Source organism: Aphis gossypii, chromosome 1, assembly GCF_020184175.1.
Source record: "Aphis gossypii isolate Hap1 chromosome 1, ASM2018417v2, whole genome shotgun sequence".
Taxonomy (NCBI): domain Eukaryota; kingdom Metazoa; phylum Arthropoda; class Insecta; order Hemiptera; family Aphididae; genus Aphis; species Aphis gossypii.
In genome coordinates, this window is record NC_065530.1 from 9,263,212 (window position 1) to 9,316,802 (window position 53,591).

Below are 53,591 nucleotides of genomic sequence, written 5' to 3' on the forward strand. Positions count from 1 at the left end.
TAGTGTATTAGCTATATGCTTTAATATATATATATATATTATATGCCTTTTTGTGTTTTTATTCTCGGGATAACCTCAGGTGCATGATGTATGTACAATGTACATACATACTATAATAAGAAGGTATTCAAGTATTTTGTGCACCGTGAGTTTAAATAATTTATAGCAGTTTTTAAAAGATAATTTATAATTTTTATGAATAATTAAACAATTATCATATATTCATATATTATTGGTATATTTATACAGAGACACACAAATATTTAATTCAAGTATTAGATACTAAATTAAGCAAATTATAAAAATATACAAAAAAATTATAAAATTAAATTAAGACTCATAAAATTGTTTACAATCACAAAAATACTGTTTTAAAGTGTGTGAAAATAAAGTCAGCAAGATGAATCAGTTGAAAATACTACTAAATAGTAATATTTATAAAATATACAGGTATAGTTATAACGGTATTTTTGTTACAACATTTATTACAAAATTAATTTGTTAAGTTTTATTGTACACTCATATTTGAATAGCCAAAAATAGTAAAAAATATTCTGCACCAAAATCCTTAGAAAAAAAAAAAATCATCTTTTATTTAAGATGAAATTATTTGATATTGGTAGCAATTGCGTCGTCCGTGGCGTTTGCGGTATCCACGGCGTTTGCGGCATCCGCGGTGTTAGTGGCATCCGCGGCGTTAGTGGCATCCTTAGATAATACACACTGGATAGAGTTATGATTTATAATCTTGAAGCAGAACAGTTCGGCCCTGATATTACCACTGCTCATGCGCTAAACTGTGATATAACGGATGCCACTAACGCCACGGATGCCACTAATGCCGCGGATGCCACTAACGCCACGGATACCGCGAACGCCGCGGATGCCACCTTAGCTGATAATACACACTATCTGTATCACACTATGTGTATTATCTAAGGTGGCATCCGCGTCATTCGCGGTATCCGTGGCGTTAGTGGCATCCGCGGCATTAGTGGCATCCGTGGCGTTTGCGGTATCCCCGGCGTTTACGGCATCCGCGGTGTTAGTGGCATCCGTGGCATTAGTGACGTTAGTGGCTTTCGCGTCGTTCACGGTATCCGCGGTGTTAGTGGCAACCGTGGCGTTAGTGGCATCCGCGGCGTTAGTGGCATCCGCGGTGTTTGCAGTATCCCCGGCGTTTTCGGCGTCCGTGGCGTTTGTTGCTCGATGGCTGCGTCGTACACCGACGGCTGGTCGTCCACGTGCACCGGTGGCGGTGAAGGCGACTGCGGTTTTTTCAATGTCTGCAGCTCCTGCCAGGCATCCACGGCGTTTGTGGCATCCGCGACTTCTCTGCCGTCTCGGTGGCACTTCTTTGCCCACCAGAACCCGCGAAACACAGTCTGCCTTACTATACTATTTCCCATCTTTTTGTTGACTTTGTATATGAGATTCGAGTAGACGGAGATGATATCTGTACCACACGAAACAATAAACAAAGCAGTCAACCGTTGTTATTATTGAAACTATGGTAATATAATTATTAGAAAATAATATTATACTAGCCAGCAGCGATCTCTCACGAATCAACATTCAGGGCGTTAGTATATCACATATTATTATTATATTGACATTTTAACTGTTCGCGAGCTTTTTGACCTGATTCGCGGCAGTTATACGCGTTTCCGTTGGACAGATGAAAATAATTACTTTTTATTAGTGATACTTCATAATAATATTATACGAGTCAAAATTTTAATTATAAAAACGAAAATTGCTCATTGATTAATCAGCATCATGGTTTTGCTTAATAGTTCGTATTTTTTTTTCTTTTTGTGTTTGTGAACAGCTCATTTAACTGGTCGAAATAATGCTAAAGCTAGTCAAGAGCTGCAAAATTCAGCACCAAACTTTCTAGATCGTTAATATTAATGACCAACCTCAGACTTGAGAGCTCGTATTTTACAAAGTACGAGGAGTCACTTTCATTGTTATGGTGACGTTCTAAACAAAATGATTTTACTTCAAATATCTGTAGTCTGTAGATATCAGTGGCAACCATTTTTGATCCATGACCCCCCAAAATTATTTATTTTAATAATGACACCATTCCCCAACAAAATTATGTAAGAGTATCTTAATGTATACAATATACAAACATTTTATTCATATAAATCAAATCGTTTATTTTAGACAACTTTAATATTTCTTTAATAGATGTTTAATTCATTTAAAACATAAAAAAATACAAAATTAGTTTTATAAAATCTAAAATCAAAAAATTTATTGAAATTATTACAATAATAAAATTATAAACTTTTCATTTAGTGTAAAATTATTGACGACCTCCAGGTTGCACACCAGTGATGTAGACTATCCTAAAAAACTAAAAATAACAAGTTAACATAAATGTTTTCTTAACCCCAAACTATACTTTTAACTTCTTGTACTTTGTTTAATTGGTCAACGAAGTGCACGGGTTCAGCTAGTAATATAGTTAATAATAATATAATTATATAATAGTTTGTATAGATACATTGAAAATTGCTTGTCAGTTACTTAAAAGTCATGTTTTTTGTATGTACAGAATTAAAATATTATTCCGTTATCTCGTGATGACTTTTTAGCTTTATCTTCGGCGTACAGTCATATGAATACGAACGTTAAACCCTGGATATGTATTTTTATCATAGAAAAGCTTTGAGATCTTTACTTAGAAAATGCCACTTCATGGTTAAATAAACGGGAATTTTATATATTAAAATATTTTTATTGATGTCAAATTAACCCTAGTTGTGTTGGATACATTTTTCAAGTATATTAATTCATAATAGTAATTCATCCTTTACCATAGTGTTGATATAGTTAAAAAAAAAAATGCTATTAGCATGAAGGTTAATGACGTTTAAAATATTGAGAGAAAGTTTAAGCAACAATTATGAAGTATATATTTTAGATTTAGCATGTTTGTCACCTAATAATTATTTTAACATACACGGCATTTAGTATATTATGTAATATTGATACATACGATCAATCGATTGGTTACGAATTTATGATAATAATAATATTAAAATAATAGTTTTTTTTCTTTTTTGCTGAATGTTGATAAACAATATTTATGGGGATTAACATTTATGAAAACTTAACTTTATTCTACATTAACTGTTCTTATATCTGTATAAAAATATTAAATTATGCAACCTATTTTTTAGTTAGAATATCATGAAAAATTGTATTTTTATATGTAAGTTTTGAAAAGTTTTTTGTTAGGTAATGTTAGAAATCATAATCATTATTCATAGGTAGGTACTTAAAACTTTTAAATGTATTATATTATTATGAATTTCAAATTTTCACTATACGCAATGACATTTTTGATTATATAATTGATATTATCTACTTCTATCCTATTTGTATTGTTTTATGGTACCTATTTAAAGAATGATGTTATTAAATGTTGAGTTATATTAGATGATATAATAATATTGGATTAATACTTTATATAATAAGAATAAAATATTAATGATATAATAAATGTGGAAAAATTTATATTAACCTACCGCAATATTAAAAGTAAAATAAAATAAAATACTTTAATTTATTATATTATAATTTTGTAGTTTTAGAGTTAAATTTATTCTCAGCCATTATTAGCTATCGTTAGTACTTGAAATATTGTATATTTAATTGTTAATCAATGTTTATAATATAATATCTACTCTTTTATGTATTTAAGATCACGAAAACAGAAAAAAAAAATTTTAAAAATACAAATTTATTTAATGAATGTCCTATATTAATATGAAATTTTGAGTTATTACTATTATTAAAACAACATGGTTGAACAAAATAATTTAAAATATTATTTCCAATTCCACAATAATAAAAAAATTATAAGTTTTATAATAATATGAAAATAACACGATCGATAATACATTTTATAAAGGAATGGAAAATGCTCTAATATAATAGCATAAAAAACACGTTATACTATGCATAAAAAAAAATTGAGCGTTGAATAAATTATTATAAAATTGGAATGTCCTATATAAATATAAAAAAAAAAAACAAAATTGAATTTAAATATTAAATTTTTTTCTGTAGGTTACTGGCGATTTTGCTATCAAGACTCGGTAAATAGTATAATATACTGTATAAACCGATGATATTGTCATTTTTTAAACGTACAGTAATTAACATAATATAAATAATAAATAATAATAATAAATACTACTAACTAATACATATAATAAATAATCGTTTCACGACAACGTGATGTGCACACGGTGTCGAATAACGTGACAATTTTAATATTTGTAATTATATCTTTAATATGGCTTGTTATACGATCTGTAAGCCAAAATGTGACTTGCAGCAGCAGCAGCCTCCGACGACGACGATCTCTTGTCCCAGCCTCCGCCACCCGAACTTCCGCCCGATGGCCATCCGGAACCCGACGACGAGTGACTCTCATGAACCATGTGCTCGCTGCCACCAGACTTCGATAAAAGTTTCTTTAGCGTAATGATCAATGACAGAATCAGTGCTATTTTGCTGATGATCAATGCCTTTCCGGCCATCAGAAACAGTAGTCCAAGCGCCAGCGGTATGATCATCATTGCCTTCATGCCAGCCATCGTCATCATCATTCCCATGGTTTTCTTCATTTTTCCACGACCTTTATAAAAATTTACCCAGAAATATTAACACAGACAATTATTATTGTGTTATATATTTTTTTGAACATGAAAAAAAAAAACTGACTAAAAATTCCTAAAAAAGTATCCTGTTAATATTATATGTTTGTTTCGTCTGCATACGAAGACAGCTAAAATATTTCAAAACAATTAATATACGACAATTCGTACGTAGAGCCTCAGACCATGTTTTTAACGCTGTTCGGGAATCGAATGAGCGACACAAACTACGGCGGTGACAGATGTGACAAATGTTAAATAGAATAAAATATAAATATGGAAAAATAAAAGTACAAACCGATTTACAAGGACGAGTCGTTTTTGTGCCCCGATATCAGAGTACAAAGAAAACGAAAAACACATATTATTGTTGCGAAGAACGATTCGTAGCCCTAGATTTGTCGTTATTGTTGTCATCGTCGCCATTGTGTTGCTTATATCGTGTGTAATTAGCGCCCGGCGAAAGGAATTATTACAAGCAAGTAACGCGTACACACACACACACACACACACATAATTACATATTTATATTATTGTAAAATTGTATGTAGGTGCAATACGCGCGGTATGTTTGTCCGAATGGAGTACGATCTCGTATTAGTGACGGACTGACACACACACTCTCGAACGCGTGCGATATTATTGTTATACTATTCTGATATTGATATTATATTTAAGAACGTAATGTATAATATACAACATATATATGTGTACAATATTTAATATATATATATATAATATGTATACGGTATACTAATTCCGTTTCGGTTTTGGTTTGTATGGATTTTTTTTTTTTTGCATTTGAATTTGAATAAAATCGCTACGAGTCAATATTGTGTTGTATACGACTGTCGGAATGAAAAAACGCGAGCCACCCGTTTGTGAAAATATATTATGTAGCCCAGGCATGCGACTTACTCCACTCAGTTTTTAGACTCTCGCCCGATCGGCATAATAGCGATATCATTGCACGTGTTACGCCGTCTGTCTATCCGATAAAGCAACTGCAGCACTATAATAATATGTCTATTATATTTAACCTCTTAATCTTAAGTATATATATATATCGATTAAACCAACTCAATGTCAACACGTCCACTTTAAATTCTCCCCATGATATTATACAAACTGCGGTTCAACATTTATTAATTTTAATGATATAATACAACTATGAAATCATAATATGGAGCAGATGAAAAATGAAGTGACGAAGAAAAAGTTTTCCATTAACAAAGAATTACACAATATATTTATTTATATCATGATTATGTTCGATACTATTGGTGAAATCTATATTCAAACAAAATGAAAATGTGTATAGATATATTGTTTTAAAATCTCTACAGTTTTAGATACTTATCATATGTATGGTGGTCTTTTGTGGTTTTTATTTAATGTGTAATTTTTAGAAAACTATTAAAATATTATGTTTATTTATTTTTATGATGAATTCTACCTATTTTATTTTTAAACGCTGCTATAGAATATATTTTTTATAACCCGTGTAAAATCAATTATTATTCAAACATTATATTTTATTAAAAATAATGTACCTATATTACAAGTAAAGAGATTTAAGTTTTAATTTCGAACAAAAGTATAAGTTCTAAGACTCTAGTAAATAAATTATGGATTAATGTAATTCATATTTCTTTTTTTTTTGTCTAAATATTTAAGAAAAATAATTATGAATAATTTGAAAAAATTAAAGTATAGCAATAATAACTATATTGCATTGATTGGATATTTTTTAGTCACTAAATTCGATAACAATGTATTTGATTATTACATCTATAGTTGTTATCAACTGACTATTATAAATTTAAAATCTAGGCAAATTTCTCTGAAAATTGAAACAAATTAGTTTTTATTTAATATATTTTTTAAGGTTTTGACTTTTCACTTAAGCTTAATCTTGAGTAAGATATAAAGAAATAGACATATCTAAATGTATACTATTTATTATGTCTATGGGTTTGCATACGTATTTTATTTCAAATCATTTTTACCTTCTTCTAAGGCTGTCCTCAAATCATCTGTCGTGACTTCGGGTAAGCCAACTTTGACAACTCGACCACTGAGAAGTCCTACAGCCTTTTCGTAAAGCATATGGTTAAGTGTTTCGTCTGGTTTTGACTGAAGATCACGTTCGTTAACTACTGGACCTGGATCCGACCGTTGCCGACGGTGAGATAAGTCTCCGTGGACTAGTGTCACTGATCCTGTTAAGGGTAACGAATCATCCCGTGACATGCGGTCCATTGTCGCGATCGCCTTGGCCTTAAGACATGTGATGAAATTGTCTACACCACCTCCGTCATCGCCGTCACCAGATCGTAATCCACAGTAAGCTTCGGAACGGCCTCCCAAAGCTAAAATCACCACTACGCACATCAACACCATTGGTAACCGACTCATTATGGTATCAGTAATTTTTTTCCGCACTAACTGTCACTGAACTCGGTATCAAGTTATGTTTTAAAATAATTACCGTACGCCGTGTACAATAATGTTTTATTATGCTAAACGCGCAAAGATATCGATTTTGACTGTTAAAGATTTGTGCAAATGCCTTGGCACAGTAGCTGTAGATTCTTCGACGCCAGAACGTGCACTGTTTGCTGGGTTTCCCGGTCGTTCAGTATATATACCACCGCTGTAGCGCGGGGAGCGGAAAACGCGCACGAGTCACAACGGCTAGGACCGCTCTTAGCCGGCGCCCCTCCGAACGCGCACTTGACCTCTAACATCGTGCTTTCTTCTTATTCTCTCACGATCGTTGTTCGTGGAGTAGTCGACGACGTCGAACGATGATTATAATATTGTTTTAGCAGGGTCACCGTGGTAAGGGGGTGAGTGCGGGGTAATAGTCTCCGGAGTAGAGTGTAATATATTATTATTTCACCTCGGGCACGTCCATAATATAGAATCTTACTTGGCCGTTTTCGCGAAATAAATGTTCATTTAATTTTAGGCTACCTAAGCGTGTAGTATATTATATTAATTGTTTTTTGTGATAATGCGTTTTCATTACGTCGTGTTGTCTGGAAGACTTTCACGCGTTGTGAGTTGATCATACGGATTTTGCAAAAAATCGAAAATCGCAGTAAAGTAATGTAAAAGAGTTCGCAAATCGACTAGACTTGGATTTTTTTTTAATACGATTTCTCCCACCCATTTACTCATATTTATTTTACTATTTTTTTGTTGTTGTTTGTTATGAAGAAATGTACGTGTATTATGAATAATGTGTTGTATTTAAAAATAATGACAGTATTCCAATGATTTAATATGTTATATTTTCTACGTACATTAAAACACTTAAAACTATATAATCATGTTTTTATTCAATTCAATGGTGATGTATAATATATTTTAAATAAACTTCATTAAACACATATAGTATTGTTTATTGTTTTATAATTCAGTTTAATAAATTCTTTGTAATTTATTTGAATTCGTTCAAGATAACATAAAGCAATAAAAATAAAAATAAATAAAAAATCATTTAAATACCATAAAAAAATATTGATCGAAACCCTGATATCATATAGGATTTTTTTTTATCATTATCAATGTAGACACAATACAACCTAGTCAAAAAACATTATCTTGTGGATGACATATTATTATTATTATAATCCTAGGCTGTATGTCGTTGTCTTTGTACTGTCTAATACACAGTAAGTTTTACACGATTCAAGAAATCTGCCACGTAAATCTCTCTTTTGTGTACCTATTTCAGATTCCTACAAGATAATCATATTTTGAATTAACATACACTAACATCCACACGATCACGGGATTCTTGTCTCGTTATATTATTTTTTTCACAACCTCTAACACGATGTTAGAATGCGTGTAGTTTTCCTAAACCTAATATATTTGTCGTCAGCTGAAATTATTAACACTATTTATTTTATTCTGCTAATTGAGTTTCGTTTTCCTTTATCGACCACCAACTACTAGTTTTTTTCCGTAAATTGAAATAATTGTTCAGTTGATATGACAATACATTGTAACATCATATTAAATGTTTTGTTAATTTAATCTTATTAGTAATAATTATTATTTAGCATTTCTAAATATTTTACTACCGAAATATGTAGTATTACCAAATAACCTAAAACAAAAATTTGATATATTTTACTTTTTCTTTTTGTAAATTCAATCAAAGTTGTAATTATAAAATGAAAAATAGGATTAAAAATCTTTTAAACATTTCGCTTGAGAATATAACTAATAATATCAAAATATAATACAATAATATAATAGTTATGACCTAAAATAATATTATTTAGTTTGTAGGTACGTATTATTAAACTGTAATTATACTTCTTAGATTTGAACACAATATATTATAACTTATATGCGTATTAATGCGCGAAAGCATTTAAACGTCGCATGTAGATGCAAAAGGATGTTATACACTTTCCATCTTACACGATAATACGTTTTTTTCCTAATATGTGGTTAGGCATATTCGTATAAGTACTTAACACAATATTATATTGTATTATATTTAATTGTGTTTTTTCTTGGGAACATCTACTAGAACAAAAGAGTATCCAGCGTACATGTCTCCGACAAAGACAAACAATAAAATATATACCTAACTCCTATGTATAATACGAAGCGAGAAATTTATTCACACGTATGCACCGGATAAAATTACTATCAAATATAGGTGTACGAATAAAATATTATTATAATCGCACGTGATTTCTCTGTAGGCGTACAATATAATATTATTATAATATGTATTATACATTAGGTGTTGCTTATGTTTGTTGTTTGCAGACGACAAAACCGCGAGGTTAGTATACGATATTATAATTCAAAAAATAATATTATGATATCGCATAGTTGCATTATTATATTATCATATCGAAATATCAAAACGATTTTGCACAATGACATCAGAATAAAGAGATGCAAATACCTGTGTACCTATATGCAATCTCGATAATATTTGTATATCAAAGAAATTTCTTCCGGTGAGAATATTCACGAATAATACGATTAGACAAAAAAAAAAAAATAAAAAACACGCGCACAAACCGAAAGTCTGAACACATTATAATATTATAGCGCCGATCCGCCATACATGTATATTATACGGAGCATAAACGGTGTACCAACGGGATTAGGTATATCTTGGAGTTGATTAGAAATACTTTCTATGGGTACATAATAACATTATTATCGTTATATGAACATTATTACCGATCGATAATAAACGGCCATCGTTGTATTATAATATGCAAACAATATGTAACGCCACAGTCGAGGCATGCAAATCGAACCACGTTATTTGTTGAATTCAATATTTTATATAAACGTCGGGTACATATCACAATAATATAACGCGAAATCCGTTTGATCTGAAACGGACAATCGGAATAATTTTCTGAACGCCAGTATGACTACACTCGTTGTTTAGAAATTTGATTGGGAATTGCAATAAACCGTTAACGCTTTACTACCACGTGCCGTAAACACATCGTTGTAATAATATGAATATTATATTATTATACTTTCCATGGTTTCGGGATGTTCCTTGCAATGAAATTTAGAGTAAATCGACCAAAACTGATTTGCACAATACAAATATTCGAATCAAATAAAATGTTATTTTCGAAAATGTATTATTGATTTACATAAGATAAAAAAAGTTCAAAAATATACCGTGATGAACGTACTTTAATTTATAAAAACAATAAAAACAAAATACAACAAAACCTCAATAATTTTCGATAACTTGAAAGAATTTCTTGGCTCCTGCATTTCAATATTATGATATATGGGATCAATTTTTTCGATAATTCGAATTTTTCAATGAATCGAAATAATTTGAGTTGAATTTTGGCTCATAACTCAAATTCTTCAACACACATTACCGAAAATTACTGAAATATAATATAATACATAATAATTACGTACCTAGTATAATACGTGTGCGTATAATCAGTGTATAATAATATATAACGATAATATTGTAATTTAAACCCGTTTAATGCACGGTTATAGATGGAATAAATAAAATTATAAAATAAAGTCTTTGTGTTGTATAAAAAATATTTTCGATAACTTGAATTTTTTTTTGGCCCAGACTGATTCGAGTTATCTAGGTTTCACTTTAAATTTTTAAAAATTTTACATATAGAGGGATTAAACGTGTTATACATAATATACTTCTGTCGGTCGGTGGTAAGTTATCTTAAATAAAACTAAATTATTGTATATTTGTATATGAATTTAAAATTATTATGTCATTTTTTCTATCCATTTGCTATAATATAATAAAAAATTTTCAAGTTATGAATAAATTTTACAGATTTTTTAATACTCTAAACCAAAATGAATCAGAATAAAAACTTCTAAATCCATGTACGTAATATCATTAATTTTTATTTAATAGTATTAAATATTATAATTTATTTATAACAAAATTAAAATCGTGGTTGGCTTATATAATTTTAAGACACATTATAAAACAATATTATAATAAGATTTAATATAATTATTGAGTTGTATACTGTATAGTATCTATATAATATGTATAATGTATATTGTATATTATTGTGTATCAATTATTATATGAGCACAATAATTTATTTATAACAATAACTATTCATATATTCCGTATCATTTGAAGATTTTGTTTATATATTTAGTATTTACAGTTCAAATTAATTTAATTGAAACTTAAAATGGATTAATTACGGTTATTTAAAAGTTCTGAAAACAATTGCTTTGCCGTCAAATAGGAACGATAAGAGAGTTTTGAAAGACGGTTTTTGTTTGATAATCTACAATGAAAAAAATATCATATACGCCACAGTACACCCATCATTATTTTTTAGTAAACCCATCAAGCTCTATAGTGATATTTTCAAAAATATACTATAGCGGATATTGATAGGATAATATAATCTACTAACCTGGAGCTGTTTTAAGAAGACTAATCTACTACAAGTAATTTTTAATGGTAACCTATTAGACCACTGAAAGTAGGTACATCAATTTTTGTAAAAGAAAAAAGTAGCGTTATGAATATGGTGGTAACCTATAGTAGAACACCAAATTATTTTATTTATTTTTTTTTTTAATTGTATATACGCGCATTCGAAGTTTAGGGGGGTACTCGTACTATATACTTAGCATGTGATAGACCGGCAAATGAATAGTTTTATAACGTTACGGGCACAATTTATTTTCGATATTCGAAAAGAGTACCTAAGTATAAGACCTATAGTTTAAAAATATCGTCTTAAATTGCATATTTTGTACATCGCGACGTCGATATAATAATACTTAACCTACAATTACATTTAATGATATTAATCGAAACCGTTTTTAACGTTGTATTAATGTTTTACTATGGTTAATTATCGTACACCTCTGAATATTAGATATTTTAATAGCAGTATATCTGCGTTCTCACGTATATTCTAATTAACTGGCTAATAATAATTGCGAATAATAAAATATTTTCAGCCCAACTGGGTTCCAAAATACCGGCGAAATTCGCTGACCATAATATATCGTTTAAGCTGCTCTCTCTATATATGCATCGTGAATAAAAAAAGAATACAAAATGAAACAAAACGTAGTAACTCGTCACATTAAACGACGATAAAAAATAATAATAATAATGATAGGCTGGAGAAAGCCAGCTGCTGATGATGCGTATGCCTGGACACATCTGGGCAGATCCGTATACTTTGTGTGTATAATATTATTATACATTTGTAGATTATTATGTGGGTAATATAAAAAACATAATAGTTGGCTTTTAGTGCAACGACAGCAGTTGGTAATAATATTAGCGTACGGTTATGATTTATTGTTTAATAAACACGTCGCCGACGACAACGTTTAATTTATTAGTGCACGACGGGAACTTTATTGTATTAAAATGCCATAATACTAAGATACTCATTACTCATATTTAGATTAGATAATTTATAAAATATTTGGAACTAATGGTTTAAATATTTACGAAGAATAGTAAAATAATATTCATAATATCGCACTGCAAGGATTCCGAATATTTTAAAAATGTATTTTTTTTAATTAGTACTTTGGGAATTTTAATATACTCGACTTAATTGAACACGTTGATACTAATCGAATACAAAATCGTGAACGATGATATAAAATATAAATACACGAAAAATTAATAACGATCGTACCACACCGGTTAGACCAATAAAAAATTGCTATACTATTTTAAGCATTATATTGTACCTACCACGAATCTACTGTATTTGTTTATGTCAAGTTGTCTAAGCAGACGTGTACTATGAAACGAATGAACGATCGTCGTTATTTCTTTTTCGCACATAATTATTTATTATTTATAGGTATATATTATAAATGTGTGTGTGTGTGTGTGTGTGTTATTCTCTACCGAAATAGATGGCTCTATTTTATACATACACACAATGAAAATGTTATATACGTTCAACTATATGTATATTATATATATATCAGATATCTATGTACCATAATATATATCAGTACAATTGTATGTACAGTGAAAATAGTTATAAATGTATAGATATACCTTCCTATTATATGTATACAAATAATATGCACAGGCTCTGCATTTCTGTGGCATTGTCATGATATTTATATTCGTCCACGATGGCATTCGTGTTTGACTCTCTCGCGGAATCCGACCGTTCCGGTACATCGGTTCGTACGCATACGTTTCATTACGTTTGTGCTTGTGCGTCATATTATATTACATTATATACGTATAATAATATAAATGATAAAAAATATTATATTATTCTACTAGACCAATAATTTGAAGATTTTTTTCTAGACCTTTTAAAACAGATTTTATTTTAATTTTTCCCTTTGTTTTAACTTTTAAGTCAGTACCTATTCATGTATGATTTAATGTGTCTTGTGATGTGTCCAACGATGAAATAATTTCAAGTTTCCAATAAACGTTTCAGTGTCACATATAATATTGAATAATGAAAATATGAATAGTCTGTTTCATTTTAATCGAGCTCTTCTCAAACTACTAACATTATGTTTCAATTTTAACTGGTTTAGACAAATTACTAACTGCTATGATGACTGAAAAGTATTTTAAAATGCTTAAACATTTTAATTATTCCTATAATCCTATATTAATGTACTTTTGGTTTTAGATCCGCTTAGTTATTATTCACTAAATTATTTTATTTCAGGATTTGTGAACTTGATATTTATACCTCCAAAGAATTTTAAATCAAATAATTTTTATATGTTTGTTAAATTTACAAATGTATTGTTAATATTATGTTTGAAATCATTATTATATAAATTCTGATTTTAAATTTATATATTAGATTTATTAACTGTCCAGTTAACTACATCCAATATTTAAAATATATTTTTAATAGAATATCAAAAGTAAAATGTTAAAATCAACGCGCATTATAACATCAGCGTCTCACTTACCTACTTTTATTTGATTAAATCGTTAAAAATACATTCAATTTAATTACTTTTTCTATCATGCAGGAGATGTATAAAATGATCTAGATAGGTAGCTATCTTCCCTGGCTTATACACACGACAGTATTGTCTGGCTTACACCAATAAAAATAAATTATAATGTATGAGTGTGCTGTGTACCCTATATATTTATTAAAAGAAAAAAAGAAAATTGAAAATACTCATATCTATTCCGACAATACATTCATACGTGCATAAAAAGAACACATGTATGTCAATGTATATTGTACTTATTAGTTTTATAATATGTTCATATGGACAATTCTTTTAACAGTAGTAAAAATAATTATATATATATATATATATATATACATACAAAGTACACGCACCTACTGTTATTTAAGTTATTTATTATACTTAATATAATAACTGTTTTTGTTTTTCATATCATACACTTTTCTTTTTCATATCATTGAATAGTTAAAATTTCTCGCGCTTTATAAATATTGAATTTAAACAAGAGCAATGTAATATTGTTATACTCATATGAAATTCAAAATTGTTTTCTAAATTAATAATAAAGCTATTAAGTGTTTAGTAATTTTTCTAACTTCTATATACGAGTATAACTTATACTTTTATATTTGTATCTATATAAGTAATGTAGTTCCTGAAGTTCCACATTGGTTTTCTCCTTCACACAATCCTATTGCCTTAATATTGTTATAGATAAATACATTTATACATATAAGTACTGTTAAAAAAATATCTTCATTATAACTTATATACTTTTTGGAAAGTAATATAAAATACATTTTGAAAATTAAAATAAAACAATTATAATAGATTTAAAAATAAATAAATACTTACGTAGGTCATAAATTGTTTTTACAAATCAATTAAACTAATGATTAATATAATATAATCATAACGTTTATTTATTATACTTATATTGTAAATATGTACTCGTATAATACGTAAAAAAAAAAAACAAACATTATCTAATATAATTTAAATAATTTAATTTTTAATTAGATAAAAACAGGAAAACTAGTCCATCATTAATCAGCCATATTGGTACATTATGCGAGAAGTTATTATTACTAATAATAATATATGAATATTTGATAGAAAATAAAGATATACAAAAAGTTGAGATCAACTAAGTAGAAAACAATGTAAGTTAATACTCTCCAACAGGATAAGAAAATTAATAACTGAAACAAAACATAATTGTATAAGAGCTGTAATAAAAACGAAAATCTGTAAAATTAAATAAATTGATTTTGCATGACACATTAGTGTATATTGATTGCTAGCTATTTTATAGTTTAGAGACTTTAACGATGGTATACGTTAAAAACAAGTATGTATTATAATTTTAATAAAACTTGATTTTTGGTTTTTTTTTTTTTGTATTACTATTCAATAAATGAGTAGAACAATATATTTATATAATTTAATTATAAAATGAATTATAGCGGTATTATTTGAAAAAATAAATCCATCACGGAAGTCATATTAATTATATGCTTTATATCGTAGTTTTTGAGTGTACGTTATCATAGAGTAGTCCATTATTGTGTTAAAATTAAATCAGTGATTATCGATAAATCACATCATAAAAAATCAATTCTAAAATAAACAAAATGTCAGCTTCTATTTCTTAGGATATTTTGTGATTTATTTATTTTACTCTAAGTAATTTATTTTTTTTTAGGACATTATATACCTACGGTATGTTAATGTAACATTTTCTAATAATATCAAATTTATTCTATTTAAAAAAAAAAAAAAATCAGTTATATAAAAAAAAAAAAACTAAAGTACCTATTCAAAAGTCTTACACTTATACAACATAGCACATTTTCGTTCAGCGCAATAAATTGTATATACTGTTAACTTTAAAAAGGTTAATAAAGGTAGGTTAAGTCAATTTACATAATATCAAATTTAGAGGTAATAATATTATCATACATTTAAAAGTTTTAATATTTTATTAAAATAAACATAACTCACTTAAAAATAAAAATATCAATAAAAGCCTATGAAATGTCCTGGATAGATAATATTTGACTCGAATGTAAAGCTAACATCATAAAATTAATTCTACTGAACGAAAATTGTCCATGTTGTATGCATGTGAGATGGAGACTACACATGTGGGTGTAGTGTCCTCTTAAATTTAGTTTAAATATTTTCAAATTTCCATTATATACAGAAAATTATAATTTTATTGATAGTTAGGTATATTATGTTTCAAGTTTCTACAGTTATCATTTATGTATTTTCAAAAAATATTTATGGAAAAATTATTTTATTACGTTTGAATATTTAATTTTGTTGACATCTTAACTTTTTGTATTCGTGAACAATGAAAGGGGTTTTAGTCGGACGGTGGTAAACTCTCTCGATTTTAAAAAATAGTAAACTCTCCCGATGTTAAACTTTCCCGGGTCAACATTATGGGTCAAAATTGTTAAAAATTCAAAGTTGCAATAAACTAAAAAAAAACAAGTAAAAAAGTCATACAAATTATAAAGAAAAAACTATTACTTAAAAAATATTAGATTATAAAGACAAAAAAATAGATATCATAAATTTTTAAAACCTACTTTATATATTAGATTTATTTTATAAATTTTTATTTTTTATGATTTTATTTATTTTGACTATAATATTATAGCTCATAGCAGCTAAAGGCACACATTTATATTATTATTATATGACTGACTATTTTTAAATAAAACTTAAATGTATATTAGATTAATTATTTTATGATTTTAATTAAATTAAATTAGCAGTACTGGAGACCCAGGAGAGTTTACATGTTTCCGAGAGCGAATGTAAGTTCCTACACGAGATCTAGCAGGTAAACAAAATTCCTATGTTAGTTCCTACACAGTAAAAAGCAGGTAAATGTGTAAGTTCCTACATGGTAAAAACTGGTACATAATGTAAGTTCCTACACTACTTATATTATAAGTTAACAATCTAATATCAGTTATATCATATTATATAATACTGTCATACATTTTAAACCTTTATTGTATATAGTTGCATGTATATGATAATAAATCGTACTGTCAGATTCTACGGTTGTTTTACTGTTATTTAGTTGATATATATTTCATTTTTTGTAAATGAGTATTGACGATTCATTATTTTTTTTCGATTGCATTTTTATGTTTGATTTTTTTAACTTAAACGTTTGAAACTTGAAAGCACATTTGCTGTGAAACATTCATTAGGTATATTATATATAATATAACAAAAAAAAAATAAAAATAAACATAATGCATTCCATATAATATATAATTTATAAGCTATATATCTAATTTATTTTAATAATTATAATATAATAATAATTCATAATTGTAAAAAAAAATATTTGTACTGTTTTCTATGTACATTATTTCATAACTTACTCCACACTATTATGTTTTTCTAAATAATATTATTTTCATATCATCAGTTTGATAACTTATAATATTATATAAAATATATCATATGCTTTTTACATACATACATGTCTTCTGCCATGAAAGAACTTACAAAGGTATATTTTTTTTTTTTGTGTAGGAACTTACACATCACATACATAGGAATTAACGTATGTAATTGTCTACCTGTTACTCTAGTGTAGGAACTTTCTATTCCCCGTTTTCGCCTGGTAATATTGGAGTAGACCCAGGAGAGTTTATCATAGGGAGAGTTTAAAATCGCCTATTTAGTCTTAACTTTTTTTTTTAATTCTAGAAAGATGCATTTTTGAGATTTATTGTATCAAACTTTCAAACCTTGAATATAAATATTAATAATTGTATGCAATTTTAAATATAAATTAATTTTCTCATTTTTAGAATTATGGATGAATTTTATGAAAATATAAACTCCAAACACTTGTTGTATATTAAAATTTTGCTCTATTAAATTAGAACAAAAAGAAAATAACTAGGAATTTTTTTTACATTTCTTTGACCAGTGAGGAAGAAATTATTACATTTCATTTTCAAAAACGTTTTCAATGTCAAAGATTGAAAAAATTACATTTTTCTACTAATCTAATAATAGAAGACAGATAAAATAATAATATATTTATTATCAATAAAATATTATATTAATCGCTTAGCTCAGAATCTACATTTTAACGGCGTATCGCTAGACCACAAATATTTACGAATGTTAAATGTAAAGTGAAGGTAAATATGCAACAGGAAAAATATAAATTTTTAGTCACCTTTTATTAATTATTTATCATATTTCTTAATTTCTTATTATTTATGAATATGAAATCATTATCTTACATTAATTGATAATAATAATAATCTTAATTTCATTGATAATGTTTAAAATTATATTGATTGTATTTATATTTTGAATTTTAAAAAAATAAGTACATTCTGCATCTTAGTCATTAGTTTATTTCATGACGAAATCCAAACAAATTACTATGATAAATCAAATATTATGTTGATTTTATTTCTTAGTTATTACAATATAATAAAAGTCATACAAATTTATATTTCTATAAAAATAAATACGCGTCAAAGATAAATATATATATACGAGTATATATATCATATGTTTTGTTGATATTCAAAATGAGGGGAGGAAATCCAAAACTTACTTTTATCAAAATTGACATACCTATTCAAATTAAACCTCGCTTCTTATTAAAAAAAAATGTTGATAAATCGATTGGTGTCGTCAGAATAGACCAAAATGTACTATGTTCTAGTCAAATCCTCTGTTCAAAATAAACTTTTTTCATATAATAAAATTATATATTTAGATGATTAAAACTTATTTTCCAGTTTATGCAAAAACGTACTATTATCCATGTTAAAAGAATATGCACAAAACATAAATTATACCTAAAATTGAAATATATAAACGTTTATATTTTGAAAAACAAAGTATTGAAAAACGGTTTTATTGGCAGAACAATACATTTATAACCGATAATTTATATTACCATGTAAACTTATAGGTTATCTTCCAAACAATTAAAAATTAAAATCAACTACATTCATAATAATTTATAATTATTGAAATTAACACATTTTAGACTTTTAGAACTCGATTATTATTCATATTTGAAATTTTTTTTCACACGTTATGAACGAGTACCTACACTAATAATAACTATTATATATTATGAAGAATATATTATATCATACGGTAAATCAACAGTTATAAATGTCATTGAAAAATTAAGGTTTAGAGAGTTAAAATAATTGCAATGACTCATCAGTGAATGTCGGCATAAGAACTCCTAATAAATAATAATTATAATAGTACACTTTTCCGTTTGAAAAATTAAAAAAATTGATAACGGTCTCAAGTTATTTTCGGTAATTGAAGTCTAAGTAAAAATAATGTGTAGATAATTTAATATATTATTATTAGTGAAATGTATAAGTACATTTTGTTATATGATGCTATACGTCATGTCTTATGATAGTTTTCTATATTAATTTTAACTAACTAACCCTGCAAACCATTTCACCATATATTTCTAGTGAATTTTAGAATAAAAAATAACTAACTTATTGCATGTATGTGAATATCACGTGTTCTTCAGCTGATGTCTTGTCAGAATTGATGACAATTGCATGATTGTTGGTTCGTAATGTGTGCAAGTGTGCTTTGAAGAATCTCAATAATACATTGTTCTCATTTAATAATTTGTTCAACTCGCCGATGATGCACCTGGAACTATGTTTATTGAGATTATACTCAATTACAGAAACCGCAACGTGCATCTACGCGATTTGTGAATGCACTTTCTGTGTCCTCTCCGCCCATGAAATAAATTTGTAAAAATGTATGTAGTTCATCTGGTATTGACAGTATTGAGCTCACTTCGTGATACACTTTGCTTTTGATTTTAAATGTTGACCATTTGGCGCATTAATGTTGACAATTTGTGTTGTTCCGAACGATGTCATTTTAAAGCATGAATTAAATGTGCGAATGGGCTTCAGGAACAGGATTGAATCTGGATCCGTATCTATAAGTAAGCCTTTCGACGGTCCAAATACTAGTAGTTGTACTTTTCCTGACACACAATACATCCCGGCTGGCTCATTTTTGAATTTAAACGAATGACAATGGGGACATTTCTTAACGTCACCAACGATCGTCACCAATCTTCACTTTCGAAAGAGCATAATAATCAATATCTGGCTCATATTTGAATGAAAGACGAAGGAACGAATCAGATGTAAATGCTCGATGCACTTGTTGGCGTCGTTAGACATCTGCTCTGAGTGTTCATTACGAACCGGCGTGTTTGTCTTTGCTCCAATCGTCGTTGTTTATTGCGTTTAACTCGTAACTCTTGTGATTAAGATGCACAGTAATTGTACACACACTCACATTCTTAATATTGGATTGAATTAATTCATCTGTTCTTTCTGCTCATCGATTTCTCATGTTTATAGCTTCGTTTGTTTGACGGCTCAAAATATCCCTTTTTCGTCTTACTGGCATTGTTCACTATTTATTACACACAAAAATAAAATAAATGTAAGTTCCTACTTACTGGTAAAAACGGTATTCCAATAATGTATTTGTTTTTTTTTAATATTTTACCAAGCCTTCACACATGTGAAGTTCACAGTCATAAAACACATACCTATATCAATGATTTATGGTTAAATTATTTTGATGTTTATATTATTTTTTTTATTTTTTTTTGAGACTGATCATACGCCCCTATCCGAGTTACCACTTTTATCACTTTATTATTATAACTAATTATTATTATTATTAAAAACCAATTATAAACAAAAATGATGATCATAAATCTCAAAATATTTATTTTAGCACCTGCCGGACCTTTCCTTTTTGAAAATATTTAACAATCAATTTTCAGACCTACCAAATTTACACAAAAAGTTTCACGAAAACCCGGACAGAGAATATTGTATATAATTAAATATAAGGTAATTAGTCATCTTTCAATTTAAAAAAAAAATAATTTCATGTGATATAAATAAGCTATACATAGTTATTATTGTGGTGAAATAGTGAATATGCATAGACGCTATTGTTAGTAATTGGGTCCCCTGGTTAATTGTTGAGATTGGAAGAGAAATCTTGTGACAAATTTCAGATTCAATTCTATATTTGTAATCAATTAATTTTCAATTTCAGTGAGGTCAACATCGTGTGACAAAATTTGTACTCACTATAAACAAGAGCTAAGTGTTTCGATGGCGAAATGTCATTGTTGAGTCTTCTACTGAAAATAACTTCATGATTGTATTACTACTATTTTATAGTTAAGTGTGAATTCTATAAATAATTGTCTTTGTTATCCTTTAGTTATTTAATTAAGTATTGGTATAATACCTCTAAAATTATTAAAATATAAGATATTGGCCAATGCATGTATTAAAAATCTGATCATTATAAATAATTATTATCATTCAATTACTAGATAGAAGAAAATATATATTTTTAAACGAATACGTACTTTTTGGTAGTTTTGTTTTAAATATCACTTCTTCAGAAAAATAAAAAATAAAATATCTAACTATTAAAATAATTTTTAGAGAAGTACTTGCGTTTATTCATTCGAAACCTTGCAGTTTAAGTATCGTTATACATCATGTCAATTATTTTCTGAACATCACATTTTTTTATTATTATAATTAATGTATTCATTAGTAATTTTTATTTTATTATGAAATATAAAGAAAAATATCAAATTAATTATACACATTTATTATTTATGTAATCGCTGTACATAAATAATATGTTAACATTTAAAATCTTGGGATTTTAAGAAAATTTAGAAAAAAATTTAAATATTACCGTATATAATGTAGAAATAATTAGTTAGATGTAACTATTTAGAAGAGGCGTTGAATCACAAACATTTAAAATTAGAAAAAAAAGTTTATCATATTGGTATTTCAGAAATATATTTATTTTTATTTTTATTTTTGAAATCAAACGATCCATGAAATATTTTTCAATCTAGATCAATGGATATTATAATAGTTAGTCTAGTAGTTTGCTTTATTAGTAATGTGATTAAAATAATAAACTATTGACGATCATAAACCATGTATGATTGTATTATGTATTTGCATATTATAAAAAAAAATAAAATATGAGTTTTTAATCAATAGTTTGATTAGAAAGATGTAAGTATTAGTTTTTTGATAATTTATACATAAATATGTAACTGAACTAACTTTAGCTTACATTCAATTTACTTGATAATATTTTCATGACATCCGAGACATTTATTAGTGGATATTTTCCCTAAAATATGTTTATAAAAAGGTTAGAATTCTAGTTCTTTAATTCATTAAAACATTGCTATTTACATAAATAATGCAAAGAAAAATATTTCTAAATAAATTTAAAACAAAAACTTACATTTGTTTTTAAATTAACAAATTAAAGTATATTATATACTTAATTTTCGCTTTACAGATATTATAGATTATTATAAGAAATTCAGTATTACAACCAATTATTATTATAATTATTACACATTTATAAAATACAATCATAATTATAGTATATTTTAATATTAATTCAACATAAAATATAAACATATTACTTTTTTTTATAAATAACAGATGTATATTACGGAGACAAAATTGTAATTATTTTTATAGTTCTATTATAAAATATATTTTTATTATGCTGTAAAGATAGTAAACATAATATGACTAATTTTTTAAATGTCTTAGTTAAAAATTAAAATTCTTTTGTATTGGCCGTGATTTTTTAAAACACCCATAGGTACATACATAAACTTTGTATTTTTTGAGTTCTTTAGTTAATCAAATATTTAAGATTTCAACAGACTCCCTTCAGATTAAAATATTTTCAGTAAGATTATTATATTCAATTAATACACTGTAGGTTTAACGATCGTTAGTCTAAACTGGCACTCGGGAAATTATAAGAAATTAAATTCTATTTATCGTTTGACAGATATACTCATATTGTTTATTACAACAAATTGTTTAACGCTGTATTGTTATTTATGATTTTGACGAGAGCCGTTGGCGAAGAATGAGTAACGAAAACAATACTATACAGATAGTATATCACTCTGTCAAGTAATTTGTCAAGTCATGGGATATTTGCTGTCCGTCAAAATAAACTTTGAAAAAAAAAAAAGAAAAAACTCTAATTAAATTATTTTTGTGCTATTATTTGGTGATATATATTATTTTCTTTCTATTCGCTCTACTTTCATAACAGATATACATAAATACCTACAACTGTTGAAATGTGATACGTAGGCTGTTTATACACTGAATATAATAATATGATATATATATTTTAAATATATACACATACTAGCTTTTATAATATTAAATTATAATCGTTACTTGCATAAATCGCATTTATTTTTCCATAGACAAAATATATATTATAAATGGATTAACGACGTGTACGAAAAGCACCGTGAAAGTAGTATACCTGCGCACACAAACGGATCATGTATGTTCATACATATTATGCGAAAATATGTCACTAAACAATATATTGTTCAATATCGCACAAAAACAAAACTAACATATTGTAGGTAATTGTTTGTACTTACATATCATATAATATTATGTTCATAATAATATATGTATGGTTCCATATTTTCCTTGGGTTGGTTTCAGACCACGCCTGGATGGGATAGAAAGTGTAATCCACATTTAACCGCAATGGCGTTGATAATAGCAATAAAGATTCGAATAAACTGTTATTATAAAATATCAGTAGCTGATGTGATAATGAATGAAGTTTCATAAAATAATAATATCTTGGCTGACCACTTTATTACAATAAGTCCATACCACGTGTGGAATATATTCGCCGCAAAATTTGCACTATTCGTTTTAAATAAAACAAATCACCATAGATGTATAGCCATATAGTTGATAGGTTATAACTAAAAAAAATTATGGAGTAAACGGAAAAAAAATAGTTTTTGTATAAAATTTTTGACGATTTATGAATCGTTATAGACCAAAAATTATCTAAAAAATTAAACATAATAATATTAATCAATAAGTACATCCATTTACACGTAAACAAGTAAAGAAGGTACATAAAGATGGGTTTTTCAATATTCACGTTTACGTTTTTAAAATATTTTCAGTTTATTAAAAATGATATTATAAGCCATTGCGACAATAATAATAATAATAATAATAATACAAGTCCTAAACCTATATAAATATTATTTTCCATACAAACTTTTATGTATAATACTATAATATACAATAAAAAAAACGTTACGGTTTCTGGTTTTCTTCAGAATAATATTATTATATTTGGGTTAGATAAATTGCATTAACCGTTAACGTATAATATATTATTGTATTATAATATGTCATCAGTATTCGCATAGGTGACATACACACAGGACACAGTTTCCATCAATAAATAATGATATAACGCATAAATAACAAGATTTTTGCTTGGTACAAACCAGGCTAGGCCATTATATTATTTATATTATTATCAGCATCTTTTATTTTCTGCTTGTCAAATGCATACCAAAATAATGTGTCCGTTCTCGCATTTCGATCAGATCAGAGATTCTTAAATATTTTCTTTCCAAACGTTTTGTTTGGGCGTTATTTCATTGTACCTATAGAATGTTAATATATAATAATATTATATATATATATATACATGTTAAAATCTTAATTTATTATACATAATACATTTATATTTAATCCGATCAATTTTCAAATTTTGTAAACGATTTTTTATTGAATATATTTTTAAATTAAAATTGTTGTCAAAATACATTACTGTACATTCGATACCTATAGAATTCATACTAAATTTTAGTATAGGTGTGTATATTAAAATTCTTGTAGATCAATTTAAGTGATTTTATTTTCACCCTCTCCTTGCTAATATTATACTATTATAGGTTTCGTATTAATTTTTATATAGGAAGACTTTCATGCATTTACATTGTTATCTTAATAATCAGTTGGTAGATAAGATATGTACTGAATATATTATTAATTGTTCATGTATGTTTGTTTGGGCAATTGTAAACTCCGCCAGTTTCGAAATTCGAAATCAAAAAAAAAAAAAAAAATGACAGTGTTACAGAATACTATAAATAGGTACACCAACAGAGTAATACAAAACTTAAAATATTTACAAATTATATCACATAATTTTAGTTTATATATATGACATACCTAACTATATATTTTTGGATTTTTTAGTATAACGATTATTTATATTTATTATGATTTTTTTACTATAATTTAAATATTTAATGTGGAGGATTATAAAATTATTATTATGAATTTATGAAACATATGATTTCATATTATTAGGTAAAACGATTATTTAGGGATTATGATTTTTTTACTATGATTTAAGTATTTAATGTGAACGATATTATATTGTAAAATATATCATATTAATTTTATACTACTACTTGATTTTCTTTACTGGTGGAGTTTAAATGAATTGAATTTTACCTGATTTTTTTCAGTGGTGGAGTTTACATGAGCCTAAATGCCTAATTTTACCTATTTTTTTTTTCTGGCAGAGTTTACAGTAAAAAAGGTACTTGTGGCGGAGTTAATATACGCCCATTTGTTTGTATATAATATATTAAATAAATCAAAATAATAATAACGAATTTAAATTTAAAAAAAAATAACATTCATAGAAAAAAATCGCACATTTTTTTAGGGTATTTTTAATTTAAGTGCACAAATTTGATGAATTTTTAATGTATACAAGTTCTTACTCTATTCATAGTAAGTTATTATGAATATATTTTTGGCTTATGTAAATAATTATATTTACAAATTTAAAATAAAACCTAAACAAGATTAATTAACTAAAAATCAAATAAACTATAAAGTTTTTAATTTTTAATATCTTTTTACCGGGTATGTACTTGCAGTCTAACTGTTATATTTTCTGTGTTATTAAAGTAATTGTAATTGCTTTTCTTTAATTTATTTTTGTGCCTAGTTTGTTTAGTTTATAAAATATCGAAAATTATATACTCAAAGTAAGTTAAAAATTATAATATTTTTTTTTAAGTTAATATGAATAAGTAACATATACGTAATTACTTCTCCAAAACATTAAATAATATTTCATATTTTTTTATCAAAATATTAATTAAAATCTGTTTAAATATGTCGTTTCATCATCTAAACATAAAATAATAGTAGATGTTAACGAAGATAATTTTAAAGAAGTATTTAGTAATAAGTAAAATTTGCTTAAAAAATTAATTTTCTTTAAAACTAAAAAAAAAAAAAAATCTGTTGATAAATTTATAATTATTTTTGTCTTTATTTAAAACTCTATAGAGTATAAACTAAATGTTTTAAATATCTATAATATTATACAATATATACATGTACGATATATACGATACGTAAATGACGCACAATCTAAGTTCAATAACATAATATAAATATTTATATTGTTATTGTTTGAAAACTAAAATCATATTAGTTTTATTATTATAGCAATAAAGCATAAGACAATTCTCAAATTTATTGTATCTCATTGAATGCAATTTTTCATCCATATACATAGATACTATGTATGGTTTCCTTGTCACCTAATTATATACATTTTACTACAGTATAATATAATACTATATAGTATAATCTTAAACTCTTAAATACAGTAATAAACATTCTGCATTGTAATGTAAGTACTTATGATCATTATGACGTTCATTTATTAAAACGCCTTTGTTATAAAAACAACAAATATGATATAAAAATATTGTTTACATCAACAAACTCCAGAAGTATGGCAATTCAGTTTGTTTTTTTTTACTTTCGTGTGACTAAAATGTTTTATTTGAACTGTTAAAATATTTACTTTTATTTTTAAATCGTTTAAGTGAAAAATGTTAACGATCCATAGAAAATAACTCGTGAAAAATAACTCTTACATTGAAATTTAATTGTATGTTATATTATATTATATTAATTTTGGAAAATCTTTGGAAGAACTAAAAGCAACCTCTTTTCATTTATACTCGTATCTTATGGTTATTAAAATATATTACTTAAAACTGTAATTTGTAACTACTAAGTAGTCGTGACAAAAACTGGCCAATAATATAAAATAAGATGTGACTCTGTCTCTTGATCAAAATCATAGAGACAGAGAGGTTGTTCAAAATAAAACAGATTCAAACATTCGATTTGTCCTGTCGTTGATCACATGTTCATCACTCGCGGAGTGTAGGCGGTTCTATAATAGATATTATATTATTGTTATTAAAGATATCGAGACCATCGAGACGGACAGTTCTAATACAGGTACTTGCGATGTGCGCATCTTCACAATACGATGACGACACGGCACCTGAACAATTAAAATTCTCATAAGACAGCCGTCGGCGTTATACTGTAAATAGATCGTCGGACGAGAACAATATGAAAATTGTAACGATCGAATCGACCTAAATAAAAATATTAGAAAAAAAAATTGAACCTACAACTATAATAGTACCAATATTGTATTCGTGTGGTAATAATAATTATTTTCGGTTTTACATTCGTTTGGACGTATTTTTTATTTTATTTTTTTAATTGGATCGGTCCGCTATATTATCCATAGCGTGGAACTGTCGTCGTTAATGATGGCGATGATGATGATGATGATTGTGACGTTAGTAATAATAAACGTGTTGCGTGAGTGCGAGTGTGGAGCACACCGTGAAAATAGCTATTAACACCGATCGGTCGGTTTCGTGCATCAAACAATAATGTGTGTGTGTGTGTGTGTGTATAATATTACGCATATTTCCATCGCAGGTACGACACGGGTAAAACACGGTCATACACTATTACTATGGTCGTCAAAGAAGAGTTAGATGTGTTATTATTATTATTATTGTAGTTTATCATTATAGCGACGGTAGCTGTGGTAGTGACGGCGGCAGCGGAGGCGAAGGTGGTGCGTAGACCGTGTGGTGTTTGTCTTCTAGCCGCGGCGCTAACAATCGAGGCACAGTAAACCGTTGGACCGGCAAAACGACGACGGCGGCGGCGGCGACGACGATCTTCGGGTTTGTGGGGAGGGACACCGTTTGGCGGGTACGAGTGGGGGGAGGAGAACGATTTTCCGACTTCGGCGGGCCGCGCCGAAGACATCGGCCAGTCCGGTGTCGGAACGCTCTTGTCGCGCATCACAAACCTAACCGAAAGATTGTCGTTCGTTTTCCGCGCACAAATTCGTCGCCACTAACGTTTGCCATGCCGTCTGAAACGCTTCGTCGACACCAACGGCCGTGACCGACAAGTGCTCGCCACAATGACCGCCGCCGCCGTCGCGATGCCACCGCTCGCGCTGGTACTGGCGCTGCTGCTGACCGTCGCCGACCGGGTTCGACCCTCGCTCGACGGCGGGTCCGCGGCTGTCCAGCCCGAAGCGGCCGCCACGGCCACAGGCGTCTGGTCCAAGTTCGGGCTGGTCGTCCAGAAGCACGCGGCCGGCCAGTCGACGCCGCACACCACCGAGACGTCGGGCATAATCATGAGGGCTCCCGACCCACCGGTCCCCGGAGTCGGCCCACCGCTGGCTTCACCGCCGACCGTCGTCCCTACAGCCCTGGGCAAGTCTTGGACGCAGATATCCGTCACGCACCCGCCGCCGCGGTACCCGCAACAACATTCGCCGGTGAAGTCCGCTACCACGACGACGACTACTGCCAAGTCTGCGGTGGCCACCAGCACGCACGAAGCCCGCCGGGACATACCGTATAGGTATCAGCCGCTGATGAGCACCACCAAACCGATTATCACCATCACGTTTCCACCGCCCCGCTTGTCCACCGCCCGGCCGACCGTCGGCACGGAGGAGGTGACTTCCAAGCGGGTCAGACAGTACGAGGACGACGACGACGATGATGACGACGACGACGACGACGATGAAGACGAGTACGACGTGGATGACGATGAAGATCACGAGGATAAAGGCGAGGAAGAGGAGATCGAAGAGATCGTCGAGGTCCAACACATCGATTCGTCCGACGGTGAGTATAAAACACGTGTGATGGGTTTGTTTTTTTTTTTCTTGGACTAGATAGGCCACAACACGAAACTATCTCCCAAAAAGTCTTTAAATGAAACTGCTGGACCCACGTACGTCTTACATTATACAATGGATTCATTATCAAATAATATATGCATTATATAGTTATTATATATTTTTATGTATGCAAATACGATTCAAAGTCAATGACGTTATGGATGACTTCATTTAGTCATTCATCTGACAAATTGCATCTGATGCGAAAAAACGTTCGACGGTATTTACTTTCAATAGTCTGGCTATGAAATCTATATAATCGTCATTATAGCTCTAGTCGCTAAAAGAAAACAATATTATTATACCCATTAAATGTCTTCGTTGTTCGTTAACTGCACGATATCGAGTTGTGGTTTCGACCTTGGACACGGTACTGATTCGATAAACCCTAATATTAAGTACTATACTATGGTTCATTTGGTGATGGTTTATTATTTGCTTAATGTATGTAGGCAGAACACATATCGATGCAAGTGTTTTTTCTAAAATACGTATTACCCATGGTTGATTGCCTTGTCCGGTCTAAAAATCGGTAAACGTTGACCACTATAGAACGTAATCAAGTGTTGGTGCAGTATTAATAACCGAGGGTGCTTCATCCCTCAAGAATAAATGATCAGTAAATGAAAAATGTATGACCAATTATGACATATTGTATCCAAGAAATTTTTTTATAATAATAATTTAAAACAATTATATGAGTCACTTCAGATGATACTATTTGCATATGCATTTTCATTTGGCAAGCGCCGACACATTACCCGTAAATTAGATTGTGTTTGCAACAGAAAACCTAAATATAAGGCTATAGACATCATTCAATTGTATAGCCACGCCATGAAAATGTTATTGGGATAGGTATTTTAAACACAGTAAATTGTGCTTCTGCAGTATAGTCGAATAAACGAATGATAAATAGACTCGTAAGTCGACAATGATTCGACTCACGCGCAAGTTAACGATAATTCTACTTTCTAAAATCATCTTCCATAATGTACGATGCAAAGCGAATTTGAATGTTTTTATTTAGAGTAGGTATACCCATATATATATATGATAAATAATATTAAATACTATTTACTAGATTTCTGAAAAACGTTGCTGCAATGACGTAGCATGTTGGAGGCTGATGAATATTATAAAAATAAAATGCAATCGTAAGCGACGAATAATTACGACCGTCTTTCATGCAGCAGGTGGTAGAATAATACTTGGGTATAAAACTCACGTAGAACAACACGTTTATACGACTTTGTGCACTTAATAAATAAATTTATATATATATACATATAATATAATATGTGTATAATTTAGGACATGTGTTTTTTTTTTGATTCATTTATAAATCAAAATGAGAATAGTGATCGCGTCGGACGACGGTTTTATAAATACATGTACTTATGTAAATCGGAGGACATAGGTATTATTCTTGTCAGTCATAAACATGGGTATTTTCATATTAAAGTTTAACATTTAGCAGTGTTCTCTTTCTGTAGTCATCTTACAGTTCATTAGGATATTATTATGATTATTATTAGTATTTCATGATCTCTCTTAGGAAAGGTATACTTATTATTTTTGTGGTTTTATGCAGGTTATGGAGAAGAAAAGCCAGCGATCGTCAAAAAGAAACGCAGGCGAAAAAAGAAAGGCAAAAAGCACAAGCCGTTCAAGGTTAAGGATTTCAAGAAACTGAAAAAGTTTATGTTGCCACTATTGTTGGCGTATAAGCTCAAATTTTTCACACTTGTGCCACTGATGTTGGGTGGATTGGTGCTGATCGTAGCAACCACTGGTTTTGCTGGATTTTTTTTCGCGCTGTTCGCAGTTGGACTGGGTCTCAAGGGACACCATTAGTGGTTCTTCGAAAAAATGGTATTTATTATTTTAAGAATTACACACAATTCAAGCTTTTACAACTATATTCTTCAACAACTTGTATTTAAATTTACCATGTTGGGGTACTAACACATTTAAACAAATTGTAATGTATTATAAATTAAAATCTTTATATATATAGATTATACATAATGTATTAGTAGTACATTAACGATTCAGTAAGTTATATACCTAACAAGTCATGTTATAGTATGTTTAGAAATTAAAAAAAAATAGGTGTTTTAATTAACTTTATATCTTATCATACTAGGATATCATTATTTGCTTTAGATGTTTCTTTATACAATAATGACTAACGATGAACATTAATATTTAGAAAACTAAATACAGATATAAAAATGAAGTATTATACAATTTTAAAAAAAAAAAGTATAATATTTCACAGGAAAAATGTTATATGTATAATCAGTGATGATATAAATGTTATTATATTTTAATTTATTCATACTAAAAAATAAATCTCTAAATAAGTTTAAATTTCTAAATTTGTTCAGCTATCGTATACGTAAAAATTTAAAATGCAAATGAAAATTAATGGATTAATCATTTTATAAATATCTTATTAGTATTATATTAGTTTTTAAACATTTTCACGAAATAATATTTAAATATATAGGTACTAATATCAACAGTAGAAAATACTTTCTGAAATTTGTTTTTATATCGATAGGTTAATATGATAGATCATTCAATGATTGTGTATTAATAATACTTGAATTAATATTTATTGAAATTCACAAATAAATTATAGGTCAAATTAGAAAAAATGTATGATACTTCAATACTTTCTGTGCACAAAAGATATAATACTTAAATTATAATTTAATATTATTATTATAATATTTGATCAAATTCACATCTCACTTGATATTAGTTGGTTCCTAATGGTTAGTTTTTTAGAATTTAGGTCTGAATAATTTAATTTGAAAGGATAATTGCATGTGTATACTCAAATACGTGCTGTAAAACAGAAAATTAAACACCAAATTGATCACATTAGGGCCTCACAAAACACATTATATTTTTGTATGTATTTAATTCTTATCATGAGTTTTCTTTTTACAGCACATTATCTAATTTTATAAAAAAAAACTGATTCTTTCATTACATTAAATTTGCATATTTATTCAAGTATTTCTTAATCACTGATATATAAAATATGTATAGTCAATATAATTAATTATTTATTAGATAGGTTTATTATAGAATCTACTTTTAAATAATTTTTTGAGACAAATATATTGAATACAAATGTTAAGTTTATGAAAAAAAATAATTTTAAGTCATATTAAAAAACCAACAAATGTTTTAAAGTACTTACTTATGTTTTTCTATCACCAATTATTCACATTTATAGAGTAATCTTGTACAGGGATAATTTTATATAAAAATATGATGTCTCACAGAAAAAAAATGTTCTTTATAGTTTTTTATTAGAATATTTAATGTTTTAGTTTTTCTCTTTTTAAATTTTAATAAAAAAATAAAGAGGAATCATAACAGTAAATACAGAAATAAGAACTTTTTTCATTTGACGAAAAGTGGTGATTTTGGCTTATCCTTTTTTTACTCACTCATCTTGGTATAGTAGGTAATTTATATAAAAAAAAAATGAAATTTAATGAACTCATCATTTAATTGTATATTTAGATATTAAGTGTTTCCGACTGATACCTACTACAAACATACTAGTTTTATCACAATACACATGTATGATGTATTACGAGCATTTATACAATAACTAATAAACTAATCAAATCTTTACTGAATAAAGATTATGGATTATTATCGTATGGGTGCTGGACATTTTATTTTATTTATATTTTTATGTTTTTGTGATCATAATATATATTTGTACTTGTAAATTTTTTCTCTAATCATCTAATAGATCTTTTGAATATTGAAAAACGACAGTAAAAAAATTATTATCATAGAATCATTTCAGCATATAAATATTTGATTCCCCTGGTTTAGTTCTGGTCTATTTAACACTTCATCGGTTGTATTTACACGACCTGGATTTACACTATATTTTGTATGCCATTCATAATCCAACACTATTATTTTGCAAAACCTTATAATATATAATATTAGCATGATAAATATACACATTTCATTGTACTCGCATATATTATGAGCATTATAATATAATAATATTTATAATACATCACTATACTAACAAAACTATTAACGTTAATATATTATAAGGTTTTCTCTTTGATGAAAAAGCACGTCATGTGCTCACGTTTTTTACATATGTAAAGTAGGTATGTGTATACAAATCAAAACTCTGATTAACGGAATTAAATATGTGTGCACGCAAACATTTTTAGAACATTAAAAAAAAACTATCAATCAAATTTAAAAATACGTTCAAAATCACTTTATTTAAATTGTATCTATTATACCTTATGTTAACAATTATTCTATAAGTCTAAATTTTGTATGGTAGTCAATTTATTTTATTGATATTAAAACGAATTTTTAAATAAAAGATCATTTAAAACGGTAATAATATTTTTTTTTTTTTAGTAAATTCAATCTAAAAAAAAAGTTGTTTTTACAGTAAATGTTATTAAATATAATTTAGTACACTAAGTAATAATCAATTAAATGTATAAATAAAATATCATTTATTTTGTTTTTAATTAGAGTAACACTATTAGAGGAAATAGAGTTAAAGTTGATATAGAGCAGAGATCTCCAAACTACGGCCCTCGAACAAATTTTAACTGCCCCGCGGCCCTCATAGGAAAATAAATATACAAGATGATATATCTAACATTTAAAAATTAAAAATTGTATGTTTTAATGTGTTATAATGTATGTGTATAAACTTTTGGCCCGCTAAGAGATGATGATATTTTTTGTGGCCCTTGAATAAAAAAGTTTGGAGACCCCTGATATAGAGTATTTAAATAAATAGTTAAATCAGATAGTAATATTTTTTTGTTATAAATTACAATACTATAAATTAAAATCATACAAATATAATAAATTAAAATAAAATGAATATGAATGTTTTACTGTAGCGAATAAATAACTCACAATTACCCAGAAATTTAAATAATAATGATGAATTGGTGAGCCTATTGAGTACCTACCTAACGATTTGGATATTTAAACTCGAGCTCCTTCGAAGTATATGTCCAATTCCAATCATGATGTTATTTATATTTCTAAATCATCTTGAAATTTGAATTAATTGCAAATTGGTTGTTATAGTTCCAAAAATTCCATTTCTTTCATGGCTTAGCGCCTAGTTATCGATTAATTATAAAACATAATGCAAAAACGTATTCTAATTAAAATTAGTATATCTCAGTTAACTATGCTATTACTGCCTCAATAATTCTCACCGCAATAACATTTATTTAGTGAACATACTAATGGACTTTGATTAATATTCCAAATACGATTGTTATATAGATATGTACAGTAATGTTTTATATTTTAATCGTTACGAAAATAAAAGTACTTTATGCCAAAAAATTAGTTCCAAATAATATATGGTTAATTATACTCACCTATTTAGTTATAATTGTATTTTCTCAGAAACTCGTCAATATATTGTTTGTTTGATATTTATATTTATATTGTTATCGATAACTATGTATTTAAATGTGAATATTATTATACTAGCGTGAAAACGCCGATGTGCTATTTACAAATTACAATCGTGCTAAAAACGATTTCACTAATATTGCCGTGCTTAATTTGGTCTTTACAAAATATTAAACTGAATAATAATAATATAGTAATTATTAAAAAATACACAGAAATTATTATCATTAAAATACTGTCCACCGTGTGGACACAATATGGGTTGTGGACGATATGGTATCATCGTTTATAAAAGTAGATATGATTTTTAACTGTATCATATTATTTCTCTTTGAAATGTAAGTTATTTTTATAATAGTTTAAAATTAAACATTTTAAAGAACGTTAATTACTTGTGATATGTCTCGATGCGATACACAATATATATATATATATGCTATATTATTTATTATTTTTATTATTATAGTGTTCGATATAAATGTATAGTATTATTTAGTATGTGTTATAATACGTTTATTTATATATAAAACATTAGATCAAACGTAAGCAATTGTAAATGTAACTGAAATTTCTCTGGTTCAAAGTTGTAATTTTCATAATATCATTATCAACTTAATAGATATCGGAATATTTAACTAGGGTGTTGATGAAAAAAGTTAATCAAAATATGATCATCTTGAGTCAACCAAGACTTTCATTCGTCTTTCTTTAATTTTTTATTTAGAAAACGAAAACAAATTTATTTGATAAGTTTCTCCATTATATGTTTGTTTGTTTTTTAAATTTTTTTTGTTTATCCAATGAGAATATTAAAAATCATTGCAATTACAAGATTTAACCCATTTCATCATACAGTGTTAAACCAATGTGCACGAGTAAAGACATAAAAAAAGGGGTGACTAAGGGATTAGAGGTAATAAGTCAATTGTGACGATCATTTTAAATCCCGGAGCCAATTAAAATCGTCCGCAATACGCATTTTTTTACGTCTTTGCAATTTAGTACGGATGGCATTATGGCAAACAAAAATCTGATTAGAAGTAAAAGTCTTTTTTTATAATTTGTTACTTTTAATTGACTTATTTAATGAATAAACATATTGATTCAATAATTTAAATTATTAATTGTATAATAGAGACAATAATAATAATAATAATAATAATACATTATCTAAACACGATGATAAATAACAATCTTAATTGATTGAAATAATACTTAGGTATCTATAATTCCTTAAAAACTTACAACACATTTTTTATTTTATATTAAATCTCCTTAAAGTAAATCATGGGGTCATACTTTTTTTTTTTATTTTAAATTTTTCGTCAGTCATAAATATTTAATATTTTTATTTTATGTCTACTTTATCAACTTTTTTTTTTTTATGACACTTTTCATACTGATGTCCAGCTCTTTTATAACTTTCCGAGTAGTTGTAATAATATAATCCTGCCAGAAATTGTATAATACATAATTATATTCAATTCTTGTGGACGTGAAGAAAAGTGGAAGTTGGTTATGGGAAGAAAATAAAAATCAGGCCGCCGCCGATAATATTATTCATAGCCGATGTAGGTTACGCACTGCGAATATTATTTGTCACGGAATAAATTAATTAGCCCGAATACCTTCCCGCTCAATCTATCATATCAGAGCATCGACGTTATTCTTCCGACGTGATTCGATTCGGACATCGTGTGATAACTACTCGGCAATATGGGGATGGAAGGGGCCCAATATGAAGAATATTATGCGTATCATAGTATAGGCCGCGTGCGTCGTTAATCAATTATAATAATATATGTACCTTCAAACCGGCCTGTTAAGAAATTATACACACAGACATACTTACAATAGCCACTGTAATAGATACTGGCCGTAATATGATTTCATATTATGTAGTGTAATGCGAGTTAATTATCTCACATTGTTGTTATTATTTATATTTGGTTACTGATTATTTATACACAGGTACAATGTGCACGTTTACACACCGTTATGTATTTCATTGCACCAGTTTATAATATGTTTTATTACTATGCTCAATCTTAATATATGAATAGGTAATAATATAAGTGTAGGCACCTATATTATTATGTTATACTTTATACCGTCTACACGTAAGACATCTTCGTATCTTATTCATATTCATATTCATATTATATACTTATACCGAATCGGGTTGATGGGACGGACGTGTGGTGTGGGTTCCCATGTCCGCGAAAATTCCGACGATTCAGTTACTTACCATACGATTGCGGCCGAGTTAATGACAGTCGTGTTGGTTGTTGTCGTCGTGCTAAAAAAGTGTGACGCAGAAACATGTAAGGACGTTTTATGGAAAACGACGAACAAATACACTTAACGCATATATGCAACTCGTATTGTCTCGTAATTGTTATGCTATATTCCTTATAAAAATAACGATTGTTAATATTTATGGCATTATGATATTATTATTGTTATGTACATGCTATGGTGATTGACGAACGAATTCATTTTTAGGTTTGCGGAATACGCGACGTCTGTATAATATACAACTATGTGTCGCATTGATGATGTGCAGGAGGAAGCAGGATGATGACATTGGCTCGTCAGTGGACACACAAAATACAAAAAGAAAAGAAACACAAACACAAATATACAAAAAATGACAAGAAACAAGTTTTGAGACGCGACAAAATATATAATTATATATTATTATATGTATAGAAAATATCATATTATTATTATTATTATTATTGTTAATAAACCGTTGACATACTATATATAATATCCATATATTGCTCAAATCCAATTGTACAATCTGCCTGTATCAAAGATGTATTCACCTTGCAAGATACGGTTTTAATTTCTTTTTTTCTCCCCTTTTGTTCTTTTTGTGTTTTGTATTTTAAACATAATTCATATTTTACATGCAACGACATGTCAATTAACGTGCATAGTTTTAACGTATTAGTTTTGTTATAATTATTTATTTTATTATCTATTTATTATTATCATTAATGTGTAAATATAGGTTTAATATTATTATACAAAATATTAAATTTTGTAAGGACGCATTGTACAAACGATAAAATATTATTATCAGGACATATTTATTATTGATGTTATCAAGCTAATATTTTTATTTATTAATATTGTCGAAAGTTATTTATCTATTATTTTTATAAGAATTGGGTGTTACGAAAAAATTATGACACATTTCGAATTAACTCGTCGTCGCGTCTTCGCGGTTCGACACACGACAAGTCGCGGACTGAATACCATTGCCATGATATCGTAATTTATTATTATATTATTATACAATCATCTGATATTTTTGTCCGTTGCGTTATTTGACGTGAATCAATACGAACATTGTCATAATTTTATCGATCATAATGTTATTTTATAATAAATATTATAATATGTCAATATATATATATATTTTTTTTTACGTTTAATGAAATATATATAACGTATACTAATGAATAATTATGTATAATTGTATAAATACTACATCTGTGTAACGAAATTATTTTTTAAAGCTATAACTAAAATATTTTTTTATTGCAAAAATAAAATTCTAGAAATCTAAGCATGGTTATACTTATAATCATATAATAATATATATGATTATATTACACTTCTTTAAGTACTTATTATAAATAATAAGTAACGTATTAAGCAAAATATTAAATTATTAAATATAATACCTAGTAAAATTATTGTGCTTAAGCACTTTTAAAACTATATAAATTTAAAATAACATATACGTTTCTCAATATTAATACAACTTAATTTCTATTAATTCATTAAATTACCTATCTCTTTTTGTAAAATATAGTAAATCTTTGTTATTATAACATTTAATAGGGGTGATCATATTGAATCACCCCTTCATATTGAACGTGTCCAGAGCGACATGGACAATTATACAAAGAACCAAAATATAATTTGATAATTTTTTATAAATGTTCACCAAAAAAATTTAAATTAAGAACAATTATAAGTAAATTTTGATTTTATAAACAAAAAGCGAGCTATATTTGAATATGACAAAAGCCACCCCCGATACATAACACAAAATAATAGATATCAAAGATATCTTTCATAAATTCTCAATAGGTAAACATTATTTAAATAATCAATAATAATCACTATGAATTCATTCATATAAATAAAACAACAACATTTTTGCTCTAACTGTTATATTATATTTTTAAATATTTTTATAGGTATAATAATATAAAAAAAAAAGTGTGTTGACTTATTATTTAATAAATTAACTTCTTTTTTGTATAGTGTATACATAACTAAATCTCATCACATTAAAATACATAAAGTAGTTATAAATTATAAAATAATATATTATTTGGCTATAATAAACTTAATTAATACCAATATATAAAATAACTTAATATAAATTATAGACTATATACGTAGTTCCACTTGATTTAAATTATTGTACAATTGTATTTGCATTCTTTGAAGCTCACAGTTATTAAAAAGAACAATTATCACGATAATATAATTTTAAATCCGTTATTAAATTTATAAATTATTATTTTTAGTAATAGCCAATAGGATTAATTCTTGTTATGTAAGTAGATAAATTTAATAATAATTTTATACTATACACATGAGTATATACTTTATAAATGATTGGTATAAAAAAATACAATTACTAGATTAAACATATACTTGAGATACATTAAATTAAATTATTATATTAATAAGGTATATTATAGTCTAGAGTATACAACAATAATAATAATAATAATTTTATGTGGTATAGCTATGTAAGCTATTAATAACACACTATCATAAAAACAAAAATTATACATAAAATTTTTTTTATTTTTGTATATATATGCCTTTTATTTAAAGCATTATATATTTAACTTAATGAATACTCAATTTTGAATTTTATCAATATAATATTTTATTTTTATTAATATTTAATGAGGTTTCAAAAGAAATTATTATATAGCAAATATTTTTTAAAGTGAAATGAAATAAAATTAAATGAAAAACTTTTTAATTTTTAAACTTTAACAGCTTTTAAACAAATAAATTTAAAAAAATATAATAATATTAACAATAATAATAATAGAAACGAAAAATCAAAATATTTAAAGATCATACAGTTAAATGTTTAAATCAATATGAAAGATAACACCAAAAATACTTTTTACTATGATTATACTATTGATGGAAAAAGCATAATGCAGAAATATTTGAGATTAAAATAGTACAAAAATAATTTACACGTATTTTTATTATTCAATACAAAGAAACAATAAGTGAGTAGACATTTAAAATCATATTATGTGGCTACTGGATCCACTTATGCTAATATTGACCGCTTCAGATCCATAAGATAGATACATATTGCCAGTAAATAATCTGAAGTATTTTACTATGTATATCATAATTTTATTTTATGTAATAATACGAATTACCAAATGAAGAGTATTATTTTAATAATTTTAATTTCAAATATTTTAAAATTATTTGGGTCTATAAATCTAAAATAATCACCTATTATTTATAAAATAAAAATTTTACAAAGTTATAAAATATGTGTTAGTTATATAAGATTCTATTATATAAAATATAAGTCTTTACAATCTTTTGAACTCTAATAATGACCCTTTAGTGAATTTGTATTCTATGATTCTCTCCAAAAAAAATGTACACACTATAATATGCCTTGTAAAAATATGCCTAATTAATTGTAATACATATTATATAGATTTAGACAATTAAAGTAAACTACGTTAAAATATTAATATATACAAAATATTTTAAGCTTTCTATAATATTATCATGATATCATTTCATTTCATTTTATATGCATTTTAAAATACTGATTAACTGTTACATTTATTCTTCATTTTTCGACTTCACAAATTATTCTTTTTCAATCAAAATAAATGTACCTATATCATTACATACTGTTTCGGTAACTTTATATTATTATACCCTGGGTATAATCTGTATATGTATGTATAAGTACCTATAACAGTATAACACATTTAAGGATTTTAAGACTTAACTTTTATTCTGTGTTGGCATCTCGTGTATAACATTTATTTTTAAAGAATACGATAAATAATCTTATTCATCTCATAACTTAAAATATACAGGAACATAGTATACAAATATCTGCTCTACTGAAGACTTTCCACCAAAAATGTATTTAATGAAGATATTTTATAAAATTAATTAGACTAAGAGTTACATGGTTAATTCTAAGTTAAGATATATAGGTAATTTAATTATTTTTGTTCATTTAAATTTTAAATTATTAAATACACCCCGTAATGTATACATTTTTTTAATTAACGCAGAAATAATGAGGAAATTTACCCCAAACAGAATTATTAGTTATTCACTTTCCAATGGATTTGTATCTCATAGCCATAGTAATATTATTATACATATGTAGAAACTAAGTACTTATATTATTCTTATAATAGTAAAAATGATCTAAGTAGCTTTGTTTTATATGCTTTTAATTAATATTTAAAATGTAACTAGACAGATATTGTGTGCATTTTATGCATATTGATAAGCATAGTTTACTAAGCATTTATACGGGAATAAATCGGAGATTTTTTTTCAGTTTTTTAGATGATAAACCTCTTATAATATCTATAGACTATAGTAGTTTCAATATATATTAAGTATTATTTATTATATAGTTGTTTATATAACTGCTACAGCTATAATATGTGTAACGGAAACCATTAAATAAATATTGTTTTTTGCAATGGTCATATTAAATATGTATCTGTGATTCGTTTATAATGCCGATAACATTATACTTCAAAAAAAAAAAAAAAAAAAAGAAATAAAAGAAATAAAATACGTTAACGAAAACACAAAACTTTATGTAGCTTAAAAAGTAATAAAAACAAGATATTTTACCAATTATGGCTATAATTTCAAAATAAAATTGATTTTAACCACTGTTATAACAACTGTTATCAGCTAACTGTAATTAATCGAATAAATCATATATACGGGTGTCATACTTATACCAATAATCTAGTGTGAAAATCAACGAGCCTGAACCAATTCCAATAATAGTTCTTTTATTTATAAACAATAAAAAATGTCTTAATAATTTAATATCATTAATTATGAATACTATTATTTCTATCATTTTAATCCAGTTGTATTTCCAGTTCAATTCAATTTTAAATAATCTATGATTAATTATTTGTTTATTATGATTATTAAGTTGATTATTAGGAATTTTAAGTAAAATACTGTTAATTACCATTAGTGTGAGAAAAAACGCTAACACAACTCAGCTTTATTTTCCACTAAAAAAATTTAGTGTTTTTTTACATTTGTATAATTTTGTATAATTTTGTAAACAATTAATATCACACAGATACTTGAAAACATTTAACCAAACAATTGTTCGATCATATAGTTAGGCTTATTACAAATATATACAATTATAAATAAAGGATCATTAAAGAAATATCCAAAAGAATCATTTAGTAAAACATTTAAGCGTGGTTTAGTGGTACGTTTAAAAATCATTTAATAATAATAAAGTCCATATTATTTTTTATAATTTAAATCATAAACTCTAATAACTAAAAAAAAAAAAAAAAAAAAAATCGAAAAAATAATAAATAATATATGTATTTTATCATAAAAAAAAAAAACGTTCGTTGCTCTTTGAACCGTGTTTTCGACTATCCATCAATCAAGGCTCTGGTCGGGAGACTGACGATTAATCGATTTGTATGTGTTGTGCGTAAACCGTCTACGCACACTCTTGGGCTAAACTCAAAAACGACATAAGAACCGTAAACAACAATAAAAATGACAATATTTTAAGCTCTCGTATTCGAAATGGAAAATCGAAGGAGAAAATGCCAGAAAAGCGTTAACTTTGGCCTAAATAGCACTGGCCGTCGCGCGTGAAACCATATTTCTATTCGCAGTACCTGCACGATAACTACACTTATAACGCACGGAACCGCGAACCCGATGACCGCCGCCAGCAGTTGTATAGCCGTTCCGAATCACCACGCGCATCACAATATATTCGCAATCGGAACTATGACAGAACTGACCACGAGGTCCATTGTCTCGATCTCTTCAAACGTATCGATTGTCCGAGACGTCTGCCGGAAACCACCCTCACACGTGACGATATCGTCTTAAACGAGGAGCATAAATACTCGCGCGTAATCATTTAATTGCCCATTCGTCTTAAATCGTTTTAATCGTTGTCGTCGTCGTCGTCGTCATCGTTCACATTTACTCGCATCCACGATGTCGCCTCGTCTCTCCATCGACAGATCTCTGGTCGCGTTCGGTTCTTCGTCGTCATCGTTATTGTTGTTGTTGCTCCATCTACAGCTTCTTTCTGCCACGGTGGGGACACGCTACGACGTCGGTGGGCTAGCGGCCTCGCTGCACGACGAGGGTGAGAAGTGTGCTCAGTCCACCGAACTGTGGCCGTGCCTGACCAGGACCGGTGCGAAAATCGTAGCCGCGGTGGCCACGTATCCGGGAGAGATACCGCTGATGGGCCAGTACTTGGCCGTGGTGCCGGACGACCGGGCGCGAACAGCCGGCGAAGGACGAATGGCAATGTACAAAAACGGCTCTTCGTCGACGTGGCCGCCGTCCACGTCGGTGTACTCTAAAATCGCGGAATTCGCATCGAAAAGATCGCTGAGGGTGTCTGTGCCCATGGACGCGGTCGCGTGGCTGATCGGAGTTACGACATCCACGCCCGTTACCGGTGTCGAAGGCCGGGGCAAGAAGGACAAGGGCGCCGGAGTGCTGATGCTCGGAGGAATGATGATGATGACCACGCTCATGTCCACCGCGTTCGGGGCGCTGGCGCTGATGGCTGCCAAGGGACTGTTGACCAGTATACTCGCTCTGATGCTTTCGGCGATGGCGGTATCGAAAAAGTCGGGCGGCCACGGCCACGCCAGGACTACGTACGAAGTCATCAACAACCCGGGACCTCACCAAGCGTACCAACAGGCAACCGATTACAAGTTGGAAACCGGTGGGGCTATCATATCAGACGTGAGTATCCCTAAAAATATTGCCGTTCATAATATCCAATTCAATAGTAGTAGTGGTGCGAGATAAGTAATAATAAAAAAAATATATAGCAGTGGCTAGACAGTGTGAATATTATTATCTAGAAGCAAGAGTTGTCCATTTACACACTGTAAATAATAAATATAGGTGTTTTTTCTTTTTAACCTAACCTAACTAACAGGCACGTATACAAGGGAGTTTTGGGGGTTCAACCCCCCCTAAAACTAATAGTTGTGTAGTTATTCATCGATGAATATTTATTATTGTTAATTTTTTTATGAACCGTCCCCTCCCCGAATTTCCTTTTTGTGTACGTACTCGCTAACTAATTATCTAAATAAATAACAACATGGAAAAAATCAAAAAAATTTTAAAAAATTTAATAAACTTTTTACTGTATTTAAGGTTTTAATGTATATATAAGTGTAGTATATAAATTATTTTGGTAAGAATAACGTGGTTAAATTCTCATTTGATGGAAACGGTTATTAGTGGAAAAAGAAAAGGTCCACTGTATGTGGAAGTATATTACGTCCACTCAATTGTGTGAACATAGTACATGCCTCGGTGGTCTAGGTGGGAGAAAATTACGATGCGTTTCCAATAAAACCCCAAATTATACATAACCTCTTGCAGTTATTGACACTAAAACGATTTTAAACTCATTATTTAATGAATTTAGCAACTTAATTCAATAATCGAAATTAATTGTAATAAATATAAGACAAAAAGAAATTTAACAATAATGTACTTATCTATTAATAGTAAATATTTTTATTTACGAGTAAAATTACAATTGTGGAAGAATCATATGGAAAAATACATAACGTATCATAAATATCTCTGCAAAGCAACAACCTTAAAAAATTGTGCAAAAACGTATACCTAATTGATGTTCTGCTATGTGTTACCACGGGAAACGATTAGTAATTATGTAATGATTCATTACATAAATACAGTAAAAAAAATTAAATTTTTGGTTTAGATTTAATGACTTTACTTAGAATAAAAAGAAATTACGTTATTCCTCGTTATTATAATTCTCGAGAGATAAATCTAATAAAAGTTGGTAAAAAATTGGTAATATTAAAAAAAAAAATAAAATACTACACTTAAAATAATAATAGTAAACTTATTTTATTTCAATAATTTATTTACTTGATGAGAGATTATAACGAAATTATATAATATAAAATAACGTGAATTTAATAAATAAAAGATATTAGAACTGCATTATAATATTATAATTAACATTTCTACTCTTGTCAAAATAATTTCTCATCAAGTAAATAAATTATTTAAATAAAATGAGTGTACTTTAATTAAGTGTACTCGGTGTCTTAATGTTGATTTATGATATTACATCTTTATAGTGCTTAAAAATCTGGATTTTTTTACCTGGCCATTTTTTTATACAGAGTTTGACATATTTTGTATATTGTGATTATAATATACTATACCAAATATAATACTTACATACGCACAAGTAATATTTAATATAAATAAATAATATAACAGCGATACATTGGAATATACCAATCTAGAAATATCTGTAATTCTTACTTATAATTTAATTACTTATATTCGTAATAGTACCTACAAATATTATTACTTAATCGCATATGGTATTTTATTTAAATATTACTCACCAGTACACTAAATACTAAAACTATGGATTAATCATGTATGTGTTTACCAAAATTATTATATACCTATAAGATAATATCAATAACAAAATATTAACACATAACAAATATAAAAAATAAATAAATTATAAATAGGAAGATTAAAACTGTTCTTCATATTCATAATCATCTATAGTAATTAATAAAAAAATAATGATTAGAAGTGTGATTCCTTAATAATTGATTAAATTATATTTTAAATTTAAATACAACTTTATAAATTTATTTATAATTTTAGATCAATGCAGCTCAATACAATGCGGCTCAAACCGAACCTATTCAATATGGTAACCAGCAATATGATTAAAATTGAAAATAAATGAATTGTTCTTAGTTTCTAGTACTATAATGTTAATCGATGAGTTAAAAACAAAACTCATTATGCATTTAAAATGTTTTAATATTAATTTATTTTCGTGTATTCAATACATATATTTGTTTTAAATTATTCACTATAACTAAATTAATTTATAATAAATAATTTTAAAATGCAATAATATTAATTTATTGTATAAATATTTTTGGTTATGTAATAATTAAAAATAAAAATATTTTGGTTGTAAACGTATTTCACGTCATTAAGACTGTTATGTCATTATGAGAAGGTTTTTTCTTTGACGATTCCGACGATTTCCAATTTACAGATACCAAAAACTTGGCAATGAACGTGAAAAGTAGTGCTTTTCCGAGTGTCGCGGTTATCATATTCAAAAACATAAATATTACGACGAAAGCTGCCATTATGCTTCCACCGACCATTATGTTCATCGAACTGTTTTTGATTTTTTTCTTCTTCTTCTTCTTTCCCCGCCCTTAAAGTGAAATAAAATTAAAATAGCAGTCGAAAACTCAATTGAATCCGAAAAAAGTGACTGCGTACCTTCTGATAGATCTGCTTTTGACTCTCGTAACGAATCTAGACTTCCAACAGCGATCTCTCGTGTTCCCAGTTGGCTCTGATAAGTATCATTACCGAAAAAGTAACTGACATTATCGACAGTATTGGTGATGTTGATTTTGGTTTTATTAATGGTATTTGTAGCATTTGGGCAAGTCAAACAGGGTAGACCTTGCACGTTACCACGGGTAGTCTGTAACGATAGAGCCACGAAAATAGCAAAAAACAACTTCCATAACTTCATGACGGTTATCCCGTCGACTATCGCGACGGAAATTGTACTGTGATATAGAAAAACATAGGTTCAATATCGTCGGCCGCCGAGTAAGTATAACAAACACAGGCGGGTGCTGCGGCTAATAATGTGCGTTTGCGAGTTGCGGTCAAAAATCGTTACGCACATTCAGACATGTAGGTCCTGATTGAAAGTATGTCTACAATACGCCTACAATACCCACATTCCCCGTCGCAACATACACATACTATTAAAATACATCCATGTGCACCTATAAATGATATATTTTTATGTCATTTTGTGGCAGTCTATATTGTAAATAATATCCCACGGAGTCCGCATCGTCAGGTTTTGTTCATTAGTTTCGCGCGACGAGTCGATCGGCCAATTAAAGACGAAAGATAGAAAAAAAAAACAAATACCAAAAACTAATCGAAAAATAGAAACGGCACCCCACCGAAAGTTATATATACGTAGCGCGACGTCTGCAACCACATCATTGTGAGTTTCGATTCATCCGAACGACGACCTGAGCGACCGGAGTGTATTTTTACATTTATAATATTAAATTAATCGTAATTTGCGTCGAACATGTCCGCCATTAAGTGGTGTCTCCTCGGGATCATGGTCACCGTGCGGTTGTCGTCCGGCCACAGTGATTCCGCTCCAGAAAGGTCATTTGGCGTGTTGCGTTGCACTTCCGCCGACGGGCCAGGCACGTGTCTTTTCAAGGGTCTGCTCAAAAATGCATTGCTGTACGCCGCGAGTCGGAGGGAAGACTCATTGTCCGCCGTCGCCGCCGATGACAACAAAGTGGGCGACGGCGACGGTGGCCTTCTCCAACAGCAGTCCAAAGGCATCGAGGAATATCTCATAGAGCAGATACAAAACATATTCGGATTGTTTTCGTTCGGATTTGATCTTCCATCCGAAGTCATCGCCCCATGGTCCTTGCTCAAGTCGTCTTTCCTCAACGGTGAGTCAACCAATTTATAATGATATAATATACATATTACCCTCAACAATCTCAAAATGCGTGTTTCCACTATACACGTTCGCATTTACTCGCATAATAATCTTTTGCCGTGTGATTGATTGGCAACCACGTTACTGTGTTGTACAAAGTAAACCATTTATTTACAATAATGATAATAATATGTTATCTAAAAGTTTTGAAAACAGATCACGGCGAACGTGTACCTATCGTGGAAATTATCGTTAAACTTTATATGTCCATGATATGTACTTATGTTATGACCACCAATTTTGGATAATATGTTTTTTTTTTTTTTACTATCATCATCTGTGATGTTTAAACGATTTAAAAAAATATAATATCATGTTTTTAACGTTCACTGAATCGCGTCGAAGATTCCAAATAATGTTATACTTAAATAAATAATCGGACCTGACGTTGCAGGTAGAGGCAAAAAGAACAAAAACCTCGGCCCCATGCTCGCCGCCGGCGTGGCCGTGATGGCCGGCACGCTGCTACCTCTGGCGTTCGGCGCGCTGTTCATGTTGGCCGGCAAGGCGATCATGACCAGTCTGCTGGCCATCACGATATCCGGAATGCTGGGCCTGAAGGCGCTGTTCGGCAAACACGAATCGGGGCACGTCAAGTCGTACGCGGCGGCCCCGGCCGCTCACTACTCCGAGGCTCAGTTCGAACAGGAGCTGGGCGTGTACAAGGGCCTGCAGACCGAGGCCAAGATGCACAGCTCGTCGGCCAACTATTACGCTGGCGAGTCCAACCCCCCAGGAGCGTATTTCAAGGGCGCGAGGCCGCCCGCACAGGAACAGGACCACCACGACGACGACGGCGGACCCGACCAGCCGGGAGGGTATTACTCGTCAGCAGCGGGCCCACTGGTGCCCAACAACAAGATCGCCGTGGTCGAGAAGAGCGACTAAACGACTGCGATTCGCATACCGCGGTTAGACGTATTACCTATTACGTTTTGTCGTTTTATCGATGATGATATTTTTATTTTATCGTTATTGCAGTCGTCGTTGTAGTCGTTGTTGACGATTTTATCTCCGTCGACACGGAATTGTACATAAATTAATATAATAATATCGATTGTTAGTTATACGTCTTATAAGAACGAAACTCCGCGATAGTCTTTATAATATGTTAAAACCTATTGGTTTATTATGACTATAGACGGAGTAGTGGGTAGTGGGAAGGGAGGACGAAAAGAACAAGAACAACACTACCCGTGTTATTATCATTATAATGTGTAATAATAACTTTCTATACCTACTAGTAAATTTAATGATAGAATCTTGTAATCATAATATTATGATAATTATAATAATAATATTTATTTGTACAATAAAGCGTTTACTATGTTACATACTATTTATTTATGACTCGGGTGAATTGAAGTCTTCATTTTTTCATCTTTGACTGGACGTACAATCGTTTTTCACACAGGTGGATTGTCAATCGGCCAAAATGTTTACCAGTTTTTCCTTGATTAGTTAATCCTCTCGCTCCTGTACGCTAGAACGGTTTAATAAATTTGATCATGCGTTGATAAACGCGAGGTAAGTAATGCATACGTGAAAACATCTACAGACGTTTGCCATTTTGTGATCTTCATCTACGTGATTATCGTTTTCAAGGTCACTGATACTAAAGTAATTGTAGTATTATATATTAGTAAAAATATCAACCATTGTTTGAGTTGTCAAACATTTTAATGCTGTAAATACATTTATAAGAAAAGTATTAAATATTAGAATATGAATAATCAATACATAATTATATTATTAGGTACTATAGACTTGAAGATATTGCAAAAAACATAAATAGAGTTATAATATAATTAATCGAAATCAAGATAAATAAAATATAAAGAGAGTCAAAAAATAAATTATCTGAATAGTCGTTTCACTATGTGTGTAAATATTGTATATGTTTATTTATTGAAAAACAATGTGTATTATTTTTTACAAGATTTCCTAACATTTCAACTACACTAATGACCTGACTAATTTGCTCAAATTAATTTCTCGAACTAGCAAGTTATGCGTCTAAAGTTTTACATGCAATCTTTCTAAATCAAAACCTCGTTTTAGTAAATAAACATTAATTTTTTTAGGGTTTAATAATTGTAATAGTTAAAATTATTGCCCTACATAATAATAATTATATTGTAACAGTTTTTTACAATCTACAAAAATAAGAATAAACTGTAAAAAAACAATAGTTGTAAAACTACTGTTTAAACTCTTTAAACTGTTTAAACTGTTTAAACTACTAGTTGTAAAACTACATTATTTTTCAAACAGAATATTATAATTTAACCAGTGTGTTTATCATATAAAAATGTTTATATGTATATTGTTTATATACGTTAAATTTTAGTCTTTAGATCATTTTAGTAAATATTGGATGACTGGTGATCATATTATTTCTTTTCGATGTATCAATAAATATAATTTTATACACTATTTAAATTTCTGCTTTTTTTTTTTTTTTTTTTATTGATCTAATAAAATAACCGGCAACTATGGCCATTAGTTACAAATAAGGTATATACAAAAGTTATTTACAGTTTTTTAGTATTCTTATATAAGTGTAAACATTGAAATTATAAAATAGGTGTGGTTACATAATGTAAAGTCGTGTTATATATTATTATATTAAATTGTAGAGGCCTGTCGATTTCAGGAATATTATTATCTTGGTGTTTTCTTCAGTGTTGGGTCCCAGTGCGGTGTCGAGTGACGTATCTATTCCGATGATTTGACGATCGTGTTGGAATTTTAGACATTCAGTTATAATGTGTTTCACTGTTAGTTGGACACCACAGACCTCGCACGAGGGGGGTTCTTCCTTTGCCATTAGGTACCCGTGCGTAAGTCGTGTGTGTCCAATTCTCAATCGGTTTAGAACCGTTTCTTCTTTCCTTTTTAAAGAATTGTTAATCCACCTGTTGGTACTTCGTTTTATAGTGTTGAGTTTGGTGTTTTGTTGTTTCCAAGAAATTTCTGCTTTATTTTATGCACTAACTACAAGTAGTTTATTCCTTGTAGAAAATGTATATAATTTATAATTTGTTATTTTAGTACAATAGAATATCTCAGAGCACAGTAATGAATCGAAAATGTATATTTTTATAATTATTTTAAATATATAAATAAAGTTACATTTGAATAAAAAACTATTACATCTATATACAAATCTAAATAACTAGGTAGTATTTATGAATATGAAAGTTAGTCAAATCGTACGTGATATCTAAGATATTTGAAAATTTAACAACTGTTTGACATACATCATGCCCAGAAACTACATTGATACGCTTTACGAATCTACAACCATACATTATAATAGTATATAAATTCAGTATTGGTTTTAAGAAAAACTATGATGTCTTCCATAATATTATATGTAAATAATATATAACCATATTAAAATTTATTGTCATATGATTTATTATTATACTTGTATTATACACCATAGTGTATATTTTTAATGCATAATGGTTGATGCTCCTTTTATTTTTCTAAATTAGTCATAATAATCAATGAAATATTTCACCTCCACTTGGTACCACTATTAAAAATGTTTCTTATGAGTAATGGAATGAATTTTTTTCAAGTAATCAATATTAATTTCATCACATAAGTTTTTTAAATATAGTATAATGTGTTAATTGCATATTGTATATTATTATGTATAAATTATGTATATTTATAATAGAAAAAGTGGGCAAGTGGGTAATGCCATTTTGAACTAACGCTGTTTAAATAGCATTTTTATTGTCAAAAAGGTAAAGACAGACTTAAAAATAAAATAATTAGAAAAAACACACACATTATTGTAAAATCAATACATTCATTATTCAACTCAAAATCTGAAAAAAAAAATATATAAATAGTTTATTTTTAATATTAGATCAATAAATTTAAACAATTAAGTGACAATTATATATATATATATTATATAATGTTTATTGTATATATTATAATTAACTTTAAAGAAATACCTTTGTGATGGTTCACTAAACACTATACTTTGTTATTATTATTATGATTATTATTTTTTTTTTGTGGTCTTAATATGCTCTGAAAAATTACATTATTATGTTGTAGAAATGAAAATTTATTTTACCAATGAGTTGCATGATTAATGATGATATACGATTTTTTTATCAATTACTTTATAAATGCATGCATACAATTTTAATGATCGAACAATCTCTACTTAATGAAATAATGTTAAACTCAACAATACAATTTAAAAGTTAGTGTGCAATTACGTAAAATCAAAAGTACCTATACGATATTTTAAATGAATTTAATTTATTATATGTTTTTTGGTATAAACATCAAAACAATTAAAAACAATCAATGATGTACTCGATTATGAGCGTAGTGTATATTACAAAAACTTTTATTTTTCGTTTGCGATTGTGGTTTTTTAGTTGAGGTATTCGTATATTATGTTGTCTTGAAAACTAAAGACTCGATTTCTATAAATTTAAAATCAATTAATCCATTGATATACTTATTAACAAAGACTAAGCAAATACAACTAGCTCAAATCCAAAATTTGGAAATCTAAATATCAAATATAGAAACACGTATGATTAGTTTTATTGCGACTTAAATAAAAAATGTTATTCCTTATAAAGCTGAAACTAATCGTTCATAAAATAATATTTTTTAATTATTTAAATTAAATTTTTTTTAATTGATATTTTTTCATTAAATTGTATGTATATAGAGTTTGATATTATAATATCAGTATGTATGTGCCATTATACATTTATGACACTATATTACTATATAATATAAAATAATACATATTAAAATTGACTTATTGACAACGTTTTGATAGTGATTGCAGTAATTTGCTGAATAAAAGCATTTTTATAGGTTATTGTTTTACTTACAGCTACACTAGATATAATTAATTTAAATAAATAGTGTGCATATAGAGTCATCTATTTCTGATGTATATTTAAGTTTAAGATTAAATAATATAAGAACTGTTAAAATAAAATTAATCTATGTAATAATAATGAAACTAACAGTATTATTAAATTTGAACCTAATAGTAAAATATATATATATATATATATATATATATATGCATAATTCATTATCATTCAATATTTAAATATAAATGCTTAAGTTTAGATACAAGATAACAATTGAAGTTTAAATCATAAAGGCTGATACAAAACCTAAGAATTCAACTTTTAGGTTCATTAAAACTGTAAGAATGTGAACTGAATGACACATAAAAAGTAATGTTAGATCTAATATAAAGAGTAGAAATCAACCAACATATTTCTTCTAATAGTTCGGAAAATATATAAAATAATTTTAAATTTTAAAAACGAAAAACTTACGAATCAACTTACGTCTATGACAAAGTGAGTGTTTATCCAACTTCAAATCAAATTTCTTAATAGAGAAATTTATCGAAAATTTATGAGACACTTATCATAAAAAGTAAGATTGTACATTACTTAAAGAATACACATTTTGTTTTTCGTCTTAAATACTAGACATTTAAAATGCACGTCTAATAGAACCAATTTTATATTATCAGCTTTATTATTGGAGTACATATTGATTTACCAAATTATCATACTTGAAATTATAAAAATTACCAGCTGTGTTTGTACATTGAATTTGTATTTTTTTACTATACTTTAATTGATATCAGATACTGCACAAATTAAAATATAGCATGAGTACTAACAGTACTAGTAATAGCGTTACTGGTATGTAAGACATTTAAAAATGAACATATACGTATGTTGGAGGAACATTTAAATGTCTTAAAAAAGCCAACTTAAAAGCTACACATATTATTGTGATTTTTTTTTATTATTAAAAGTTTGAAATTGAGTAAATTTACTCTTGTATTATATAAACCGCTTAGAATGCGTATTTTAGTTGTACTAAATTTGCTATGTTGGATAGAAAACAAAAAGGGCTCTGATATCTTAATAAAAAGAAAAAAAAACATC

General features: G+C 28.2%; 5 protein-coding genes across 5 annotated transcripts; 3 read left to right on the plus strand and 2 right to left on the minus strand.

Moving 5' to 3' along the window:
• Window positions 1-3,744: 3,744 nt before the first annotated feature.
• On the minus strand, window positions 3,745-7,312 carry LOC114128709 (uncharacterized). Its single transcript, XM_027993287.2, has 2 exons — window positions 6,692-7,312; window positions 3,745-4,663 (listed from the first exon to the last, which is right to left on the minus strand). The coding sequence occupies exons 1-2, from the start codon at window positions 7,098-7,100 to the stop codon at window positions 4,314-4,316; spliced, it is 759 nt and encodes a 252-aa protein (XP_027849088.1). The 5' UTR covers window positions 7,101-7,312; the 3' UTR covers window positions 3,745-4,313.
• Window positions 7,313-28,277: 20,965 nt separating this feature from the next.
• LOC114124047 (DNA ligase 1) lies at window positions 28,278-38,274 on the plus strand. The gene is made up of 3 exons (XM_050210773.1): window positions 28,278-29,175; window positions 30,826-31,106; window positions 37,200-38,274. The coding sequence occupies exons 1-2, from the start codon at window positions 28,455-28,457 to the stop codon at window positions 31,086-31,088; spliced, it is 984 nt and encodes a 327-aa protein (XP_050066730.1). The 5' UTR covers window positions 28,278-28,454; the 3' UTR covers window positions 31,089-31,106; window positions 37,200-38,274.
• Window positions 38,275-42,633: 4,359 nt separating this feature from the next.
• On the plus strand, window positions 42,634-45,878 carry LOC126555862 (uncharacterized). The gene is made up of 2 exons (XM_050210785.1): window positions 42,634-43,754; window positions 45,696-45,878. Exons 1-2 carry the CDS (start codon window positions 42,984-42,986, stop codon window positions 45,762-45,764), a joined length of 840 nt encoding a protein of 279 aa, XP_050066742.1. The 5' UTR covers window positions 42,634-42,983; the 3' UTR covers window positions 45,765-45,878.
• Window positions 45,879-45,921: 43 nt separating this feature from the next.
• LOC126555863 (uncharacterized) lies at window positions 45,922-46,795 on the minus strand. The gene is made up of 2 exons (XM_050210788.1): window positions 46,338-46,795; window positions 45,922-46,269 (listed from the first exon to the last, which is right to left on the minus strand). Exons 1-2 carry the CDS (start codon window positions 46,597-46,599, stop codon window positions 46,028-46,030), a joined length of 504 nt encoding a protein of 167 aa, XP_050066745.1. The 5' UTR covers window positions 46,600-46,795; the 3' UTR covers window positions 45,922-46,027.
• Window positions 46,796-46,905: 110 nt separating this feature from the next.
• LOC126555857 (uncharacterized) lies at window positions 46,906-48,954 on the plus strand. The gene is made up of 2 exons (XM_050210779.1): window positions 46,906-47,566; window positions 48,011-48,954. The coding sequence occupies exons 1-2, from the start codon at window positions 47,182-47,184 to the stop codon at window positions 48,502-48,504; spliced, it is 879 nt and encodes a 292-aa protein (XP_050066736.1). The 5' UTR covers window positions 46,906-47,181; the 3' UTR covers window positions 48,505-48,954.
• The last annotated feature ends 4,637 nt before the right edge of the window (window positions 48,955-53,591 follow it).

Excerpts from the sequence above, each read along its gene's own strand:
- LOC126555857 (XM_050210779.1), top strand. The coding sequence starts at position 47,182 with ATGTCCGCCATTAAGTGGTGTCTCCTCGGGATCATGGTCACCGTGCGG. Across the intron at positions 47,567-48,010 it reads CAAGTCGTCTTTCCTCAACG|GTAGAGGCAAAAAGAACAAA; the intron begins GTGAGTCAACCA and ends CTGACGTTGCAG.
- LOC126555862 (XM_050210785.1), top strand. The coding sequence starts at position 42,984 with ATGTCGCCTCGTCTCTCCATCGACAGATCTCTGGTCGCGTTCGGTTCT. Across the intron at positions 43,755-45,695 it reads GTGGGGCTATCATATCAGAC|ATCAATGCAGCTCAATACAA; the intron begins GTGAGTATCCCT and ends TTATAATTTTAG.
- LOC126555863 (XM_050210788.1), bottom strand. The coding sequence starts at position 46,599 with ATGAAGTTATGGAAGTTGTTTTTTGCTATTTTCGTGGCTCTATCGTTA. Across the intron at positions 46,270-46,337 it reads AAAAGCAGATCTATCAGAAG|GGCGGGGAAAGAAGAAGAAG; the intron begins GTACGCAGTCAC and ends TTTCACTTTAAG.
- LOC114128709 (XM_027993287.2), bottom strand. The coding sequence starts at position 7,100 with ATGAGTCGGTTACCAATGGTGTTGATGTGCGTAGTGGTGATTTTAGCT. Across the intron at positions 4,664-6,691 it reads GAGGACAGCCTTAGAAGAAG|GTCGTGGAAAAATGAAGAAA; the intron begins GTAAAAATGATT and ends ATTTTTATAAAG.
- LOC114124047 (XM_050210773.1), top strand. The coding sequence starts at position 28,455 with ATGACCGCCGCCGCCGTCGCGATGCCACCGCTCGCGCTGGTACTGGCG. Across the intron at positions 29,176-30,825 it reads ACACATCGATTCGTCCGACG|GTTATGGAGAAGAAAAGCCA; the intron begins GTGAGTATAAAA and ends GGTTTTATGCAG.